We start from the raw sequence: 72,089 nt of genomic DNA on the forward strand, positions 1-72,089 counted from the left end.
CCGACGGCTATTCTACGCCTACGGCCTATCCTTGGCCATCGACATAGGTCCATAGATGCCGACGGGGGCCGTCGGCATAGATTTAGCCGTCGGCAACCCCAGTTTTTCTGGTAGTGGTTGGCAGGTTTGGGATCTAGTTTGATGCGGATTGTACGTGGTGGCTGTTAGACGATAGACTTGTAGTAGTGTCAACTTGTATCAATATTGTGTACGTATGATCCGTTGTAAACATGGCCGGTGGTTAGACTAGATTGATATCTATCTCCTTATCTTGTGTATAACTTGGAGTAGAGGTCAAGGCTAATAACCACCGGCCGAACCTTGTAATCTTGTGCTATATAACACGTACGCGTCCCTGCCAGAGTGCATACGCTTCCACCAATTCTTTCATGGTAATCAGAGCCTGCCTCGCTCACATCCATGGAGACATCTTCAAGCTCCACCTCCTTTCCCTCGTCACCATTTGCACATAGCGTCACCGAGAAGCTCACGAGAGGGAACGAGGCGCTATGGCGCGCAACCATGCTCTCGGCGATCAGGGGGCGGAAATGCAGGGCTACCTCAACATCGACCAGGTAGTGCCCCCTCTGAATGTTGAAGTCACCTCCGACGATGGCAAGACCAAGTCGAAGGCACCCAACCCGGAGTTCTCCGCGTGGTACGCGAAGGATCAGCAGGTGTTCTCCTACCTGCTGTCCTCCCTGCCGCGCGAGATGGCCATCCAAGTGGCAACCTGCCACACCGCCGCCGAGCTCCGGAACACGGTGCAGGGGATGCTGGCCTCGCACACCCGCGCCCTCACCGTCAATGTCAGAGTTGCACTGGCGAATCTTCAGAAGGGCACTCCAACATCACTGAATATGTTGGTAAGATTAGATCTTTATGTGATGAACTTGTTGCTTCAGGAAAGAAAGTAGATGAGGAGGATGTTGTGTCTCATATCCTTGCTGGACTCGATGAGGAGTTCGACCCCGTGGTTTCTGCCATGTGCTCTCGGGTCGAGCCGGTGACCGTCCCCGAGCTGTACTCATAGCTTTTGAGCTTCGAGACACGTATGAATCTGCACGGCGGGTCCTCCCAGTCCTCTGCAAACACGGCCTCCCGCGAACGCTCCAACAAGCAGAACAACAGCAACGGCGGTGGCGGTGGTGACCGCGGTCGCAACTTCCCCAGGCAAGGCGGTGGCGGCGGCGGCGGTGGTGACCGCGGCCGCGGCAACTTCAACAAGCAGCCGAACCGCGGCAACATGGGGGGCAACAACGGTGGTGGCGGCGGGAACTACAACAACAATCCCGCTGCCAAGGTTGCTTGTCAGATCTGCGGCAAGCTCGGGCATCCAGCATGGAAGTGCTGGAAGCGCTATGACTCCTCCTATCAAGGAGGGGAAGAGCGCTCGGTGAACGTGGCGACGGCTCCCCAGTACGGCATGGACACGAACTGGTATATGGACAGCGGAGCCACTGACCATATCACCAGCGACTTGGAGAAGCTGACCGTCCGGGAGAGGTACACCGGCGGCGAACAAATCCACACCGCAAATGGATCAGGTATGACTATTGGTCACATTGGTCATACAACTATTTCAACCCCTGATCGTGATCTTCTTTTGAATGATGTCCTTCATGTTCCGGAGGCCACAAAAAATCTGATTTCTGCAAGTAAACTTGGCATCGATAATGATACCTTTGTTGAAATTCACCCTCATTTTTTCCTTCTAAAGGATCTGGAAACGAGGAGGGTCCTTCTTCGAGGCAGGGGTAGAGGAGGTCTCTATCCTGTCAAACACACCGGAGGAAACGTCAGGAAGCAAGTGCTAAGTGTCACTAGACCATCTTTGGACTGGTGGCACCGACGTTTTGGTCACCCATCTTCCATTGTTGTTAGGAAGATTCTTAGTGAAAATAAACTCCCGTGTGATAGTAATAATGAGAATAATCTTGTTTGTGACACATGCCAAAAAGGCAAAAGTCACCAGTTGCCTTATCCAAAATCTTTTAGTGAATCAAAGTTTCCTTTGGAACTCATTTTCTCTGATGTATGGGGTCCTGCCATTGAAACCGTAGGAAGAAAAAAAATACTACGTGAGTTTCATTGATGATTTCAGTAAATTTACCTGGATCTACCTAATCAAACATAAGTCTGAAGTTTTTCAGAAATTTCATGACTTCCAAAACCTCGTTGAAAGATAATTTGATAGAAAAATTCTTGCCCTTCAAACGGATTGGGGTGGAGAGTATGAGAAGTTGAATTCTTTTTTCACAAAAATTGGAATATCACATCATGTCTCCTGTCCTCATGCTCATCAGCAGAATGGATCAGCTGAGCGTAAACATCGACATATTGTCGAAGTTGGTTTGTCCTTGCTTGCTCAAGCCTCCATGCCATTAAAGTTCTAGGATGAGGCCTTCATTGCTGCTACCTATCTAATCAATAGGATGCCTAGCAAAGTCATAAATTTCGAAAATCCTCTCACTCGCATCTTTGGATGCGCATGCTGGCCTAATCTACGACCATACAATAATCACAAGCTCCAGTTTTGCTCCAAGCAATGCACATTCCTTGGATATAGTAATCTGCACAAGGGCTATAAATGTCTTGACATATCTACAGGACGAGTTTATATTTCTTGGGATGTAGTGTTCGATGAAAACACCTTTCCCTTTTCCACTCTCCATCCTAATGCAGGTGCTCGGCTACGTGCTGAAATCCTTTTGTTACCATCGGAGTTGCTTAATCCTTCTGATCATGGGGGAGAAAATGTTGATGATCATGTGATTAATAGTACTACTAATCCTGATAACTGTGTTGCAGAGCAAAATGCAAAAAATGCGGCAGAAAATCCTGGTCTAGCCTATGATTTTATGCAGCAAATAGGTCCAAACCAGGTTGGCATGGGACACGAGGGAGATCCTCTGGCTGCTTCTGATCCCGAGAGATCCTTTGGCAGCACACCTCCTGCGTGATCCCCTGCGCGGACGGATCCCCAGGCGGATCCTGTCGCCGCCGCTGGGGCCGCGGGTGGTGGACCTGAGGCTGGCGCGTCGGGACGTGACACACGGCGCGAGATGGGCACGCGGTCTGGAGAAACCGCGTCGGCTGGTGTGTCCCCACGCGGTGGGCCTGACCCATCGACGTCACCCCGCAGTGATGATGGCAGCGCATGGTCTCCTAGGCGCGTATCGCCTGGCGCGCCATCGCCTGCACGTGGGCCTGACCTATCGCTGTCGCCACCAGCACATGATCCCATGCCCGACCGAGCGGCAGTCGAGGGAGATCTGTTGGTGCGCTCGTCAGAGGTACGAGGTACCGAATCCTCTACGGCAACAGGATCTCCTGTGAATATAGGACGGCCCAGTACACGCTCGCAGAAAGGTATCTTCAAACCGCTTGTTCCTAAGGATGGAACAGCTAGGTATGATAAAATTTCAAGTTTGTGAACTTTGCTGCTGCTAGAGAGCCAAGAGATTTAACAGAAGCTTTAAATGATAAAAACTGGAAACATGCTATGGAGATAGAGTATGATGCACTTATGAGAAATCGCACTTAGCATCTAGTTCCACCTAAACGAGGAAGAAATGTTATAGATTGTAAATGGGTGTACAAAATAAAAAGGAATTCTGATGGTACCATAGACAGGTATAAAGCTAGACTAGTTGCTAAAGGGTTCAAACAACGCTATGGTATTGATTATGAGGACACCTTTAGTCCTGTTGTGAAGGCAGCTACTATCAGGCTTGTTTTGTCCATTGTTGTCTCCAGGGGATGGAGCCTTCGTCAATTGGATGTACAGAATGCGTTCTTGCATGGCGTTCTCGAGGAAGAGGTCTATATGCGACAGCCACCTGGTTTTGTGGATGGCATCAAATCTCAACATGTGTGTAAATTGGACAAAGCTCTGTATGGCTTGAAACAGGCACCCAGGGCTTGGTACTCTAGATTGAGTATGAAACTGCAACAACTTGGCTTTCGACCCTCAAAGGGAGATACTTCTTTATTCTTCTTCAAGAAAGGGAAGGTGATCATCTTCATGCTCATTTATGTAGATGATATAATTGTTGCTAGCTCATCACAAGAAGCCACCTCAGCTTTACTTAAGAATTTGAAAAATGAGTTTGCTCTTAAGGACCTAGGAGAACTAAGTTACTTTCTAGGTATTGAAGTTAAAAAGGCACATGATGGTATTCTGTTAACTCAAGAGAAATATGCTAGAGACATAATCAAGCGTGTAGGCATGAAGGATTGCAAACCTACAAGCACACCTCTGTCTACAACTGAAAAATTATCATTGCATGAAGGAGAAAAGTTGAGCCCAGAAGAAGGAACCAAATACAGAAGTATAGTTGGTGCACTTCAATATTTAACCTTAACAAGACCTGACATAGCTTACTCTGTTAATAAGGTTTGTCAGTTCTTGCATGCTCCTACATCCTTACACTGGACAGATGTGAATACATTCAAGGAAGTGCTGGAACAGGTCTCAGAATATGCAAGTCACCTTCAACGACAGTAAGTGCTTTTTCTGATGCAGATTGGATAGGGTGTCCTGATGATAGGAGATCTACTGGTGGGTTTGCTGTGTTCTTTGGCTCTAACCTCATATCATGGAATGCAAAGAAACAAGCAACAATTTCTCGTTCTAGCACTGAAGCAAAATATAAGCCTCTTGCAAATGCAACAGCTGAGGTAATGTGGGTAGAAACCCTACTAGATGAGTTGGGCGTCGAAAAACCACATATCTCTTGTCTCTGGTGTGATAATCTTGGAGCAACATATCTTTCTGCTAACCCTGTGCTTCATGCAAGGACGAAACACATAGAAATTGATTTTCATTTTGTTAGAGAAAGAGTTGCAAGAAAAATGCTAGAGATCAGATTCATTCCAACAGGGGATCAAGTTGCTGATGGTTTTACAAAACCTCTACAAGTTCGACAACTACAAGCGTTCAAGAACAATCTCAACCTTGACACGTTCAGATTGAGGGAGGATGTTAGACGATAGACTTGTAGTCGTGTCAACTTGTATCAATATTGTGTACGTGTGATCCGTTGTAAACATGGCCGGTGGTTAGACTAGATTGATATCTATCTCTTTATCTTGTGTATAACTTGGAACAGAGGTCAAGGCTAATAACCACCGGCCGAACCTTATAATCTTGTGCTATATAACACGTACGAGTCCCTGCTAGAGTGCATACGCTTCCACCAATTTTTTCAGTGGCTGCGTGCGCTAGTCAAGACACAAAGCATAGACCACGGGTACAAACCCAGTACAAAACCACTAGAAGAACAGTGATCTCCGTGTTGTGAGGCTCGTAGGTATGTAGTACTCCCTTAGTGATCTAAACGCTTTTATATTAGTTTACGGAGGGAGTACACAACAGAGTGAGCTGATCAAGCAGCGTACTTATGTATTTCAGAAAGCATGAGCTCTGCCTAGCTAGCAGAAATTTGCCCTAAGTAAAGTAGCTGACAAGATGCATTTCAGAAAGGAGGTTCAAAAATCAGAATATGACAGGGGGATCCTGTCATCCTGAAACCGCGCTTTATGCGGATTATATTCCAGCGAGATCGATCTGTTCGGCCCATGCCTCCCCTATCTACTGTACTGGGGCAAGATGCCCGGTTTCTTTGGTCCACGGCCAGCACCAGAAGGACCGGAGCGCCTCCACGTGAGCTAGCTAGCTAGCTTCTCCTGTAAAGATGGAATATGTGGCAGCGGAATCTCTGCATGGTGGCGTTGGAAAAATCTCGCAATGCCATGGCCCCCGTGGCCAACCGCCGAACATGAGCAGAGTCACAGGACCATGGATAGAAGACGTCGCAACCTCATCGTGGCATATGGTCAAATTCCTTCTCCAAACATATTGGAGTCGTGGCCGGGGAGACCCATTCTTTCTTTTTGGTCTTAGAAGTTGGAATAGATTCTATCAATTGGCGGCTACACATTGGATGGTTGGGATTATGCCAGGATGCAAGGTGCATCAACAGCTACCTACTGCTACAGAGAACGTTGCTGCAAAAATGTGGTAGTATATTTTATTTTATTTTTGTAAGCGGCGCCGTAAAGCACTCTATTGGTTAGAGCAACACTAGCCGATCTTCTAAAAATAAGGAGTATTCTGCTGAGTAAAGCTTAGTGGGGTATTTTTACTCCACTAACTGTTGGCCGGACCTAGCCAATTTCCTTAATATAATGGAGTAATTCACGTAAATTCGATTTGGATATGGTGGACATAGATCTTCTAACCGAAATTATACACATAATTCACATTAACAATCCACCAAAACATAGTCTAGTTGAAACACAAACTTACACCTTACTAATCTGACTTCACGAGGGCCAGCCAGTCCGCTCTAGACATCCCAACACCCATGGGGTCAGGCCCTGTGCCATCGTCGTCATAGTTGAGAAAGATTCTTCGCCATTCTTCAACGTCGACATCATCATTGCTGCCGCCAACGTCATTGCCTCCTCCGTTGTCCTCCTCGTCACTTGAGAGGACCGTTTAGATCACTACTAGGTGTTATATTAGTTTACATAGTAGTGAAGAATTGGAGATCGATCTCATCCCCTTCATGATATGAACTCCAGATTTGTCATCTTCGAAAGGTTCTGCACCGTCTGGCAATCAGTCTCAACAATAATAAATTGAAAAGTGAAAACCATGCTCCACCGTAAGCACAATGGCATCTTTGCAAACAAGAAGCACACAACAAACATGAGATTTATTTTCCAAAATGGAGGTTAAAACCCCCGGCCTCTCAATCAATAGATTCATACATTCATCTTTATTAAATTATTTAACAAAGGTCTGACGAGAACATACACCAAATAACTCGAAGCCACCACCCAAACCTACAAACTCGACAACGGGGAATGGCATCACTCCCCACCATTTAGAACCGGGCTCACCATGGTCTGCTTGCATGATGTACCCGGAGCATAGTCCTGATGCAGCGGACCCGATGCGTACACCACATGCACACGCTTCAAAAGTCGCCACCCCATCGATCCGCTGACTCATCTCGAGGAAAGAGATCCACATTATACTTTCTAGGAGGACCGACCATCGACGCCGCCACGGTGCAAAACATGCTACCGCCCTATCCTCGTCCATCCGTTCGCATCCGTCGCTAAGATTGTGCTACACAATGCCGCCAAGATCCGTTGTCGTCAACGCGGTTGACGCCACGCCGCTCCAACTTCCAACCTCCACACCACCGCCATCGCTCGAGCCTCTGGAGCCCACCGCCCACAGCCACACTCTCCCTAAAACCCAAACCTCCAAGACGGCACCTCCATGGAGGGTACGGCGCACATGGGGCCACCACTGCCCAATCCAAGGCTGGAAACATAGATGAAGTTCGGTTTTGGGATGATACTTAAACATGTTTGTGGCTTTACATTGGTTGCTTTGGTTATGTAGAAATAATATGGTCGTTAATAATACAGGAACGTACGATCTCCTAGATCTACCGCTGATGAGGAAGGGAGCTACCACGTCAAGGTAAGATCTAGGACACACTTGAATGCCATCCGGCCGTTATTATAAATGTTCATATAGTTTTCTATAAACTTGGTCAAACTTTTCAAAATTTGACTTCAGTCAAAGCTAATATGCGAAATAAGTAAAACGGAGGGAGTACACAAGTTATCAGATGGCACATAGTCATACCCACATCTACTCCATCTTCGTTGGAAGGGATCAATAGTGATAACATGTAAAGTACAAAGTAAACATCGGAGTCTTGAACCAACTGATATTGGCAAACAGGAATATTCTACCAGCACAAGTTCATAAACAGTACACACAAGTACTGGGAATTTACATCACTGTTGTTTACTCCAAAACTTACTGGGGAGGAGTAATACTGTACACAATGAAAAATACAAGCTACCGTCTGCAAGACCAAGCGCAATTGATTTGCTTACAAACCTAATATTATATTATGTACACACATATGTTTTCTTCTTTTATTCCTAACCAAGTGCCCACAATTTTCGTTATACGGTACATAATTACGCTTGCTTCAGTAACATAGTCCCAGCTAAGGACTAGGTTATCAACACATTATCCTGTTTGCAGGATCTTCAGAATTCAGAAGCTTTCCTCCTGGAAAGAAAAATACAACGAGAGAGGTACCTTGTAAGTTAACTTATCTCAACTTCTCAAATCTAGAACTGGGCTACATTAACATTTGCATTTCCATAGGAGAAACATGCCCTTATTTGGATAGTTTTGTGTGAATGCTAGGCTTGGCAAAAATGAATTCCACTGGATACCTCTCTATATATGTTCTGCAATCTGGGATATGCACCGCTGCAATCTGGTTTTTGGCCCTAAAGGGTGTGCAAAACAGACTTCAATTCCCAGCCTTATGCAGGGACGCAGGAACTCTAAGAAAGGGGTCTCTAAGATTAGCGCATCCATGCAAGCAAATTGTGCGTGCATGATGCTGTTCATGTTCAAGGTTCCTGGTCCGGGCTTAAATTATGTGCAATAATAATAGTGCAATCACACTGATGTTTGCAGTGCATCTGGAGCAGAAACAGCCAAGGAATCGACAGCATTGACAACAAGCGGCATTCCATTGCTGTTTCTTTGTTAATTGAGAACGTCAACCTAGCTAGGGCATGCTCTACCTTTATTATGACAATTGATTGAGATCGCTATATATCTTTCACACATAAATTGTAGAAAAGAGACAAGGATCAGGTTGGGGTTTTGGTTACCTTGGTTGATGAATCAGTTCCAAGCCCCCTGGCCCTGGGTGTTGTACTTGGGGAAAGGGACCCTGCCGGAGTCGATCAGCTTGATGTCGCTATCAAGGATCTCGTAGTGGCGGCGCACCTCGTCGGCCGTCTTGGTGCCGCCCATGGCGCGGGACACCTTGAGCCAGCGGTCGGGCGTGCCCTCGCCGTAGTAGGCGAGTGCATCCTCGAACAGCTTATTCTCTTTCTTGCTCCACTCCGGGTTGGCGCCGCCGCGGGATGAGCTCCTCGACCCAGAAGACATCTCCAACTGAGCTACGTTTGCGCTGACTGATGGTTTTTGCACTTGAGAAGCTCCGGCGGTTATGGTTTGATGATCACTGTGCTGCTTCGGTGCCCGCTATTTATAGGCGCTTGGGGCGCCGCCCCGACGGCCTCGCCTTGTTGCTCGAATGGTATCGGGATTGCCATCGGCTTGACGATTGAAAGGTCAATGTGGCTAATTAGATTCTGATTCTGAACTTTTTTGGACGAAGGTGCTTCCTTGGGAATGTAGATTCTGGTGCTGCGATCCGCTTGGAATGACACATAGGGGTGCACATAATTGGTAGATCCCGCACCCCCTCTGCGCGGACAAAGGAGCACGATCGATCCACGTCGACGTCTAAAATGCATGGCACCTGTGGACTACCAGAAACAAATTACTATTCTCTTCGTTTTTATTTACTCTGCATATTAGAGTTGACTGAAGTCAAACTTTATAAAATTTGATCAAGTTTATAGAAAACAATATAAATATTTACCATAATAAATATATATGATGTGAAAGTACATTCAATAATAAATCTAATGGTATTGATTTGTTATTGTGTATGTTCATATTTTTGTTTATAAAAACTTTGTCAAAGTTTACAAAGCTTGACTTTGACCAGAACTAATAAGCGGATTAAATAAAAACGGAGCGAGTATTGAAAAGGTGTTCCCTAGCTCGGTGGCTAACGTTATCTTCAAATTATCCATGCTTTTGCAGCAGTGGAAATTTCTGATTAAGAAGGCTGACAAGGCGGCATTGGAGGCCCTCATCGATAGTTTGCGTGCAACTGCTATATTTCTCTCCGAAAGGGAACGGGCCAGGGCATCATAGTTCCTGTTGCTTTCCTTCAGCATGCCTTCCCTCAGTTAAATTGTCCTTTTGGGTTATCCTCGGGCCTGCATGCCTTGTTGCCAGTTGTGGCAGTTCTTTTTTGGTTGTGGGTTAATACTGTTGTTGTATGGTTTGGCTTGGTTGTGACTCTCATTGCCTGATGGTTTTATTAATTTAAAGTCAGGCAACGGCCTTTTCTCTAAAAGGTTAAGGAAGCCCAGTTCCAAACCCCGGCGCCATTTTTTATTTTCTTCAACCATGCTTAACCCCTTTCCATTACTCTTGTAACGAAAATACAGTTGTTCAAGAGATTCATCAGAAGGGAAAACGAGAAAGGGAAAAAGAGCAAGTTATGTACTAACAAGAAACCCACCACGCACGCCTCCAATCGAAATGTGCACTACGGAGCGAAAATCTGTTAGCACCTAACATAGAAGCTACACTTCGCCAGCAGATCAGCAACATCTAAGACAAAAGATTACAGATCTAAGCAGACATGGAGTTTTTGATTCCAAGCTCACATACACCCGGGTGGACAGTAAAATCCAAAAAAAATAGTAGGAAAATTTTGCGATTAACATTGATTTATTTTAACCCGTGTGCAAATTGGTTACGGAATGGTATTCACGGAGATCTGGGGAAAAGACAAAATCGATGCTCCAAAATGCTTCCAAATTTAGTTTTTTAAATTGCAAAATAATAATAGAACAAAATACTATTTTGGAAGCACTTTGGAGCATCAATTTTTTTTGAATGATAAACCCCCTTTGTGTGACAAGTTTCCGGTGTTATTCAACATATGTAACCATCATGACTGCACAGTTCGAGATTGTCTTGCAGCTGATGAGTCTACTTTCTTTAGGGGATGGTCACTTGATTTACACCAACAATGGGAAGGTGTTAAGAATGAGGTGAGGAATCTACGCACACTTGGTGATGGTAATAAGGTTTACTGGGCAAGAAACTTCTTTTTACAACAGATTCAGATAATACAATTGTACGAGAGATTCAGAAGGAAACGAGAAAGGGAAAAAGAGCGAGTTGTGCACTAACAAGAAACCCACCATGCACGCCTCCAATCGAAATGTGTGCACTATGGAGCGAAAACCTGTTAGTGCCTAACATAGAACCTACACTATGCCAATGGATCAACAGCATCTAAAACAAAACATTACCGATCTGAGGGGACATGGAGTTTCTGATTCGAAGCTCACATACACCTGGGTGGACAGTAAAATCTAAAAAACAATAGGAAAAAATTGCGATTAACATTGATGAGTTTTTAACCGATGTGCAAATTTCATGATGGAATGGTATTCATGGAGATCTGGGGGGGACAAAATCGATACTCCAAAATAGTCTTTTGTTTTATTATTAAAAATACTAATTTTGGAAGCATTTTGGATCATCAATTTTTTTAATGATAAACCCCCTTTTGTGACAAGTATCCTATGTTATTCAACATATATAACCATCATGATTGCACAACGAGAGATTGTCTTGCAGCTAATGAGTCTACATACCTTCTTGAGGGGATTATCACTTGATTTACACCAACAATGGGGAGGTGTTAAGAATGAACTGAGGAATCTACTCACACCTGGTGATGGTAATGAGGTTTACTAGGGCTAGGCAAGAAACTTGTTTTTACAACTAAATCAATATATGATATGATGGCATGAGATTCTAGGGGAGGAATTGTAATTGCATCTGGAAAGCTAAAACCCCTCAATACCCAGATATTCTTATTCCAGTTATTCAAAAATGTTGCACGGCTAGAGATGTTATGAAAAGGAGAAAATGGAGTGGTAATCCTAACTGTTCATGTTGTGATCAATATGAGTCTGCTCAGCATCTTTTTTCTTCTTCTGTCAAGTGGGTTGTGGGTAGAGTTGTTTGGCTTACTGTAGGCTCGGTTTTTGGTACTCATCTATGCCCCAATAATATCTGGTAATATTGCCAATGGTGTTATGCTTTCTTTCGTGATCATGGATGTTTATTAACTATTACTTTGGTTGTTGTTGTCTGAGCTATTTGGAACTAACGCAACAAAGCTAGAAGACTTTTGAGCATCATGCCTCGTTGCACAAATCCTCATCATTGCCACTGCGTTGATCTTCAGCAATCCTCAACCTTCCTTTGAAGCATCCATATTCTTGACTTTTTGAGTACCTGTGAAGACAACATGGAAGCACAAGCATCAAATACAATCTCAAAAGGAGTTCGCATAATCTTATTCTCGGAGGTAGGTGCTGATCTGCAAGTGCTACTGTAGCCTTTCTTCTGGGTCATTTTGGAGTCATTATGGACGTGAGGTATGTCCTACCCCTCTTTTTACGAGCTTGAAATACCCATTCTAGTTGTAGTAGTGAGCATGTGTGATATATCTAGGTGGGGGTAGGTCTTGAAAATAATTATAAAGTTTGTATTCTCTTGGCTAAATTAGTTAAGTAGCTATTCTTCTCTTTCATTTAGTTAACAAAGACTTGTTGTGGGGCCAATTTTATAAGAAGTGAGGATAACAAGATAATCATGGACCACAAGAAAGTATTTTGAAAAAACTTGGATATTGAGAATTTGTGTTAAAGAAGCTAGTATTAGAGACACTTGACTCCATGGTATTTAATTTGATAGACTCAATAGTGCTTACAGATAGAATTGTCTAGAGGAATCAAGTTAGAGGTGATTGAGATTATTACATGCCAAAACTGTTGTGCAATTACATAAGATATTGCTCTATGCATGCCTTACTGAACCATTAATGCTCATCTCAAGAAATGCTAACGACTCTGCTGGCCTATGAATGAACCAGAGTTTAACTTGGATTTAGTCTATTGAGTTGGTTAATGTTTTGTACCAAAAATGTTATAATGGTTTAATTTTTGGCTTTATCAAGAGGATGCATTTCTGTGAAAAGATGGGTACTCCTCTGTCCAGTTATCATACACACATATGGGATAAAACCTAGTATCAGTCATGAGTGTCGTATTCCCCACAACAATAACTCAAATGCACATTCACACTTTTTGGCATGGTCTTGTAACTTAAAACAAAAGTTCCAGCAAAGAATGAATGAAGGAGCACTATTGCGCCTTGAGAGGTGATGTTCGTGGGTTTAGTGAGTTACTCTAGCACCACACTTTCTTTCACTTGCTTCTCATGTCTGTAATTATCTTTTCATTACAAAGTTCTTCCCAAGTGTTCCCAGCAAGAAAGTGGTAGCTAGACGAAATATAGTAATTGCTAGTTGGCTACTTTGATCAAGTTAACAAAGACTTTATTTTAATTGTCTTGACCTAACAAGCTTGCATAATAACCATTGTCGCCACTACAACTATATTAAGTTTTCAGGTGAACAAAGTGGTGGGCTATCTAGGAGTATCGAGCATAAGTGCACCAAAATCTTTTGTTATTTCAATTTAAACACTGAGTTCCTTATTTTATTTTATTTTTTGGAAATGGAGGCATGCCCCGGCCTCCGCATCATGATGATGCATGCGGCCATCTTATTAATCATCCAGAAAGTATCGTCATAAAAGTCTTACAGCTCGCAAACGGAGCAAAAAGAAATAAGGAAAAATACATGAGGACAATGATAACTAGGACGGTAATAAGAAGGATAAGCTCCCTAGACTCTTATCCTGTTATGCGAGCGCCATCCAAACCGGTTGAATATAACCCGAGCTACCATCTCTCATTGGTTGCACCCAGTAACCAAAGGCTTCATGGAGTCTATAGGAGTGAGTAAGGACCACGTACGGATCCAAGCTGTAGCTCTGAAAATGACCTGCAAAAAAGTTAAAGTATGTTGTCTATTAAAAATCATATCATTCCTGCAGTTCCATATAGCCCATAATAGCGCACATATTCCAATCCGAATACGAGCCGCAGTAATCTATTCAACCCTAGCTAACCACGTCCCAAACAAAGACGCAATATCTACTGGAGGATTAATATTGAAAGCTATATGAATCGTTCTCTAAAGTAACTTGGCAAGTGGGCATTCAAGAAATAAGTGTTGTATTGTTTCATCATGATCATAAAAACAACACCGCGGACTGCCTACCCATCGTCTCTTAATTAAGTTGTCATTTGTAAGTATCACTTGCTTGTGGACAAACCACATGAAGATTTTAATACGCAAAGAAATCTTAACCTTCCAAATGTGCATCGACCTTGAGAGGGGGCTAGAGTTAATCAGATCCATATAGAAAGATTTCACCATAAACATCCCATTCTTAGTTAACTTCCACTGTGATATTGTTTCTTGCTCTAGGACGATTAACATTTACGCTTGGGGGTGGGGGGGGGTGATCAGTGTATTTTTGCAGTCATTTTTACCGTGTTTAAACCAGACAATCCTATATTTTTTGAGATAATCGCTTTGATTTGATTTACTAAAGACTAATGAATGCAAAGATTACAAATCTCTTTGTTTATTTTGTTCCCTACATGAATTTGCCATTTTCGGTGCATAATCAAGCTATAAATGTAAGATAATAAGTGTGGTGATTGATCTCGATCAAAAGGATGCGCACACCAGAGTCTAGAGGAGACGACGGCGTCTGGTACGATCATGAGCACTCGTATCAGCGGTCGTACCTGCTGCCACCATCTTTTTGATGCCATCCCTGATGACTTTCGTGAAGGCACCTGGGGTCAATTCGCATCAAAGGTGCCCCGAAACCCTATTCCGCCCGTCTGAAGCATATAATGAAGAGGAAACCCCTTTGGCAAGAGGAGTCACTCATCCATCAAGTTAACCCTATGCAGTCGGTGCCACCATGGCCATATGCAACAACCATCACCATCTCCATAATCCCCATCTCCCTGGCCATTACACTTGAAATTGAGAAAACATCGCAATCTGCCTACACTTAAGACTATAATCATTCATCTTCAAGTATCAATCTCAATAATGTCTTGTATTTACAATTCATCTGCAATGTGCAAGTAATCCTCTGAGGCTAAGGGCTCAGGCCTAGCCTCACAGCTCCATGACCGTGCTTACGGTGGGAATACATCCCACCCGCCTGCTAACGCCACTCCGGCATGACATGGAGTACTGGGGCGACTTTTGAAAGATCCATCATCAAGATGGTGATTGGAACGCCGCTTCATGTCTGGGGTGAAATATCGTGTTATGATCTTTAGTAGTCGGGCTTAGCAACGAAGAACTTGTATGATTAACGTGTTGAAGTTGTTGTCGCCATCACCTGCAACAAACATGATGAAAATCATTTACTTTACCATCTCCGGCCGGACATGGCGACCGCGGACAAGAACGTTTATCCTTTCTTGAAGGTGTTGTTGCGGAAGAAGTCAACTTAGTCATAGGTTTAAATTCATATCTTATAATGGTTCTAACATAGTCTCATATGCTATGTACTCCTCTTGGTTGTGACTTTGGACTCGTCGTGCTGCATCAACTTTCATAAAAATGACTATGTGCATCACAATGATGCAGAACTCATGGGTTTCAACCTTCTTTTCAAAAAAATTGAGACTCTCTATTAAGTACACGGACACAATTTGATTGTATTTACATTTGTCAGATGAACCATAAATATTGTGTCGATCGTTGTCAAACTGGAGTTACTTATCGATGCTCCTCCTAGCATGGCTAAACAGATTGTATCCAAGGAAACAAACAGAGGTGATTCCCGGGGTGTTCTCCCTTTTGTCGCCATTCTCTAGAGACTCCTCTCCTCATGACGGCCTCGCGACTATCAATGAGTAGGAGGGTTGATGGAGCCCCGCCTTGGGAGGTCGCCTTTTATGTAGGTTTAGGCCTTAGTTGTTAGAATTCCGGTCGGCTGGCATTGTGGCTTCGACCGCAATGACATTGGCAGCGAATAAGTGTGCTCGAGATCTTCCCTTGACACTGTAGCTTCCTTCCTCATCAGCGGAAGGTCTAGGAACTCGTATGTTCACGTATTATTAAAGACCATATTATTCTACATAGCCAAAGCGATCAAAGTTAAGCTACAAACATGTCCAAGTATCATTGCAAAACCGAACTTCATTTCTGTTTTTTGACGTAAAGCTTGCTGTGTGCATTACTGCATGTTGTCGAATATACTAGCGCATTTTTGCAGCCCAAGGTTCTTTGTAGCGATTGCTGGTGACGCGGCTTTGCATCCTGGCACAATCCCAGCCATCCAATGTGTAGCCGCCCGTTGGCAGAATCTATTCCAACTTCAATGTTCCAGGCCTTATTAGATCCAAAAGGAAAGAATGGATCTTCCCACCCACGACTCCGACGTGTTTGGAGAAGGAATTTGACTTTATGCCATGATCAGGTTGCGATGCCTTCTATCCATGGTCCTGTGACTCTGCTCATGCTCCTCGGCTGGCCACGGGGGCCATGGAATTGCAAGATTTCCCAACGCCACCACGCAAAGATCTCACTGCCACATGCTCGATGTTTACGGGAGAAGCGAGCTCACGTGGACTTGTTCGGGTCCGTCTGGTGCTCGCCGTGGACCTAAGAAACCGGGCATCCTGCCCCAGTACAGAGTAGACTGGGGATGCATTATATTGGGCTGGGCAGATCGATCTCCCTGGAACATAATCTGCTTAAAGCGCGGATTCAGGATTCCCCCGTCAAATTCTGATTTCTGAACCTCCTTTCTGAAATGCATCTTGTCTGTCAGCTATACTTAGGGCGAATTTCTGCTAGGCACAGCTCATGCTCATGCTAGGGTTCTAACGACATAAAATTGGTTGCTTAACGTACGTGTTGGATTCTCTTCGTCAGCTCGCTTCTGCTGTGACCTAGCAACCTCGCAGCATGCACGGAGATTACTACCACGGACGTACACGCAGCCACCCCCTGGGGTCTGCATCAAACTGGATCCCAAATCTGCCAATGGAACCTCTCAGATTCCAGGCACCAACTTGCGGGACTGGAATCCAGGCCGTCTCTACATCGCTTCAGCCAGGATTCAGAATATTTGCTCCTTTCCCGCAGCCAAAAAGGGCATCCCAATCCTGATGTGCCATAGATTATTCTCTCGGCTCGATCGTTCCTATACCCACCCGCCACCCTAGCTAGCCTATCTCTCTATCTAGTATCTCGCTTGATCCGGCCATAGCGCGGGCACCGACAAGAAAGGCGAATTTCTGCGCGTGGCCCTGATCGCGACTGCACCTCCAAGAGGCATGCGCATCTGCTTATCACGTCGATCAGATAGAGCTGCCCGAGAGTGTGCAGACGTAGTCACCAGCTCGTCGCCATGTTGCCCACCGGCCTGGAAGGCGCCACGTTGGTGAGGAATGACTGGTGCAGTGGCCGGAAACGCTAGCTGTTCGACTTTTGAATCTTATCGCAGTATGTTCGAAATGCGCAGGGCAGGATCCCGTAGAAACCTGACTCTTTGCTGCAAGTTGCAGGTGCATCAGGGCTTGATGCAGCAAGGCGGGAACGCAGGGAATGCCATTACAGAGAAGCTGATTGCCCGTAGTATTTTTGTCCATGTGGCTTCACTTTTTTGTGGCTTCACTTGTTCATTTACTTCACCATGAGTTTGTCATAAGAAAGCACCGACTCTCACACTAACACTTTCAGCAGTTGGGTGAGCATGAAACTACAGGGTTGATATGCAGAAGTTGGGAAGGTGGATGAAAATCCCCAACATCAGTTCTTGCGGGTGACCGTCAATTTGGCCTATTTCGAGCAATTCCTAGGAGAAAAAACGTCTGCAGGTTGCATCCAGTTATGACATTGCATTCCTTGGTTGGTCCTTCACATTAGATCTGAATGTATGTTGATAAGGAAAAGGCTATCGCTCAACCGGCGGATCTAGCACGGGCGTCCACCGCCTTCCTTGATAGACACGTGGCCTACTAGACCAACCTCTCTTTCCCAACCTCTCTTCTGTACGCAATTACCTTTGTTTTGCAACATCCAGCCTGTTGCAGAAACAACAGTCATGTTGCAAAACTTTCTCCGTAACACCATATAGAGGTGAAGACAAAAAAAAAATCTGCAACAACACCACAGTTGCAAAGTTTTTCTGCAACAATACCTTTGTTGCAAAAAAAAGTGAAGACACGACAAAAATTCTGCAACACAACCTATTTTGCACAAATATATTCCTGCAACACAACCTATACTGCAAAAAAGTCTGCAACACAATCTCTGTTACAAGTGTTCCTGCAACAATATCATTGTTGCAAAGAAGAGAAAGTCGTTCAACCGATTTATTTTGTCATATTAGACGGCTCGCGAGGCGACGGATCTTTTAAGAAGATCTGCCGGCTGACGCGTAGCAGCTCCCATGTTGATAATCGCCCCTGTGCCATTCTATTTTTCGAATGGAACATTATGACATAGCCCACCTCAGGAAGAAGGCCCAAGGCCACCAGAAGGAAGCGGAAGATAGCCCATATATTTGAGGCCCAGCGAGAAGCAGGAAGCGCCAGGACGATGTCGATGAACAGAAACCTGAATCTGTCTATCTCCTCTCGTCCTTCCTCCGGAAATTTCCTTGTATCCCAAGTTGTATTCGAAATTGGACCATTCACTAGCACACTTATTCGTAGGGGTAAAAGTGTGTTGATTAAGCTAGGTGATAGGCTCAGTACAGGTCACATTAATTGTCAGCAACTTTCGCTCATTCTTCTGCAGAACTGGTCACATGTAATGCTGTTCAGGAGTATTCTTCCTTTCATTTACATCACATAACTTGCATAGATTTGAGTAACATATGTTACACTTCGGGGTACCGAAACCATCTTTTTCTGCAGAAGTTGTAACAGCTGCAAAACTGTCAAGTGGGCAGAGCTAAGAAACTAATCTCTGCCGACATGTTTTGAAACCATCGAAATTCAGCTCTAAGAAAATTCCATGCAGGTTAGGCTAGCTTGCTGGGGGCCGGCCGGGACGCTCCATGGTGCGGCAATTACATCATCAATGTGTGCAAGATTGGCGACGCTAACCAGAAGGTAACAGCCAGTGGCACCACGTACATTTCAGTAGCGACCCAAACTTGGAACCGCAGGGTAGCATGGCAGGTGATAGATGTCTCTCTGTGCAAGGACTAGTACAAGATCTGCGAGCTCCTTCGGGTCCCGGTTCTTCTTGCTGTAACCAAAGGCCAACCTCCTGGAGCGGCACTATTCCTTGTGTGCACTTGTACTACAACCGACCAGCGAGTGAATAGACAAGAGGAAACTAATATACACTGCTCCTGTTAATCAGTCCTTGTGTGCACTTGTCTCACTGAAGTTGCTTGCTGCTCGTTCGTCCTTGTGGATGTTGTTTCCAAAAAACATATGTGGGAATGTGTGCTGCATATTGCAGTTGCGATTAGTAGATGCTATTGTGACAAAATTTCATCTTTGTTCGAGTTTCAAAAGAACGATACAAATATATTAACAAAGGCAAATTTTAACATGGTCCCTCTTACCTCCTTTTTTTACATGTGAGGTAAGAAGGTAAGAGTCAATCAAGCCATTCATTGATGAGATCAACGGCTAAGATCTATTTTATACTCTTACCTCTCATGTGAAAAGAGGGGGTAAGAGGGACCATGTTAAAACTGCTCATTAACAGAAGTTATGGAGCATGTATATTTCTTACTGTAATTCTGTATGCAGAAAAAAAAAGAACATCGATCGTTCCTGGATGATATCCATTATATCTTTAGTCATTGCATGATTCATAACTCCTGACTTTTGACCTAACCCCGACCCTACCCCCCTCCCGACCCCGTGCGGCCGCCGCCGGGCCGCACCGGGCGGCCACCACCCATCTTCCCCTCGACCCCTGTGCATCCCCCTCCCTCCGCCACCGGCAACGTCGCTGGGCGTCGGCCCTGTGGCGTGGTGGCGGCAGAACTCCTCTCGCGTCCGCGGATCTGGGTCGGCAGCGGCGGCCAGATCTCCACCCCCTTATGATGTGGATGGCGGGCAGTGGCGTCCGAGATGCGTCGAGGAGCTTTGCTGTAGACGGCGGGATTGGCAGCAGGCGGCGGCGTGGTAGGCGGGGCTCTTCTGCTGTTGTTACATCCTCTTGTGCTGCCTCTCATCGATCGGCCTTGGCGATGGCTCATGGAGGCACTTCAGGTCTGCCACGCATCACGAGGATTATGGTGGTGATGGCCATCTTCTTCATTGGAGGTGGTCGGCCTGAGACTGGGTGGTCGGATCTCGAGATCCGTCATCTAGTCTCGGTAGCGAGTTGGGGAGACATAGTTGCCGGTGAAAACCGAGCCGATGGCAGGCGATGGCGGCGTTCTGCGTCGTTACCTTGATGAAGGCATCATCGTGTAACTATTATCGACTCACTCGTGCTGCTCCGGGGAAACCCTAGGACTAGATCGGACGATGACGGTACTGTGGTCTCGTTTGTCTCTTGGGAGCAACATTTGTGGAGCAACGCTGAAAGACAGAGGCAGGAGGTGGAGCGGCTTCGTCTTGCACAGAGCTTTGCTGGACATGTCAAGTCATGCCTAGCCGACAAGTGCTACACTCTGTCATGCCTGGTCGGCAGGTGCTACGCATGACAGATTTTCCAGATTCTTCGTGCGTGGATGGACGAGCACAGGGCGGTGACGCCGTTGGGTGCCGTGGTGGCGTTGACGGATGGCCGGACTGACAAGGATGATGTGGATCTCTCTCCTCAAGATGGATCAGCGGTCCAATGATGATGGTGACTTCTAAAACGTGTGCGAGGGATGTATGCTTTAGGTCTCCAGCGGCCGCTATTTGTTCTGATAGATTATGTGGATGGATCCGCGACGACACTGGTTTTAGATATGAGGAGTAAGAGCACTCCACATTATCGAGTTTGTATGTGTAAGTGGTGGCTTCGGATGGCTCGATGCATATTCTTGTCAAATTTTTGTTGAATAATTAATAAAGATGGTTGTGTGCATAGATCGATGGTTTTAACTTTCTTTTCTGAAAAAAAATGATTCATAACTCCTTTATCATGATGTGCCTTACTGCCTTCCGTTCGGTTAGTGGGCCTGCTCTCTTTTTTGTCATTACAGCCTTTTGATGTCCTAAATTATTCTTACGCAGGAATCAACCTGAGCAGTTTTGGCTTCATGTGATCACCTTCAGCGGGAACCATGATGATGCAGGCAACAGTCCAAGTGCCGGTGAGAAGTGAGAACTTGTAGCTCACTGACCAAGCCACCTGCCAACCAGTCCCAAGTCCCAGCAAATGGCTGCTCGATTTGCCAAGTTGTTGGTGGATGATAGCGCCTCCTAAGCTGTATACTATCCGTCACTTGTTGTTTGGCGCTTTGCTTCAGCTGCATGTTCTCTCCGGTTACGCAGCAGCTCAGATCTTCTTTTGACTCGCAGTTGCTTCAGCTTGGTTGCCTCCGGCGTCCCCTACACCACCCCCACCAACCCTAGCCCGAGGATGGCCACCCTCCAGCCTTTGTTTCAGGCTGAAGCAAATCCGCGAGAGCGTCGCATTCGTCGAACTGGCTTCCCAGGTAGCTTCGCCGATGAAACAAGGTGCCATCAGACTGTAGCTTGGAAACTGACAAGGAAAGAGGCGAACGTGTGGTGCATGTGGCTTTTGGCGGGCTAGTAGGTGGAATCAGATACACTGACTGAAATGTGCAGCCTCGCCGGCGTCAGGGTTTGTGCATATTGTAGTTTTCTTGTTGTGGTGGTGTAGTGTGGATGATGCTTGGCTGCTCCGATCCTGCTACCAACTATTTATCCAAAGCTAGCTACTGATGGTTAACTCGTCGCCGTCAGAAAAGGGCGCCTCAGCTAGCTTATTATGTTATCCAAAGCGAAATCACCTTTGAAATGAAATGAGTAAACTAAAACAAAGTAAAACGGCACCGAATCAAATATTCCTTTCCCTTTTTTCGAAATAAAGGCAAAAACACGAGAGAAAGATGCTTGCTGCTACCGAACTTTATGCTTTTTCCCTTCATTTTTTTTCTCAAGGGCAATCTCAACAGAAAGCACATACTGCTAGTCTACTACGGCAATGGGTCCATTTAATTAAACAACATGAGCTACGCCATTTCTTTCTGCTCAAGGGTGCATGTGCGTTTCTTCTGAGGCACTGTATCAGCGTAGCGAAGAACGCTACTTGACGGGCAAACCGATCCTTTTCTGCGTTCCCATATCTGTCTTCGGTTTCTCTTCCAAAAAAATATATCTGTCTTCGTTTGTACTTCACCAACCATGTAGGAGTACGTAGATACGCATGCATGGTCCACCGAGCACGCAACGGATCGCCCGCCCAGCTTCTCTTTTGCTAAAGGGCATGCACCCCAGGTGCGGACGTGATGATCAACCACGATCCTGGCCAGCCGGGTAGAGAAAAAAGTGGCCACACTGAGTTCGACACTGATAAAAGGTGTGGCTAGGTCTCAGTCGACTGGGATTTAACCAAGTCTCAGTCAAGTGACATAACATGTAAGAGAAAAAAGAAAAACTGAAAAAAAAAATTTGCATGGATCTCAAAATAAAATCTTATGAATATAGCATCGACCGAGACTTAGCAAGACTGCTGATAAAATCAACACAACCAACAAATCTTCACCGTAGTACTATAATTTACCGCATTTCCTATTCTTAGGTTGCCTAAATTTGCATTTCGCGATAGTTGATTTGACGGAGGCGTCGCGGTGAGGCCTCGGGTGAGAGCAACCCGAAGGCGGGGATGAGGTGGCAGCAGCGTAGCTAATGGAGGAGAGTCAGAGCTTGACGGGATGCCGAGGGAGAGGAGGGGGGGGGGGGGGGGCTATCAGCGCCGTAAATGAAGAGTGGTAGGGGGTTTAGATGGATGTCCTGAAGCGTCGGCAGACCGGTGGAGGTGGTGGATTGAGGAGGGGTCGTGCGGCGAGGCACAACGCAGTCGGCATGTAGGAGGAGGAAGGTGGCTGGAGGAAGGAAAACCGCAGCCGTTGGATTTAAATCGGAGGGATAAAAAAATTGACGATGCCAAAATATATTATTAAGGTAACTTATATATATATATATATATATATATATATATATATATATATATATATATATATATATATATATATATATATATATATATATATATAGCCAGTCCCATAATTTACGTACGCATATATGTACGGTACAAAAATAGGGGCACGCGCCAAAACCACAAGACCCACCAGCTCTACTACACACAGCAAGAATGGATGTACAAATGCCAGATCTCAGTACGTACGTATGATCTCAAAGCTAGCTACTACACGGTGTGCGGCAGGCGGCCATTGGGTTAGGCGGCGCCGTGGAAGGTCTTGCCGTGCTGCTCGGCCTCGCGGCGCCTGATGACCACGCTCCACGTGACCGCCTCCAGCGTCACCGCCACCGCGCCGAGCACCCACACGGCCGCGACGTAGGCGGTCCTCCACCGCTGCTCCACGCCCAGGATCGCCATGCCCTTGAAGATGTTGAGGATGCCGAGGATGATGACGGCGTAGCCCACGGAGTGGTGGTACACGTTCCAGTACACGCGGCACTTGTGATCCTTCCTCGGCCTCAGGAACAGGGCAAATGCCTGGACGCCGTTCAAGTTTGAACGAAATTTAGCATCGGTACGATCGAGTTCAATTTGAATTTGGGAAGTGTTGGTTAGATAGATGATTACTTGTAGGGTGGCGAGGGCGAAGACGGCGATGCCGATGCTGCGGTGGAGACCGTAGGTGACGCCGTTGGACGCATTGCCGAGGTTGATGCCGGTGGCCCAGCCGGCGACCCCCACGGCGTAGCCGATGATCTGGCAGGTCACGTGGAGGTAGAACCACGCGGGGTCCGCCGACCTGAACGTCTTGAGGTACCTCGCGAAGATGGCTCCCATGGGCAGCAGCAGGCCCCAGCTCACGGCGTTGAGGACACCATGGATCTGAACAACATGCATGGTTTAGTCAGTCGGTCAGTCAGGATAAGGTGTTTGCTTTCGACTCATCAGGTGATGATTGAAGAGAGCTAGCTCACATTGCGCTCCCTGGCGAGGCCGCTGCCGCCGGAGTCGGAGGAGGTGCTGGTCTGCCTGACCAGATCTAGCTTCGCCTTGGCGGCGAGGTTGTCGCCGCCCATGGCGTGCGGCGCGGGAACGCCGTCTACGGAGACGGCGGACCCGACCTGCCACACCTGGTTCAGGACGGACGCGCCCTGGCCCACGCTCAGCGTCCCGGAGACCCTGACGCGGCCGTCGGTGCCCATCTCCGCGGCGAGGCCCGTCGCGGGGAACGCGATGGGCCCGGGCGCGCCGAGCGCGTAGCCGGAGATGTTGTACGTCCGGACGGCCCACGCGCCGGACGAGGAAGAAGGCGCGGCGAGGAGCGCCTGCGCGCCGGCCATGCCTTCGCCGTACGGGTTGAGCCCCCACGCCACCCACCCGCCCGGGGCGGCCGGCGCGGCGACGAACGCGACGGAGAGGGACCCCGCGGCGCGGTCGTAGGTCCAGTGCACCGTGGCGCCGAGGCGGGGCAGGTCGCTGCAGGCCGCGTAGGCGTTTCCGTTGGGCGACGACAATGACGCGTCGGCCGCGCAGCCGCCCGCCGCGGACGCGGACGCGGCGAGCAGGGGCAGCAGCGCGAGCACGAGCATGGCCATGGATTCTTTCGGATTCCGCAGCAGTTGGACTTGGAGATGGATCGGCTCAAACGGCGTGGTGAAAATATAAAGGTGGTGTTTCGAACTGGGCGCGACTGGTAGCGGGCGCTGGCTGAGGTTGATATGGAGCGCCGCGGGGGCGGGTGGTGGCGGTGGCCGGTGGATACAGTCACATACAGGTGTAGACAAAACCAGGAAGAAAGCAGGACGGGCGGCCGCGGATGGTAGAAAGCTTCAACCATCGGTAGTGAAACCTAACCACCGGACACGCACAAAATACAGTACCATGATGAGCATACGAGCACCCTGAGCATAAACTGGTTGCTGGAAAGCCCGAGTACAAAAGAATAATGGAAAAGAAAAAATGGTCCCTTTAACACTGAAGTTGAGCTAGATCCCTTGTTGTTCAATCCTGGTTAATGATCGCCGTTTCTCGATGCGGCCTTCGGCTTCACGGACTAACATGTGTGTACGACGATGGTGACATGATGGAGGTGATATGGAGTTGAAGAATGGCATTCTCCCTCTGTAAACTAATATAAGAGCGTTTAGATCACTAAAATAGTAATCTAAACGTTTTTATATTAGTTTATGGAAGAAGTGCCTTCTAGAATCTCAAGAGAAGTTTTTTTTTTAGTAACGCCCCTCAAGAGAAATTGGAGCTGAGCAAGGAGGCGATGCTCCCGTGGGCACGAGGATTGGATGTGCTGTTGCGCCACAATGGCTTTGATGTCAAGCCAGAAATGATGAGCTTAATGACGTTCTTTATTCTATCTCAGTACGTTTCAATTTTATTTTATTGTGAGGGAAGTTCTTAATTTATTATTGATATAGTAGGAATTAAAGGTGATGCAACCCACTCCCCCCGCACAAAAAAAACCCACTTGGTGATTTGATCAAACTCTACTTGCTCTCGGTTAATCACATTTCCGTTTTCTAAACTAGAACGTGTCATTCCCAAGACTAAACTCGCTCAGCAATATCGCTGGCGAACATAGCAGAGAGAATGTCTGGAGATTGCTTCGTCCATGTCATGATAGCAACCCCTGCCTTAAACCATACAGGGACTAGGTCGTCTTTCCTGCTCAAGAAGAGTCCTTCGTCCTCCCGCCAGCACCGCCGCCGATCCGTCCCACCTCCAATGGCCTTTGGACCGAGGAGGTGCGGAGGATCTCGGCCCCCCATCCGCGGGAGCGACCTCGTTCTTCTTTTTGTTAGGTTCAACATCTTGGCTAGGGTTACGTGGCGGTGGCGATGTCCCTCAGAAGGAATAATGTCTCTCGCGCCTCCAATGGTGCGAATAGCGTCGCCGTAGCATGTGTGGAGGTGTGTTTCCATCGGGTCTCGCAGGATTCGGTCGGTGTTGGTCTTCGATGGATCTATTTGAATTCAGTTTTTGTTCGTCTTCGTTCGTGTGGTTACAGGATTGATCTTTCCGATCTTCAACCTCTTCATCGGCGATGGTTGCTGCTCTGGTGCGCTGGTCCTTTGGGGTCTTAAGACGATGACTTCTTGATTGTTTACTAGAACAAGGTTTGTCCGGCTTGGGTGAGGGAGGGGCGATGATGGCGACGCGCCTTTGACTCGCTCCAGTGCTTGTAGTTGTCACTGGATGGTCCATGAACCTGGTTGTAATTTTGTTACCTTTAGTGTTCTCTGTACTAGCAATATTCATGGATAGATTGGAAAGTTCTCTCGCAAGAAAAAGGGCCATCCAGGGCTTCATGGGCAACCTTGTTACAATCATGCATACGGAAAGCAAACTCAAACGACCCAACGTTACCATGACATAAGCTATGAGACTCCCGTAGGAGAACCCCAATGTTCGACCACTCTTAATCATTTAGGTTTTTCACTAAAAATAGTCATATTATGGTGTGTGTGTGTGCGTGTTTTTAAACTTGTGGCACACTTTATTCAAATCAAATATGGTTTCAGTTGTTCATAAAAGGATTCATCAAAGGAAAATGGTTCACAATTTAGACGCACAGTTCAAGAGATACTTCATTTTTCAAAACTGGATCAAGAAAAAAACGCGTAAAACCAGCTCTCTCATCCCTCTCATGGAAAAAATTCCACCGAAACTCTTTGGTTGCGATAAATGATGCACTTACATTGCGCTACTTATCAACATCAGAGGCAATTTAAGCTTTGCAAGTGGTACCTCTTAACTAGTAATTTCGATACCAGTGTTTCCGTAGAACACCCCTGCTAGCATTAGTTTCAGTAACGGGCCGACCCATCTAGCTTACTGCCTTTATCGGTTTTAGGAAACTTCTAGTCGGTTTTGAGAAGCTTGTGCAGGGTTTTCTCCTTCTCTTCGTTTTTCTTCATGTTGTACTTGGTTTCCTGTCCTTGTTCATATCATTTCTTGGTTCATTTTGTATATTTGCAAATTCCTGAATATATTTTAAATCTTTGAACGTTTTAAAATCCATGAAGATTTTTCAAATTCATGAATATTTTTTCAAATCATTGTACATTTTGTAAATTCATCAACATTTGAAAACAAATCATTAATATTTTGTAAATCTCTGAATATTTAATAAAATTACGGAAATATTTTCTAAAATGTATGAAAATGTTTTTAGTCCACCAGCTTTTTGAAAACCATAAAGTAACCTTTTTTCTTGACCTAGAAGCAAACTGAGCCGAGCCAGCAAACAAATAGCGAGTCAGCCGAGCGATGACTGCTTAGTGCGCCGGCCCAGTCCGCTTTTTAGGGGCATTTATGTCTGAAGCGTTAAATTGGGTCTCCCCGAAGTGGGCTGGCCTAGCAGTCAACAGTTTTCTTGTTTTCTTATGCTACGGTCTTCAGTGTTTCCTGTTCGGCGCTTAAGGTGCAGGTTACGGCATCTCCTAAACAGCGCCCGTAGCGCCCGTTATAGGCTTAACCGTACAGGGCGCACACCCCACGCACTGCCCTGGGCTGGCCCACGTTACTTTTTTTTTCTGTTTTAGAGGCGCAAAAAGAGTGTGTGTGCAACGTGACTCGACTCCCAATCTCCTAGCGTAGTGTTCATTGTCACAACCAACAAGCCACTCTCCTTGACTTGTTTACTCAAAGCTTTTTCCTTCTTATACTCTTCGTTATTTTTCTTTTTTTCCTGGAATGCTTTCGTTTGGGTTTTTTTCTATTTTATTTCCTTTTTCGTTTTTTGGAACAGTTTTTTTTGCTAAACTTTTTTCAAATACATTTTTTAACATTCGTGAACTTTTTTCGAATTTGATGAACTTTTTCAAATTCAATGGACGTTTTTCGAATTTGATGAACTTTTTCAAATTCAATGATTTTTTTCAAATTATATGAATTTTCCAAATTCGATGAACTTTTTTTGAATTCAATGAATATTTTTAAAATTTGGTGAACTTTTCTCAAAGTTAGTGAACTTTTTTTCAAACTTGATGAACTTTTTAAAAAACTTCGATGAACAGTTTTTTAAGTTACAAAAAAATATTAGTGAACTTTTTTCCAAAATCGATGAACCTTTTTTCCATTTTTGATGAACTTTTTTCATGATTGGTGAATTTTTTTCAAATTCGTGAACCCTTTTTGAAAACCTGTGAACTCTTTTTCAAATCGATGACCTTTTTTTCAAAATTGATGAACCTTTTCCAACTTTATGAACTTTTTTTCAAAAAATTGAACTTTTTTTGAATTCATGAACCCTTTATTGAAAACCCGTTAACTCTTTTTCAAATCGATGAACTTTTTTTCAATCTTGATGAACTTTTTTCATGATTGGTAAACTTTTTTTTCAAAAAAAATGAACTTCTTTCGATTTTATGAACCCTTTTTGAAAATCTGTGAACTTTTTTTCTAATTGAATGATTTTTTCTTCAAAATCTGTGATTTTCCTTTTCAAATCCGATGAACTTTTTTACAAATCGATGAACCTTTTCCAGATTTGTGAACTTTTCTTCAAAAATGATGAACGTTTTCTAAAGTGATGAACTTATTGAAGTTCACCGTTATTTACATAATCCAGAAAACTAAGTGCATTAAATAGCGCGGCCGCATGTCCTTATATTATTGATACTTTCCTCATCCACTAGAGTCAAGTAGGTCTACTGGTTATGTGTACGTGAGGTTAATGCTTTGAGTTCGAATCCTGGACAGTGTGACCATTTTTCTGCGCTTTTTCGCTCGTTCAGGTTGTGGCAACCGGGCACATCGACTTTGTTGGGCCAGGCCCAGGTGGGCAGCGCGCGGGCGCCATTACCTGTTAGCGGCGCCAAAAGCGCTGCTTAGGAGCTCCCACTGGTTACAGTACAAACTGTAAACCGGCACACACCCGCTCCTCCACTTGGGATCTCACTACTTTTCTTCTTCTTCGACCACACAGCCTGAACGTCCTGCGCCACACTGATTCCTTTTTTTCGGGAACGACCCTGCAGAGGTAATGAAGCTTCTATAAGCTTCCACCTGGTTTTGGGAAGCTTTTGACCATTTTTTTATGGTTTTCTGAACCGTTTTAATTTGGTTCTTTTTCTATTTTTTCCTTTTCTTCTGTTGTACTTATCTTTTTTATTCTCCTTTTTTCCAAAATTGATGTACTTTTTTCGAACATGTGAATTTATTTTCAAAATCGATCAACTTTTTCCAAAATAAATGAACTTTGTTAAGTACGTGAAATTCTTTTTCAAAATCAAAGATTTTTTCAAATTCGTGATCATTTTTCAAAATCGGTGTATCTTTTTAAAATTTACTAGATTTTTTAATAATTGTATGAATTACTATGTAAAGGTCAACAGTCAACAACCTGGCCAGTTGTCAACCAGCAACTGCGCTCGTGTATAATGGGTCGGCCAACTTCCATCTGCGTGAGCGCCGGCTGGCTTACTGGTGCAGAAGGCGCGGTATAGGAGGTTCCTGGGTCTTCTGTGGGCTTTTTTGGCCAAAAGAATTCTACTTTCTTTTATTAATCTGTTATTTTTTCCTTTTCATGTTTCCTTTCTTTTTTTTCCTCATTTTAGTGTTTAATTTATGTATGTATCCTTTTCTTTTTATTTCTTACAAAAAATTTCTGGTACGAACATGATAGTTTTTTTAATACACGAGGAATAATTATTAATATGTGATAAATTATTTAAATGCAAGATGAACATTTTTCAAAGGCATGATGAATATATATTTTCAAGACTTGATGAATATTTAATAATAGATGATAAATTTCAGATATAAATGATGAAAATTATTTAGATATACGATTAATATTTTGAAATACACAATGAGTTTTTGTAAAACCCCAGTAAACACTTTTCAATGCACGGTCAATGCATTTGAGTTAATCTATTTAAAAAATCAAGCACACAATGAACATTTTTCTAATATACATGAGCAAATTTTTAGTGCCTGAGAAAACTATTTTATTACAATGTGAATAGTGTTTCGTAAACTGTTCACGGAATTTTAAATATTTATGTAAAATATTAACATTAAAATATGTATACATATTTTTAAATACACAATGTAGTATAACTAATAGTTAATGTAAGGAACATACACGATGATTATTTTTAAAATACATGAGGAACATTTTATCAAAATACATGAGGACACTTTATAAAATTGTTTGAATATTTTCTCTGGTTATATGATTTTCTGGAAATGTATGGAAACTTTTAAAAAATTATGAATTTTTTTAAATACATGAGAAATTTTTTATCAAACTACACGATGAACACTTTTTAAAATTATTTGAACATTTTCTTGGATTATATATTTTCATAAATGGGGGGAAATTTTAAAAATATTATGAACATGTTCTCATAAAATATTATGAGCATTGTTTTAATAATGCGTGAACAACCTTTAGAATTTCATGAACATATACCTGAAATGCGAAAATATTTTTTTTGTTTTGCATTAATATTTTATTAAATGTGTGCGAACTTTTAAAAAGTTAATGGATACGTTGTAAAATGCGCACACACTCATAATATTTTCCTAGAATGGCCAAACATTTGTTTAAACCTCCGGTGAACGAGGTGTAGACCAGTAGAAACACCGTGTAGGAGCGACGAGTCAACGATGGTGGGAGCCTAACCCAACCCAACGATGTAAACGAACCTGTACGTAGCTAGCCAGTCGCGTGCATAATCTAACCGTCATGGCGACGTAACCCATGAACTGGCAAATGTCGGAGAGGTTTCAGACACCGCACGACGTGCTCCATCGATCGGCCGGCGATCGCCGTGGTTTACGGGTCAACTCCATCGCGGAGCCCCAAGCGTTCGACGACCGGACCCTAGGTTAGCTAACTTGGCGGAGGGGGAGAGCCGGAGGGGGTTCCGTATCCAGCTCCTTTTGCCGCCACCTGCACGTAGCCCCTGGATGATTGGGCCTCACGTTCTCGTCATGTGGCCAAGATTGAATTAGTCCAGATTGTACATATGCTCGCTGCTCCCGAACCAATTAATGCATGTGGAGTCTGTTGGAGCAACATGGTTAGACTGCTCACACTGAGGAGTAACATAGAGTAGTAATTTGCCGATGTTACTAGTCTATGTTACTACTTTTATAGTGGGTAGTAACATATGAGTGGTATTATGAAAGAGATCATTTATTAGGCTACAGACTCATTATGTCTTGAAATGTGTGATGTTACAGTAACTGGCTAAGTTACCACAAACCCCTCTCTCCTTATTAATTAGCTACCATATAAACAATCTTGTATTGAAATGTGTGATGTTAGTACTAGTTAAGTTACTCTCGTTGTGACTAGTCTAATCAAACAGAGTAATCTTGACCTAGAGTCCATTCAGAGGTCACGTGATTTTATTGGTTGAAACTTTTTCGGGAGGGAATTTTATTGGTTTGGTTGGAATTGTGTAGATATATGTTCCAACGGTTTTCATGGTCCGTAGAAAATGGGAGAGAAACTGGTGCATATCATTTTATCATTTCTAGAAGAATCGCCAATACCATGCATCATTTGATTAATTCCGTAGGAATTCACAAGAAACGGAGCACGGGGTTGCACAAAAAGTCACTTTGGTTGACGAGCTCGAGCGAGATTATAGTTAGAATAGTACCAAAATAATATTTTGAAATTCAATTTTTTTTTAAAAACAACAACATATTCGTATGGATGTATACTACGCATGTGCAAATTCTGATGATAAAATAAGTAACCATGCGAGTCACACCAAAATGAAAAAATTGTGATTTTGGAAGATGAACAGTGCATGTATTATTTACCATTTATATATCACAATTTTGTCATTTTTGTAGCTCACATGTTTACTTATTTCATCACCAAACTTTACACATGTGTAACATATATCCATATGATCATGTAGAATTAATTTTGCAATTTTTGAATCTTGAAATGTGATTTTTAAACTATTTAAAATAAGGTCCCCAATGCACCCATGCTTCAAAAATCTATTCTTAAAAATCGCCAATACCATGCATCATTTGATCAAATTTTTGAAACTTGAAATGTGATTTTTGAACTATTTATAATGTGGTTTTTACACATTCCTCAAAAAATCAATTCTGTAAAAATCACCAATCCCATGCATCATTTGATCAATTTTTTGAAACTTGAAATGTGATTTTTGAACTATTTAAAATGTGTTTTTTACACATTCCAGGTACTGCTTCTCTCTCTCTCTCTCTCCATACACGGGGTAAAAGTCAATTCTGTAGGAATTCACAAGAAATGAAGCATGGGGTTCCTTGAAATGTGATTTTTAAACTATTTAAAATAAACTGGATTGAAATGCCAGATTTGAGTGGGTTGTCACCATTCGCCACCAAAGGCATGCACTGTGGTTAATTGAGTGGGAAAAAAATCCTTACTTTTGTGGTTTTTTTGGAACATCGTCCCAATAGTTGTGCTTCCTTGTATATACTAGAAAATTTTCTCATGCATGTTCTAGTACGTATCTGAGATTTACCTGCCATATTCATGTGATTGTGTAAAAATGGATATTTTTTATAAATTACTCCCTCTGTTCTATAATATAAGAGCTAGTGTCAAAAACGCTCTTACATTATGGGACAAAGGGACTATTTGGTAAACACTTATTGGCTTAAAAAAGAAAACATTATTTAATACACAAAAAATATTTGGTTTAGGGTTTAGTGTGGGCAGTTGAGGCGGTTTCAGGGAAACCAATGGAAAAAAATGAGAGATGGAAGAAAAAATTAAAATGGAAAGAGGGAGGTGAGAACTTGAGTAAGGTTGGACAAAGAAATGCAGATGACAAAACCATATGCCTTTTTTTCATTCTTTTTGAGATGGCTTACCACCCATACAAGTAGTATAACCTTTCTTTTTTTATTTCCACTGTGAAAGCTTCTCTCAATCCCTCCGTAGTCCTTTCTTTCCTGGGCACAGGCTTACCAGTTGACCGCCCACATTTGTTCATTGTACTCTTTTTGAGTACGAGAGCCTAAAACATTCATGTAGGGTCATGTAAAATGTTAGGGAGTGAATCTAGCTCTTGTTTTAGGTTTTCCTTGCATTGCTTCTAAAAAATCCAATGAATGACTCCAATATAAACCTTGTTAGGATGTTTAACCTTGTTAGAACTTTTCTAGGAGTACGACTGTTTGGTGGATTAGTTAATACGGCTGATTTAATTAGCGAGCAATTAACGACATGCTCGATGTGACAGAAATGCTTACCATCTGCATATCTTCCTAGCTTCGCGCCCCTTATAACTTTGAAAAATCATTCCATCTCTTTAGTTGGCATTGGCGATGTTTCTTACGTCGTTACCTTGTTGAAGACATTGCTCGGATATGCTTGGACTGATTCTTCAGGGTGAAAACCTAAATTCCGACCTTGTGGTTGAATCCGGCGACAACGGTGCTTGAGCGTTGCTCCCTTCCTGAAGGCGTTGCTGTTGAAGAACCTCGTCGTCAACGTGGTGTCATGAGATGGTTGGTGCGGATACGGTCTCTGTTCTAGTTTGTCGGTCCTAGATCTGATCGCTTTGGGGCTTTTTTTCCTTTTTTCCCCGCCTACTCATAGCTTTGGTCTTATATGACTTTGCTTGTCGCCGGTGAGTTTTCGCATATGTATGAGTTGATGTTGGTTGTGTGCATCCTAGCTATGCAGAGACCGGGTGTGTGCTCATTAAGTTATGTATCTTCTTGATGCTCCGTTTTGAGCCAATAAAATCCACCCTTTGTCAAAAAAAAATCTCTTTGGTTGGACATGGTTGGTTTCACACCATGGCCATGTCAGTATGCACCGAATGGTAGAACCTTACATCTATACTACTATTAAACAAGCAAACATATCCACTGCTAACTACACCCAGACTAATCTACACACAACAGCACGGAGAAATTACAGCTCTTGATTAGATCACTTAATTTAATCTAACCGTTTAGATTACATTAACCCTGAGCCAAAATCGCGTTTAGCATTTTCTCTGGGCGGACGAAAACTCTGCCGTCCCGAGTAGTACTCAAAATCCCTACGCGAGGACGTAGCGTCCATCTATCCCCGCCTCTGTCGTTCCTATCGCCCTCCCTCCGCCACCGCCACTGCTCTAGGGAGGATCAAGCCCCCACCTCCGCCGTTCCCCACACCTCCCTCCTCTCTTATCCTCGCCGCTGCCATAGGATGTCGCCGGACGAAGCTCGACTTGCGTCGATAGCGTCGGGTCCTTCTCCTCCCTCGGGCGGCGGCGTAAGACACATCTGGCTCGCCCTGCGCCGGCGACGGCGGGGTCCCTCTCCTTCCTCGGGCAGCGGCGGCGGCGCAGGACACATCGGGCTCGGCCTGCGCCGGTGACGGCGGGGACCCTCTCCTCCCTCAAGCAGCGGCGGCGGCGCGGCACGCAGTGGACGGCCACGGATGCAACGCTGGGTGTGGGGCGTGGCGGCTCTTGTGGGACAGGCGCGCAACGGTGCCATGGCGGCTGCCGTGTTCGATGCTCTGCACTGGAGGCAGAGCGGCACCGTCACCTGGCCAAGGACCAGGGCAGCTTTCCGAGTGGTGGAACGTCTTCGTACAGCGCGGGTGAGGTCGTGTTTCCTCTGCGTTGTACATTTGGATCCCGGAGTGTACGGCGATAACTGTGATGTTGTCGCCAATCTCACATCTTGTTTCTTCAAATTGTGTTCTTTGAAATCTAAAGCGTGCATCTGTGAATGATAGTTCCTAGAGCGCAGTGTGGTTAGGGGCGACCAAAACGTATCGGGATGTACTGGTTGACAATGTTTGATCTACTTTGATTCCAATATAGGCCTCTCTTTCTTCAATCATTTACTGTTGCTTTTTTCTCATTTCTTTGGCAGATTTCACAGCTCACAAGTTCCAGTGTCCAAATGTTGATTTCAAACTTCAGATCCACAAGATTGGTAAGAAGTGCAATATTCTTTCTGCACACCTGCCTTGAGGTAGTAACAAAATCATTTGTGGCATGTTTAACTCAGTTGTTTGTGTTTACTCCCTCCGTTCGGAATTACTTGTCTCGGATATGGATGTATCTAGAACTAAAATATGTCTAGATACATCCATTTCTGCGACAAGTAATTCCGAACGAAGGGAGTACATAGGAGTGGAGTTCCAACTCTGCCAGTAAAACAAGATTAAGTGGGAGGGGATGAAACTCTTTTGCATGGAAATGTTTAACTGAATGATTTAAGATGGTCTTAAATTCTTTAGCTTGCAACTATTTAACGAAATTATTTTGAAGTGGGCTATCACAGTGACACCATACCTTGAGTACCACTTACTACGTATGAAAAGTAGATTATGATAATTGACCTTTCATGATCGGATCTCAGGCAATCATGATATTGTATTTTGCAGTTTTAATAATTCTGACTGGAGAGGTATTTCGTGACTTGTGAGTGTCAGGTTCAATGCATAAAAAATCGTGGTCTATTTTTTATGTGCCATTCTGCGCAAGAACTTCATCCTCATTATGCTTTTCCCCCTTTCATTTGAGTTAGTAAAGTGGTTTCTGCAAGACCAATATAATCTGGTAATGTTATTGCAATGCCACTGAAATTCTGTCGTGCTCATCAAACTCTTTGATCTTGCAGATTATAAAATATAAATTTCATTACTGGATTATCAAGTGGTTCAGAAGATTGGTTTCTCTTGCAAGCAGAGGATTTCCCTCACTGTATGTACCAGAAATTGAACGTATTATTGATGTCTTTGTTACACGATCCGTGCCGTGTCGGGAACTCCTCTGCTACATACTCCTCTCCTGATTATGTAGATGAATAACCTACCATTTCAATCTGTGAAATATTGCTGAATTTTGTAAAATGTCAGATCATGGTACTTACAACCAATGGAAACCATAGAATTGATGTTCATGAAAGTGGACCAATTACTGTATTGAGGAAATGTAGCATGTAAGATTTAGAGTACTTTCATATGAGAATGCTTTGCGCGTTGATGATCTTTGTATATTTCAATGGGCCTTTGCGAAGGATCTTCACATTAAAGGATCCTCCTATTCTCAAGATTATTCAGGCGGTAGGCTTTGAGATTGATTTCTTTTTGGTTTCCCTTTCATTTTGGAGAAAGCAACTGACTGTCTGCTATATGGTTTCCCTTTTTTTCAGAGCAAACAACTGGCTTAATCTCTCAAGCAATTACTCATATGTGTGATTGGAAAGATGACTGGCATTTGATCTACGACACTACTAACTGAAGACGATTTTATGTTATGAGACTTTGGCCTGATTTCAGAGATGTACTAAATTCTGAAGTTTGTTGTATGACACTACTATCTGACAAGTACATTTGTTCACACTTACTTGAGTGTACCCTATGTGTCAATTTGTGGTCTGTGATTTTAATATGTGTTTTTCTTGTTGTTGTCATTATCCTCGACAGATAATTCAAATGGTCGATTCATGGCTTGCTACAATAGATGATTTTCTGAATCTAATGTATTATTTTGCTGCTGTTGTTAGGTTGTTAATTCATCAAGCCCGACTACTGAGTATACATATTGTGTTCATCTTCCCTGCCTTCTTAGGAAAAATCATGTACCAAAGTCTGAAGGTAAGCTATTCTTTATTTACATTTTATTTGTTTCTTCCTGCTAACCCAGGTTCTAATTAAATGCAAGAGCTTGTGTAATGCTCATTTGCAAGCTACAGGGGCATGCTCATTTAATCTTTTAACAGAAATTGTTTGCTATCCGTAGCTGATGTTAATTCTTTGCTCGATCTTATGTCAGTAGGGTGATCAATGTAATTGCCTGGAATCGTTGGGTCTCCCTTTAATTCTGTCATCTTCTGTATAGTGGTATTAAATATATCTGTGATGAATTGGCAGGTAAATTTAGGTATCAAATATACTCTTATCATTGCTAAATGCTGCTCATCCTTTGTGCTTCTTCACTATATCCCATCAGATAAGCTAGCACGAGTACTAAATGTTTCTTGTTATTAATGTATATATTTTTCTTCATCGGGCAAATTGATTTGTACAACTGAAGTGTGACAATGGGTTTAGTGCATTTTTTGTTGCTTTTACTCTTCTTTTCTGGCAATTGTTAATATGTAGATACCTTATCACACACTTTCTACGAAAAGTTCAGGCAATATAACAGACCAACTCATTTTTTCGTCGCAGATGAAGAACCAAGCATGCCACCGGAACCGCCGGATCGGCCGCCTGCACCACACCTCAAACCTCCATGCGCCAACGCCGGGAAGTCCAGTCCTCCACGCTCCGCAAAGAAAGTGAAAGAATTATGAAGAAATAAAGAAAAAGGAAGAAAAAAGAAGAGGAAAACATATATTTGTTTGTTTATAGAGTTGTGTGCATTCTTGTATGATAATACTGTGTTTATTGCCTGCCTTGGTGATGGGGCAGGGAAGGTAAGTGGGGGCTAACATGTGGCCGAGGCAAAAAATAAATTTGGGTGAAAAACAGAAGAGAAAGTGGGGGCTCCTATCCCTTGGAACCAAGTTTTTCATTAAATTTTCAGGGAATTTTTTCTTTAATTGGATGAATTCGAATCTATAGTTGTTGGTTGCAGTGTCCATTCTGTACGAGGTAGCACTATTTTTGCATGAAGGGGTTGTTCTTTGGTTGTTGATTTGGCTCTCCAAAATAGAGATTTGTTTGTATTGTTCTTTGGTTCTTATATGTTGTTCTCATTAAATGATAACATGGTAGGAGAGGAGATGATTCATTGTTGAGTCACTGCTGCATATGGCATGTTATCAGTTAATGGGTTAACTGATAACATGATAGGACTAATGATTCATCGCATTTATTTCACCACTTCTACATTTCAGTTAGTTATTGCAAAGCGTTTTTCATTTACGTAAAGATACAAATTGTTGTGGTCATAGGTCAGCTTATATTTCCTATCATACAAGTTGTATGTCCTTGAAGTGACGTTTTGATTATGTGCAAACTCATCTCGGAGAGAGTCAGAAATCAGTTCGTTTAAAAAGGGTGGTGATCATGGCTGGACACTCGATTCTTCGCGTATTTGTTGGATCACAAAGATGTCTCACATTTGAAAATACAATTTGATTGGCATGACAACATTTTGTATCCCTTTGATATTTTTTTCAAGACTTGTTTCAATAATATACTATGTGAACTCACTTGATAATTGTTTGTGACGTGCGTAACTAGTTTATTTTAAGTAGGGAAGTCTAGACACTCATGCAAGAGCATGTGGAATTGTTAAGGGGGTGAATCTCTTGTTTCGGGGTTTCCTTGCATTGTTTCTAAAAATTCAAATGAAATGTGACTCCAACATAAACCTTGTTAGGACTTTTCGGGAGTACATTTTTTCCGTGGATTAGTTAATACGGTTGATTTGCGTGATTAAGGAGCAGTTAACGTTGTGGTCGATGTGACGCATATGCTTACCATTTGCGTATGTTCCTAGCTTCGTGCCTCAACTTTGAAAAATACTCAAATGTGCGTTCTTGCCACATTACACGTCGCCCTGTACTTTCGATGTAATACCACTCAACTAAATCAGTTATAGTATTTCCCTTAGCCGTTGTGAACGTGAGATCACAGGTCAACTCCTGGTTGGTCATAACGATCTTCCAAATACGTTGCACCTACCCTCCTCGTTGGCTATTTAAACCACCAAGTTGGCGCTTCCCTCCTCACACTCCCAAGCTGCTTCCAAGAGCAAAAACCTTAGGCTCTTTAACCAACTCGATCGCGCAGAAGATGGCCTCCGCGACGCAGCAACACCGGCGCCGCCGCGCCATTCTCCAGCTGGCGGCCCTGCTGGTCCTTGTCTCGCCGGCGGCGGCCGCGGGCGGCGCCTGCAAGAGCGAGAAGTTCCCGGCCGGCAAGAGCTACGAGACGTGCGCGGACCTCCCGGCCCTCGGCGCCGCGCTGCACTGGACCTACGACGCGGCGGCCTCGTCGCTCTCCGTGGCGTTCGCGGCCAAGCCGGCCAGCGGCGCCGGCTGGGTGTCGTGGGGGATCAACCCCACCGGCGACGGCATGAAGGGCGCGCAGGCGCTCCTCGCCTTCAAGAGCGGCGCCACGTACGTCGTCAACACGTACAACCTCACCGGGTACAAGCCCCTCAGCGCGACGTCCACGCCCATCGCGTTCAAGGCCACCGGGCTCGCCGCCGACGAGGGCGCCGGCGGGAAGGTGCGGCTCTACGGCACGCTGCAGCTGCCCAAGGGCATGGAGTCCGTGAACCACATCTGGCAAGTGGGGTCCGCGGTGGCCGGCGGGGTGCCGGCCAAGCACGCATTCGCGCAGGAGAACCTGGATGCCAAGGGCAAGCTCGTGCTCGCCGGTGCCGGCGCGCCGGAGGCCGCCCCGGCTCCTGCTGGCGGTGACTCGTCCGCTGAGTCTGGTAGCGTGGAGGCAGAGGCGCCGTCGTTGCCCACGCCGTCAGGCGGGAAGAAGTCGCCGGCAGCGGGAGCGGCGTCCACCACCCACGCCTCGGCTCCGGTGCTGATCGTGCTTCTGGCATTGGCGGGTTTCGTGGCGATTGTGTGATGTGAGTGAGATGAATCTGTCCATGGAGTAGGATCGATCGAGCTAGTTTTATTATCTCTTGGACACGGATACATATTTTTGCTCTTGTCTTGTTTATTTTTTGTCTGGGTTGAAATAAAAAGTGATCGCTGCATTTTCAAAGAGGGTGTTTTGATTTGTTGAGAGTACTGGCAGTGGCCGGATGTGTTGGGTCAAACCTCTGGCTTGCATTTAATTTTTAAGCAAAGCGCATAATCTGATTCATTTTTTTTGAACACCACGTTACATTAATTAAACATCTCGAAACTTACAATCGTTCGATACAGAATTCACCACACAGGGCGGTACATCATTAACAAGAATACCATCGGATCTATTGTCAAAACTAAACTTAGCTATTAAATGAGCCACCACATTGGCGGTCCGACTTATCTTAGCCATTTGAAAGTTATTTATCAACTTGGATAAGCTCAAAGCTTCCTTCTTCAAATCAACCAACGTTGATCTAACAAGGTTCTCTATTGCAAGGGACGCCACAACAAATACACAATCAGTCTCTAAAATAATAGGATTGTGAAGAGGGATACCTACATATAGACCAGCAATGATTCATTTGATCGAGGGAGTCAACTCGAAAAGAATCGTTGTGGTGATCCGATCTTGCTACTGCACTCAAATGATACATTTTATATTTTGATAAAATGTAGCTCTTATTTCACCATTCAGAAACCTGGAGGTCAAGTTGCTACATAATAAACTTGCACAGAAATTTGGCTATTCGAGGTAGTTAGCAAATTGGTTGGTTTTCTAATATGCTAGTACTCTCTCCGTCCCAATTTTTTTGTCTTAAATTTGTCTAAATACAGATGCATCAAGTCATGTTTATCTATACGAATCTAAGACAAAAAATTTGAGACGGAGGGAGTATTAATGAGTTTTGCTACACCCACTTAGGCAAAGAGAGTTAAGTTTTTCTGTCCTAGGGTGAATTGCAGGGTATGAAGAGAAGCGAGGATATTTGTTACTCCCTCCGTTCTCAAATATAAGTCTTTCTAAAGATTCCAACAAGTGACTACATACGGAGCAAAATGAGTGAATCTGCACTCTAAAATATGTCTACATACATCTGTATGTTGTTGTTCATTTGAAATGTCTAAAAAGACTTATATTTAGGAACGGAAGGAGTATGAAAATCCATCAAATCTTAGTAAAAAATGAGAATTTGAATCCTTCCTTATTTGAATATTCATGTGGGCTTCAGCTAATAAAGGGATAACTCATTTTCTTCTTGTAAGGTATGTCTCTTTGGTGTAATGTCAATGTTCTTGTTAAAATTTGGTTGCATATACAAAGTCTATGTGTCTCTTTTATGGAGTGGAATTTATTTGAACACATGCACCAATTTCAATTTTACGCATAGTATGTATTTTCTTTGTGTAATCGAATGATGATGTAGCCGTGAGACTAGTCGTGAATTCCTTGGAGGCTAAGAGCAACTCTAGCAGACCCCGCAAAAACCGCGAACTCGCAAAATTCCGGCGAGTATGCGGGCTCGGCCCAATTTCCCGGCCAGAACAGAGCCCGCATACTCGCCCGGCCCGTAAAAAAATTGCCGCGGCCCGCAAACCGCACACCCCCACCACCATATCTACGGTTTCGCGGCGCGTTTGCGGGTCAAACCCTATCCCCCGCCGCCGCCAAGCCACGCAATTCTCCACCCCCTTTCTTCACATTTCTCGCTGCCGGCGACCCCCTTCCGCCTCCAGCCGCCATGTGGGACCTCATGTGGAGCTCAGGACGTGGCTCCGGCAGCGACCCCGAGCGCGAGCGGTGCGTCCGGTCGAACGGCGCGAGGAAGCGTGGGGCGAGGAAGTGGACCAACTGTGGCCTCTCGCCGCCGCTGAGCTTCCGCGTCCACGAGACTGACGAGTACGACCGTCGGCACGGCCGTACCCCATCCTCTGCTAGAGTTTGACCGCCGCGGAGTCGTCGTGCCGGAGGAGTTCGTCGCCGACGTCGACGCGGTTGCGGCCGCCATTGCCGAGCGGAGCATGCGCGAGGAGCCCGAGGAGCGCCGGCACCACCACGAGGAGCTCGAAGACCTCCACTTCCGGCAGGCGGTCGCGGCCAACCTCGCCGCCAAGGAGAAGGACAACGAGTGGCGGCGCATCCACGAGGAGCAGAGGACGAAGTACATCGACCATGGCAGCTCCGACGAGAAGGATTGAGCTCCTCCACGGTGTCGTCCATGGCCGCGAGCTTGCCGCCGTGAGATCCCCACCCCTCTAGTGCTAGTACTGATGTAGTATGTAGTATGAACTAGTGTTTGTAGTGTTTGATCATGTAAAATATATGTAGTACGTGATGAACTACTCGCGTCCATGAGGTGCAATTTCTTCCGCGAAACTGTTTTTTTATTATGCAGTTTCATCTACGGTTTCTTTTTGGACACGCTAGTTCTTGACCCGCAAACGAGATCTTCGTGAAACTGCAAACGCGTTTTGCGGGTCAAGATTTTGCGGAGTCTGCTAGAGTTGCTCTAACCGATTTATTTATCTCTATTTTCCTCACCAAAATAGTTGCAAGGAGGAGGCATGCAAACTGTACTTCATATCTTTTTAGCGGAACGAACTATAATACATACTCCATCTTATCCACATTAATTGTAGCTGGTTTAGTATTAAATCAGCGACAATTAATATCGATCGGAGGAGTAAGTTATTTCAGAATGCACAATAATCTGCCATGTGGAATGACATGGAAAATCATATTCATCACTTTGTGCACATGATATCGCTATATCGCCTAGGCAAACTGCACCCATGTAGTGATTTTTTTATTTTTGTTTTTCTGGTATTCTTCTCTTTTTTATTTTCTATATTTTTCCCTGGCTTTCTTTGGGATTTGTTTTTCATATTTTCAACCTTGAACATTCTTTTCAAAATTCATGAACATTCCTAGAAAATGACAGGCATATTTTTAATGCTCGTGAACATTTTCTTGCAAACACGATATTTTTCATAGTTATTAAAAAATATAAAAATCATGAAAAAACTAAAAAAATTAAACCCTTATAAAATACATGAACATTTTTTAAATGCATGAAATATTCTTTAAAATAGCAAACACTTTTAAAATTTGAACATTTTAATATTTTCTATAATGAAAAATAAAGCTTATTTGGCCGGTCCATTTTAGGATCCTTGTGTATTATTCAGACAATTCATCGGAGGGATGAATAAAAGTTCCCGAACGAGCCATCTCTTCCTCTAACTCTACGTGAGAAAACTTTGATGTATTAAAAAAAGCCCACATCAACATGTGGATTTTCATTCTTTTAAGCTATTTTATATTTAATAAATATATTTTTGAGGATATATTTAATAAATATTTTACAGATATTCAGTTATAAAACATAATAAATTATATGTACTTTCTGTTTTAGTTATTATATTAATCAAATATTCATACTCCACACAATCAAATCTCACAAAAATATATTGCAAAAACATTCCTGCTACAAATATGAATATCCATTATAAAGATGGCACCCTCGCATTTGTGAAAGCCACCATGCTAGTTATGGAAAAGGTGGTTATGTTATCGTGGCTATTATTGAATTGATGTAATCACACCGGGTACACAAACTTGCATGGTGGGAATGATTTGGTCCAAGAACTTATAAAAGGGAAAGTGCGGCTGAGCCGAGGCTCACCCCCTACTCTCATCCATGTCAAATCCAACGAGATTCGTGTGTCTCAATATGCCTTGACCTACTGGCTACAATGGCTAGAAAAGAAAAGGAGAGAGGCACCAAACCAAGAATGTTAAAAGCGAAAACACAAGTCTTGATAACTATTTTAAAAATAGAATAAATTTAAACCCAAATAAGTCAAGCAAAATAAAGTACAAAATAGGCGTCCGCATGCCTTCCTGTTCAACCTTGACGCCGCTGCCGGCCGTCCCCAACTCGGATGACGTTGTTCATCTAGTTTCTTTTGTCACAAGTTATGCTAATGTTTTAGGTGTTTGTTGCATTGGATGAGGTTTACTTATACTCGTAGTGGAACTATGATCTGGTGCATTTGAATTGTTTATGTTTGTTTTCAAATATGGTGCATTCATTTGAATTGTTAACCTAAATGTTTCAATGAATTGGCAAAAAAAAAATTTTTTTGGGGGGGGGGGGGGGGTTAAGTTTTGGAGGATATGCTAGATGGATAAAATTTGAATCCCTAAAGAATAACTTTTTAGAGGATAGGATGGGCGATTAAATTTTGGAGGATTTGCTAGAGATGCTCTTAGGTCACATAACAAAAGAACAAGAAAATGCAGCTTGTTAACCAATGTTTGGTTTCTGACTTTTGTGATTGAGAATGTGTTCTCTGGATGTAATTTTGTTCTTTGAGTAACATATCTCTAGTTGGTCGGAAAAAAATTAGAAGAAAACTCACTTAGAGACAACAATAGATGAAGGTTTTCCAAGTCGGTTGTATCATGTAGTGTAGGCATTCGAGAAGATAACCAACCCAAAGAACATGAAGCTGCCCAGGATCTTAATAAGAAAAATGATTCAAAAAAGGGAAAGGAAGACCAAGAGCATGAGAAGCTCCTAAGAAATTAAGTTGCTCATACCAAGAGGATGATCAATCGACCAAGGCCACATGTTCATCCTTCCTATAACATGTACAACCTTCATAGCACCAAATGTTCTCATGATGTGCTTTCGGACGTAAGTGAAAACTTCTTCATGGGTTTTGTCGTGCCTCACCCACGCCAGTGCGATGCCTATGAAGACATGTTACACTAACTTTAGTTTTCTCGTATGACCCCCCTTTCACTGACATCAAGCACTGGGAAAATGATGTCTAGTATGCACACATGTTTGGAGTTAATCGTTGTGGACATGAACTTGGTTTTCTCCAAAGTCTCGATATAACCATATAAAATGAACAGGTAAAAAATATGAAATGGTAACAGAGTGCCTGAGCAAATATCCTTTGATGGACATATCTATATATAATAGGTCGGAACATCACAGGGAGCTAAGTTCTTGTTGGTTTCTCTAGTAGTTTGCATGATACCTCATCATATTAGTGATTTTCCATTGATCTAATGCATGGAGTTCCCACCTAATTATAATCCTTAACTACGTCGCCAGCTCACATCTTCCATGCACCAAAGAAATGCATATTTTCGATAAAGAACATTTCATTCAATTGACATATTAAGGTGATACAACCGCATTGAAAGAATGCCCGGCCTCTGCACATAGGACACAACCAATAAATCCAACAAGCCTAAAGATAAATATCATTTTACAGCAAAAGTAAATCGGTCCAGCCTAGGGTGGGGCAAATCCTATTCGGAGAATACACCGCCATCCATGTTGAGAGAAAATCTCCCTGGTCGTATACTCCAGCCATGTAGACACCATCATAAAAAAAGTCTCTGTCCTCCGGCCTTTGTAGGATAGACCACATACGGAGCCATCATGTACACACACCAAAGAAATGCATATAACTTGAAGGAAACATATAATGGATTTGTATGTAATAAATTTTATAAATCACGAATTTTCACTACTAAGTGATAGTTCCTCTTTTTGCAGGATAAGATAAGTGATAATCCTCGCAAATCACCATAATCCATATTTATCTCATGCGATGAAAGAGTTTTCCATAGATGCTAGAAGACAGTGTCCTCTCTCTCTCTCTCTGTGTGTGTGTGTGTTATCCCATGTGACAATATGTCATAAATTATTATCCCATGATGATAATATGTCATAAATTATTATAGGTAATCTCATAAATCCGAATCCATCATCTTCTCACGCGACCTCAACATATTATCTGAATTGGTAAAAAAATATTATAAGTGTGGAGGGATTCGGATTACCAGTACCATTAAACAGTACTGTCATGATATGATTACATCTACACATATTCGTTTTCTGATCCAGTCAAGGAATGGCATCAATCGGGCTTCATTGCAATAGTGGATTATTTTAACCCAAATTGTCGTATCATGAGCTGATCTATGACAAAATTGCACTTTGCATGAACCAAGTAAAATGATAATTCATTTGTCCTTTTTTACGTGGAGGCCGGAGGATTGGGTCTCACGTTCTCATCACATGGCCAATAATGAGCTGGAGTTTGTTGGATCATGCTGATCTAACAACGTAATTTTGATTTGTAGTGGATGCCAATAATGCGCTGACATTTCTCAGGGAGGTCACCCAAGTAAACAACCGTTCCTTACAAGAGGCTCGTTTGAGTAAACGACGCCATCAGAGAGTGTTTCCTCAAAAATCCACTTCCAGCAAACGCTCAGGAATTGTCATGCTATAATACATATATTTGCTATGTGATTACAGAAAGATTTGTCATGTGAAAAGAAAAAAATGCCACAGTAACAGAAAGAATTGACGAGAATTTGTCATAATGCAACAGAGCAAATTGCCATGCGTTTCAGAGATTTTCCATGATACAGTGTAGATAATTGCCAGATAGAGAAAAAAAAGTAAAACTTGTAACCTCTGTAGAAAATCACTGTCCCGGAGTAGAAAAAGTCAGAGAGGGCACGCGGAATGTCCATGTTCGGCCCGACGTAGTCAGGTAACACAAACCTCATACGCTCGCAACTAGGCCGAGGTTGTCAATCTTCGTTGGTCGAAACTGGAGCCAAAGAATCAAGACGTACACCCACATTGTATGTTTCGCATGACAACTCCACCATGACAAACCTGTAGAAGAAAAAAGTAGATCCGTCTCCTCTACATGCTTACTGGCGATACGGAGAAGCATCACCTGAACAAAGACAAGGCGCGGATACCTTATTTCATGCCGAAAAACATATATACCCTGCCGCCATGGGTCTCAGCCCCTCCCGACACTAAAGTGATAGATGGAGGGACAAGGTCTCGTTCCTCGCGGGGAAGCCAGGGAAGATCGACCGGCGGCGGCTAGGGATGTGATGACGCATATGCTTAGGTTAGCATCTCCGTTCCCTCCATCGATCGTGCCTTATACTCACAACAAATACTTAAACTGAATGTACTCACCAAATAGGATTACTACTTTCCGTACCATTATTGACATCGTGACATTACAAGGGTTCATATAGTTTCGAGGCCACCTGATGGCTATGAAATCGTTGAGAAGGTGAGATCGCAGGTCAACTACTCCAAGATACATTGCACCCCCCACCATGGTCCATGGCCACCACCCCGGCCGGCTCCCTACCTATATAAACCACGAGTGTGCGCTTCTCTCCCAAGATCAACACAAAACCTCTAGCTAGCTGGTGTCTTACCTCGCGCCTCCCGAAGACATGGCATCCGCGACGACGGTGCACCACCGGAGCCGTTGCATTCTCCAGCTGGCCCTCCTGCTACTGGCGGCGTCATCGACGGCAATGCTGGCGGTCGACGGAGCCTGCGAGAGCGAGGAGTTCCCGGCCGGCAGGAGCTACGCGACGTGCGCGGACCTCCCGACCCTCGGCACCTCGCCGAAAATATATAATAGAACACCTGCGTCAGGCCCTCACTATCTAGCCATCCATTTTGCGATTCGCGATTCGTGCAAACACATTTCTCTTTTTTGTTTCTCTCGCATAAAACATGTTTTGAAGTTCAAACCTTTGCAGCGCGGCAAAGCTTTTATCTAGAATCTAGGATAAATCTTTCAGATATTTTGGTCAAAAATAAATATACAAAAAATGATTTTTAAGATTAAGATTTTTAATCTTAAAAATCATTTTTTGTATATTTATTTTTGACCAAAAAATCTGAAAGATTTATCCTAGATTCTAGATAAAAGCTTTGCCACGCTGCAAAGGTTTGAACTTCAAAACATGTTTTATGCGAGAGAAACAAAAAAGAAAAAAATTCAAATAAAAAGTTAGTTGTGTTGTACAGATCTTAAAGCAATATTGGACAGCTAGAATAGCAGGGACCGGGTGCAGATGTTCTAAAAATCCACGTCCGGCGCCTCGCTGCACTGGACGTACGACGCGGCGGTCTCGTCGCTCTCCCTGGCGTTCGCGGCCAAACCGCCCGGCGCGAGCGGTGCCGGCTGGGTGGCCTGGGGGATCAACCCCACCGGCGACGGCATGAAGGGCGCGCAGACGCTTGTCGCCTTCAAGAGCAGCGGCGCGTACGTCGTCAACACGTACAACCTCACCGGGTACCGCCCGCTCAGCGCGGCGTCCACGCCGATCGCGCTCGAGGCCACCGAGCTCGCCGCCGACGGGAAGGTGCGGCTCTACGGGACGCTGCAGCTGCCCAAGGGCATGGAGGCCGTCAACCACATCTGGCAGGTAGGGTCGACGGTGGCCAATGAGATGCCGGCCAAGCACGCGTTCGCGCAGGAGAACCTGGAGGCGAAGGGCAGCCTCGTGCTCACTGGTGCCGGAGCGACGGACGCCGCGCCGGCTCCGGTGGCCGCTGGCCCGTCGGCCGAGGAGGCCACTGGTAACCTAGAGACAGAGACCGCGCCCGAGGCAGCGCCGGCCCCGTTGGCCGGTGCCCCGTCGACCGAGGAGGCTGCTGGTGACCTGGAGACGGGGACCGCACCGTCGCCAGCGCCGTCCAGCGGGTCGGCACTCGGCAGCGGTAGTCACCACGTACGCCTTGGCTCCGGTGTTCATTTTGATTCTGGTGTTCGCGGGTTTCTTCGCGACTGTATAATCTCGGTGAGGATTAAATTTGTCAACGAGAGAACGTATGTAGGATAGTCCTTTTTTTTCCTTGAGCACTGTGCAACCCTTTTTCTAATATATTTCTCTGGGTTGAAATGAAAGTTTGTTGTATTTTCACGAGGGTGTTTTTGTTTCATGGTCATTTTGATTTTCGTGTGTTTGTCAAAGTGATTATTGGATGAGTTCGAAGCTTCTTTTTCTGCATAAGTGTATTTAGATCACTATTTTAATGATCTAAAAATTGAGACACTTATTTTAGGACAGAGGGAGTACAAACGTAATATGATTACATCTACGCATATTCGTTTCCAAACCAGTAAAGAAATAACAATAATCAGGCTACTTTGCAATGGTGGATTTTTGAACCCAAATTGTCTTATAATGAATTGATCTATGAAAAAATTGCACTTTGCATGAAACATGTAAAATGATAATTCATTTGTCTTTTTCGTAGGGGGAGGCCGGAGGATTGGGTCTCATCTCTCATGTTCTCATCACGTGGCAAATAATGAGCTCGTGTTTGTTGGATCATGGTGATCAAACAACGTAATTTTGATTTGTAATGGATGTGAATAACAGCTTGTATTTTCTCAGCGAGGTCACCCAAACAAACAAACGTTCCTTGCAGCAGGCTTGTTTGAGTGAACCATGCCACGAGAGAGTGTTTATTCAAAAATTAACTTCCAGCAAAAGCTCGGGAATTGCCATGCTATAATACATATATTTGCCATGCGATTACAGAAAGATTTGTCATGTGAAAAGAAAAAATTGCCACACTAGTAGAAAGAATTGACAAGAATTTGGCATGCTGCAACAGAGCGAATTGCCACACGTTGCAGAGATTTTCCATGATGTAGTGTAGATAATTGCCAGCTAAAGAAAAAAAGGAACAATTGTCACACATGTCCAAGAATTGCCATGCTACAGCAGGTAGAATTGCGATGCTACATCAGAGAATTGACTTGCTATATAAAAAATGCCTACATGTTCATGAATTGCCATGCTACATCACAGCAAACTGTTGGAAATTGCCACACTCTAAATACATCCGGATGTGATTTTCATGTGGGGGGGGGGGGGGGGGGGGGATAAGACGAGGGTCATGTCGTTCGCGCCATGGGGAGTGAACATTTAGTATTTTCCGTTCACTCTTTCATTCATAGGGGTGAATGGAGCGGACAGTAATCGCCACGTGTATCTCTTTGAGGCTCACACATGAAAATTGAATGTACAACAGAGTGTTTCTAGAAAAACCACTCATAAAAAACCCAAGTTCAACAACATTTAGGTTTTAAATTGGTTCCGGTTATATAGAACATGGTGCACTTTCGTAAGCAACATCACCTCATTATTCTCGCAAAATATACATCATCCTTGTTAGATATGAGGTGATTTTTTGGGGGGCAAAAATATCAGAAGTCGTATATTTAGTACCGCCGGCCCTATAAAAACACTATATAAAATGCAAATTACATCTAAATTATTGGGGGTGTTGAAGTCCTCTTCCTCCTTCCACCGGTGGCGCCGTGAGCAAAGCTCGTTGCCGTTTCTAGACTTCCTTCCTAGTAGAGCAAAGTTGCTAAAACCTAACAGCCGCTATAGAACATCAGTCGAGAAGTCATCGATGTAGACCAAAAAACGTCAGACGGCATTGGTTGTGCATGCACCAGACGAGATTATTACTTTATGTAATCCGGATTGTAAAGCCCTTGTTAATTAAAAGTCCAATTCACAAAGAAAAAGGTATATAACATGGACACCCGTGATCTTTGTAGCAAATCACCGCCTCGGAGTAGAAACGTCGGCCAGACATAGTCACAACACAAATCTCATACGCTCCTGACTAGGACGAGGTTGGCTAACCTTCGCTGGTCGAAACTGGAGCCGAAGAACAGAGACGTACACCCACATTGTATGTTCCGCATGACAACGCCATCAAGACAAACCTACAGAAGAAAAAGATAGATCAATCTCCTTTACACGCTTCCTAACGATATGAAGAAGCATCACTTGAACAACGACGAGGCGCGGATACCTTATTCCATGTCGAAAAACATCTATCGTCTCGCCATCGTTATCCCTTACCCTGCCGCCATGGGTCTCGGCCCCTCCTGTTGCTAGAGTGATAGACGGAGGGACAGGGTCTCGTTCCTCGCCGGAAAGCCGGGGAAGATCGACCGGCGGCAGCTAGGTCACAGTAGCCAGGAGGCGCGAGGAGGAAAAAAAAACGAATTAATCATTGACCCCATAGGGATGTGATGACGCATATGCTTAGGTTACCATCTCCGTTCCCTCCATCGATCGTGCCTTACACTCACAACAATACTTAAACTGAATGTACTACACCAAACAATATTACTATTTTCCGTCCATTATGGACATCATGACATTACAAGGGTTCATGTACTTTCGATGTAGGCCGATGCTTATGAAATCGTTGAGAATGTGCAATCGCAGGTCAACTACTCCAAGATACATTGCACCCACCACCATGGCCGGCCCGTTCTCGAGCTCCCTACCTATATAAACCACGAGTGTGTGCTTCTCTCCAAACATCAACTGAAAACCTCTAGATAGCTGGCGTCGCGCCGCCCGAAGACATGGCAGCCGCGACGACGATGCACCACCGGCGCCGCCCCATTCTCCAGCTGGTCCTCCTGTTCCTGGTGGCGTCACCGGCGGCAATGCTGGCGGCCGGCGGAGCCTGCGAGAGCGAGGAGTTCCCGGCCGGCAGGAGCTACGCGACGTGCGCGGACCTCCCGGCCCTCGGCGCCTCGCTGCACTGGACGTACGACGCGGCGGCCTCGTCGTTGTCCCTGGCGTTCGCGGCCAAGCCGCCCGCGCGAGCGGCGCCGGCTGGGTGGCCTGGGGGATCAACCCCACCGGCGACGGCATGAAGGGTGCGCAGACGCTCCTCGCCTTCAAGAGCAGCGGCGCGTACGTCATCAACACGTACAATCTCACCGGGTACCGCCCGCTCAGCGCGGCGTCCACGCCGATCACGTTCGAGGCCACCGAGCTCGCCGCCGACGAGGGCGCCGATGGGAAGGTGCGGCTCTACAGCACGCTGCAGCTGCCCAAGGGCATGGAGGCCGTGAACCACATCTGGCAGGTAGGGTCGACGGTGGCCAATGGGGTGCCGGCCAAGCACGCGTTCGCGCAGGAGAACCTGGAGGCGAAGGGCAGTCTCGTGCTCACCGGTGCCGGAGCGACGGAGGCCGCGCCAGCTCCGGTGTTTATCTCTCACGACTATCTCGATTAACCAGTAGCAGTAGTGTTTGGGATACAAAATTCAAGAGAGAAAGAGAGAGTGGGGAAGGAGAAGGAAGTAGGTAAGGAAGAACAGAGCCGGCAACAATCTGCGAAAAAAAACACCAATCTTGGGGATGATCCGTCGGGAAAGAAAATTAAGAGTATTAAGAAAACTAAGAATACTATGAGCACTTCTAATTCAGATAATTTCACAATAGTTCCCCCGCAAAAAAAGGAGAGTTCAAAATAGTGGACATCAACATGAATGTACCCACAGACCCACACACAAAAAATATCAACATGAGTGACAACAATGTGAGTGATCATGAGCATAATTTTAATTTGTCTACTATAGAGTATGCAAATTCGGTGAGAACCATTTTTTTATAATATGTGTTTTGGGCGTCCCATGCCATCATTCTCCGTTCAATTGCAATCAGACTCCCATATTATGCTTCCCTTGTTTGGGTGATGCACCATATAAAAAATTACTTTCACTGATATATCTTGCATACCATAAAAGTCTTTATAAAGGCAAAAACATAACAAATGTATTTTTATGATCAAATAATATGTTGATACAACATGTACATGTGATTATGTGATATCATGTGAACAAACAGGATACCGCACCTGCTACCTGGGCTCCTCCACCCCCGGGCTGTAAAGCTTAACGTCGGCGACCCTTTTGTTGAAGCCGGCGGTAATGGTGGCGCCGGGATGATCCTCCGTGTCCACAATGGCGGCATCATCTTCTCCTCTTGCAGATTCATGTTCACATGCTCAAGCGGACTTGAAGTTGAAGCTGTTGCCTGCTGCGAAGGCACTGCTCTCGCACTAGAGTGGAGTCAGGCCCCTGCCATCATCGAGACGGACTGCACCATGCAGGCGAGTGATTGCTTGTATCTGCATTGTTTTTTCCCTGAAGAGGAGAGGATGATGCAACATAACAAAGGTAAATATTTTCCTCAGTTATGAAATCAAGGTTGTCAATCCAGTAGGAGAACCAAGCAACACTATATAAACAGCACCTGCACACAAACAACAAATACTTACAACCCAACACGTAAGAAGGGTTGTCAATTCCTCCTCGGTATTGAGATGGATTAAATTGTATGAGATTTGATAAATAGATCTAACAAAAACATGAAATAAAAAAATAAAGAAAAAGTGCAACAAGGTATTTTTGGTTTTAATATGATAGAAAATAGACCCGGGGGTCGTAGTTTTCACTATAGACTTCTCTCGAGAAAATAGCATACGGTGGGTAAACGAATTACTGTTGGGTAATTGATAGAAAAGTGAATAATCATGACGATATCCAAGGCAATGATCATATATATGTTGGGGAACGTAGTAATTTCAAAAAATTTCCTACGCACACGCAAGATCATGGTGATGCATAGCAACGAGAGGGGAGAGTGTGATCTACATACCCTTGTAGACCGACAGCGGAAGCGTTAGCACAACGCGGTTGATGTAGTCGTACGTCTTCACGGCCCGACCGATCAAGCATCGAAACTACGGCACCTCCGAGTTCTAGCACACGTTCAGCTCGATGACGATCCCCGGACTCTGATCCAGCAAAGTGTCGGGGAAGAGTTCCGTCAGCACGACGGCGTGGTGACGATCTTGATATACTACCGTCGCAGGGCTTCACCTAAGCACCGCTACAATATTATCGAGGATTATGGTGGAAGGGGGCACCGCACACGGCTAAGAATATGATCACGTGGATCAACTTGTGTGCCTATGGGGTGCCCCCTGCCCCCGTATATAAAGGAGCAAGGGGGAGGCCGGCCGGCCCTTGTGGGCGCGCCAAGGAGGAGTAGGATTCCTACTCCTAGTTGGAGTAGGTTTCCACCTTTCCTAGTCCAACTAGGAGAAGGGGGGAAAGGGGGGAAGAGGGGAAGGAAGGGAGAGAGGGGCCGCGCCCCAAACCCCTTGTCCAATTCGGACTGGGCTTGGGAGGGGCGCGCGCCACCTCCTGGTCCTTTCCACTAAGGCCCATTAAGGCCCATTGCTTCTTCCTCGTATTCCCGTACCTCCCCGGTACCTCCGAAAATACCCGAATCACTCGGAACCTTTCCGATGTCCGAATATAGTCGTCCAATATATCGATCTTTACGTCTCGACCATTTCGAGACTCCTCGTCATGTCCCCGATCTCATCCGGGACTCCGAACTCCTTCGGTACATCAAAACTCATAAACTCATAATATAACTGTCATCGAAACCTTAAGCGTGCGGACCCTACGGGTTCGAGAACAATGTAGACATGACCGAGACACGTCTCCGGTCAATAACCAATAGCGGAACCTGGATGCTCATATTGGCTCCCACATATTCTACGAAGATCTTTATCGGTCAGACCGCATAACAACATACTTTGTTCCCTTTGTCATCGGTATGTTACTTGCCCGAGATTCGATCGTCGGTATCTCAATACCTAGTTCAATCTCGTTACCGGCAAGTCTCTTTACTCGTTCCGTAATACATCATCTCGCAACTAACTCATTAGTTGCAATGCTTGCAAGGCTTATGTGATGTGCATTACCGAGAGGGCCCAGAGATACCTCTCCGACAATCGGAGTGACAAATCCTAATCTCGAAATACGCCAACCCAACATTTACCTTTGGAGACACCTGTAGAGCTCCTTTATAATCACCCAGTTACGTTGTGACGTTTGGTAGCACACAAAGTGTTCCTCCGGCAAACGGGAGTTGCATAATCTCATAGTCATAGGAACATGTATAAGTCATGAAGAAAGCAATAGCAACATACTAAACGATCGGGTGCTAAGCTAATGGAATGGGTCATGTCAATCACATCATTCTTCTAATGATGTGATCCCGTTAATCAAATAACAACTCTTTTGTTCATGGTTAGGAAACATAACCATCTTCGATTAACGAGCTAGTCAAGTAGAGGCATACTAGTGACACTCTGTTTGTCTATGTATTCACACATGTATTATGTTTCCGGTTAATACAATTCTAGCATGAATAATAAACATTTATCATGATATAAGGAAATAAATAATAACTTTATTATTGCCTCTAGGGCATATTTCCTTCAGTCTCCCACTTGCACTAGAGTCAATAATCTAGTTCACATCGCCATGTGATTCAACACTAATAGTTCACATCACCATGTGATTAACACCCATAGTTCACATTGTCATGTGACCTATACCCAAAGGGTTTACTAGAGTCAGTAATCTAGTTCACATCGTTTATGTGATTAACACCCAAAGAGTACTAAGGTGTGATCATGTTTTGCTTGTGAGATAATTTTAGTCAATGGGTCTGTCACATACAGATCCGTAAGTATTTTGCGAATTCTATGTCTACAATGCTCTGCACGGAGCTACTCTAGCTAATTGCTCCCACTTTCAATATGTATCTAGATCGAGACTTAGAGTCATCCAGATCTGTGTCAAAACTTGCATCGACGTAACTTTTTACGACGAACCTTTTTGTCACCTCCATAATTGAGAAATATTCCACTAAGGATATTTTTGACCGCTGTCCAGTGATCTACTCTTAGATCACTATTGTACTCCCTTGCTTAACACAGTGTAGGGTATACAATAGATCTGGTACACAGCATGGCATACTTTATAGAACCTATGGCTGAGGCATAGGGAATGACTTTCATTCTCATTCTATTTTCTGCCGTGGTCGCGCTTTGAGTCTTACTCAATTTCACACCTTGTAACACAGGCAAGAATTCTTTCTTTGACTGTTCCATTTTGAACTACTTCAAAATCTTGTCAAGGTATGTACTCATTGAAAAAAACTTATCAAGCGTCTTGATCTATCTCTATAGATCTTGATGCTCAATATGTAAGCAGCTTCACCGAGGTTTTCTTTGAAAAAATCCTTTCAAACACTCCTTTATGCTTTGCAGAATAATTCTACATTATTTCCGATCAAGAATATGTCATACACATATACTTATCAGAAATGTTGTAGTGCTCCCACTCACTTTCTTGTAAATACAGGCTTCACCGCAAGTCTGTATAAAACTATATGCTTTGATCAACTTATCAAAGCGTATATTCCAACTCCGAGATGCTTGCACCAGTCCATAGATGGATCGCTGGAGCTTGCATATTTTGTTAGCACCTTTAGGATTGACAAAACCTTCTGGTTGCATCATATACAACTCTTCTTTAAATCCATTAAGGAATGTAGTTTTGTTTATCCATTTGCCAGATTTCATAAAAATGCGGCAATTGCTAACATGATTTGGACAGACTTAAGCATCGCTACGAGTGAGAAAATTTCATCGTAGTCAACACCTTGAACTTTGTCAAAAACCTTTTTCGACAAGTCTAGCTTTGTAGATAGTAACACTACTATCAGCGTCCGTCTTCCTCTTGAAGATCCATTTATTTTCTATGGCTTGCCGATCATCGGGCAAATCCATCAAAGTCCATACTTTGTTCTCATACATGGATCATATCTCAGATTTCATGGCCTCAAACCATTTCGCGGAATCTGGGCTCATCATCGCTTCCTCATAGTTCGCAAGTTCGTCATGGTCTAGTAACATGACTTCCAGAACAGGATTACCGTACCACTCTGGTGCGGATCTCACTCTGGTTTACCTACGAGATTCGGTAGTAACTTGATCTGAAGTTACATGATCATCATCATTAGCTTCCTCACTAATTGGTGTAGTAGTCACAAGAACAGATTTCTGTGATGAACTACTTTCCAATAAGGGAGAAGGTACAATTACCTTATCAAGTTTTCTACTTTCCTCCTACTCACTTCTTTCGAGAGAAACTCCTTCTCTAGAAAGTTTCCGAATTTAGCAACAAAAGTCTTGCCTTCGGATCTGTGATAGAAGGTGTATCCAATAGTTTCCTTTGGATATCCTATGAAGACGCACTTCTCCGATTTAGGTTTGAGCTTATCAAGTTGAAACTTTTTCACATAAGCATTGCAACCTCAAACTTTAAGAAACGACAGCTTAGGTTTCTTGCTAAACCATAGTTCATACGGTGTCATCTCAAACGGATTTAGATGGTGCCCTATTTAACGTGAATGTAGCTGTCTCTAATGCATAACCCCAAAACAATAGCGGTAAATCTGTAAGAGACATCATAGATCGCACCATATCAAATAAAGTACGATTACGATGTTCGAACACACCATTACACTGTGGTGTTCCAGGTGGCGTGAGTAGTGAAACTATTTCACATTGTTTTAACTGAAGACCAAACTCGTAATTCAAATACTCTTCTCCACGATCAGATCGTAGAAACTTTATTTTCTTGTTACGATGATTTTCCACTTCACTCTGAAATTCTTTGAACTTTTCAAATGTTTCAGACTTATGTTTCATCAAGTAGATATACTCACATCTGCTCAAATTATCTGTGAAGAACAGAAAATAATGATACCTGTCGCGAGCCTCAATATTCATCGGACCACATACATCAGTATGTATGATTTCCAACAAATCTGTTGCTCGCTCCATTGTTCCGAAGAACGGAGTCTTAGTCATCTTGCCCATGAGGCATGGTTCGCAAGCATCAACTGATTCATAATCAAGTGATTCCAAAAGCCCATCAGCATGGAGTTTCTTCATGCGCTTTACACCAATATGACCTAAACGGCAGTGCCACAAATAAGTTTGCACTATCATTATTAACTTTGCATCTTTTGGTTTCAATATTATGTTTATGTGCATCACTACGATCGAGATCCAACGAACTATTTTCATTGGGTGTGTAACCATATAAGGTTTTATTCATGTAAACAGAACAACAATTTATTCTCTTACTTAAATGAATAACCGTATTACAATAAACATGATCAAATCATATTCATGCTCAACGCAAACACCAAATAACACTTATTTAGGTTCAACACTAATCCCGAAAGTATAGGGAGTGTGCGATGATGATCATATCAATTTTGGAACCACTTCCAACACACATCGTTACTTCACCCTTAACTAGTCTCTGTTTATTCTGCAACTCCCGTTTCGAGTTACTAATCTTAGCAACTGAACTAGTATCAAATACTGAGGGGTTGCTATAAACACTAGTAAAGTACACATCAATAACATGTATATCAAATATACTTATGTTCACTTTGCCATCCTTTTTATCCGCCAATCACTTGGGGTAGTTCTGCTTCCAGTGACCAGTCCCTTTGCAGTAGAAGCACTTAGTCTCAGGCTTAGGATCAGACTTGGGCTTCTTCACTTGAGCAGCAACTTGCTTGCCGTTCTTCTTGAAGTTCCCCTTCTTCCCTTTGCCCTTTTCTTGAAACTAGTGGTCTTGTCAACCATCAACACTTGATGTTTTTCTTGATTTCTACCTTCATTGATTTCAGCATCACGAAGAGCTTGGGAGTTGTTTCCGTTATCCCTTGCATATTATAGTTCATCACGAAGTTCTACTAACTTGGTGATGGTGACTAGAGAATTCTGTCAATCACTATCGTATCTGGAAGATTAACTCCCACTTGATTCAAGCGATTGTAGTACCCAGACAATCTGAGCACATGCTCACTAGTTGGGCGATTCTCCTCCATCTTTTAGCTATAGAACTTGTTGGAGACTTCATATCTCTCAACTCGGGTATTTGCTTGAAATATTAACTTCAACTCCTGGAACATCTCATATGGTCCATGACGTTCAAAACGTCTTTGAAGTCCCGATTCTAAGCCATTAAGCATGGTGCACTAAACTATCAAGTAGTCATCATATTGAGCTAGCCAAACGTTCATAACGTCTGCATCTGCTCCTGCAATAGGTCTGTCACCTAGCGGTGCATCAAGGACATAATTCTTCTGTGCAGCAATGAGGATAAACCTCAGATCACGGATCCAATCCGCATCATTGCTACTAACATCTTTCAACACAATTTTCTCTAGGAACATATCAAAATAAACACAGGGAAGCAACAACGCGAGCTATTGATCTACAACATAATTTGCAAAATACTACCAGGACTAAGTTCATGATAAATTTAAGTTCAATTTAATCATATTACTTAAGAACTCCCACTTAGATAGACATCCCTCTAATCCTCTAAGTGATCACGTGATCCAAATCAACTAAACCATGTCCGATCATCACGTGAGATGGAGTAGTTTCATTGGTGAACATCACTATGTTGATCATATCTACTATATGATTCACGCTCGACCTTTCGGTCTCCGTGTTCCGAGGCCATATCTGTATATGCTTGGCTCGTCAAGTATAACCTGAGTATTCTGCGTGTGCAACTGTTTTGCACCCGTTGTATTTGAACGTAGAGCCTATCACACCCGATCATCACGTGGTGTCTCAGCACGAAGAACTTTCGCAACGGTGCATACTCAGGGAGAACACTTCTTGATAATTAGTGAGAGATCATCTTAAAATGCTACCGTCAATCAAAGCAAGATAAGATGCATAAAAGATAAACATCACATGCAATCAATATAAGTGATATGATATGGCCATCATCATCTTGTGCTTGTGATCTCCATCTTCGAAGCACCGTCGTGATCACCATCGTCACCGGCGCGACACCTTGATCACCATCGTAGCATCGTTGTCGTCTCGCCAATCTTATGCTTCCACGACTATCGCTACCGCTTAGTGATAAAGTAAAGCATTACAGCGCAATTGCATTGCATACAATAAAGCGACAACCATATGGCTCCTGCCAGTTGCCGATAACTCGGTTACAAAACATGATCATCTCATACAATAAAATTTAGCATCATGTCTTGACCATATCACATCACAACATGCCCTGCAAAAACAAGTTAGACGTCCTCTACTTTGTTGTTGCAAGTTTTACGTGGCTGCTACGGGCTTAAGCAAGAACCAATCTTACCTACACATCAAAACCACAACGATAGTTTGTCAAGTTGGTGCTGTTTTAACCTTCGCAAGGACCGGGCGTAGCCACACTTGGTTCAACTAAAGTTGGAGAAACTGTCACCCGCTAGCCACCTTTGTGCAAAGCACGTCGGGAGAACCGGTCTCGCGTAAGCGTACGCGTAATGTCGGTCCGGGCCGCTTCGTCCAACAATACCGCCGAACCAAAGTATGACATGCTGGTAAGCAGTATGACTTATATCGCCCACAACTCACTTGTGTTCTACTCGTGCAAATAACATCAACACATAAAACCTAGGCTCTGATACCACTGTTGGGGAACGTAGTAATTTCAAAAAAAATCCTACGCACACGCAAGATCATGGTGATGCATAGCAACGAGAGGGGAGAGTGTGATCTACGTACCCTTGTAGACCGACAGCGGAAGCGTTAGCACAACGCGGTTGATGTAGTCGTACGTCTTCACGGCCCGACCGATCAAGCACCGAAACTACGGCACCTCCGAGTTTTAGCACACGTTCAGCTCGATGACGATCCCCGGACTCCGATCCAGCAAAGTGTCGGGGAAGAGTTCCGTCAGCACGACGGCGTGGTGACGATCTTGATGTACTACCGTCGCAGGGCTTCGCCTAAGCACCGCTACAATATTATCGAGGATTATGGTGGAAGGGGGCACCGCACACGGCTAAGAATATGATCACGTGGATCAACTTGTGTGTCTATGGGGTGCCCCCTGCCCCCGTATATAAAGGAGCAAGGGGGAGGCCGGCCGGCCCTTGTGGGCGCGCCAAGGAGGAGTAGGATTCCTACTCCTAGTTGGAGTAGGTTTCCACTTTTCCTAGTCCAACTAGGAGAAGGGGGGAAAGGGGGGAAGAGGGGAAGGAAGGGAGAGAGGGGCCGCGCCCCAAACCCCTTGCCCAATTCGGACTGGGCTTGGGAGGGGCGCGCGCCACCTCCTGGTCCTTTCCACTAAGGCCCATTAAGGCCCATTGCTTCTTCCTCGTATTCCCGTAACTCCCCGGTACCTCCAAAAAATACCCGAATCACTCGGATCCTTTTCGATGTCCGAATATAGTCGTCCAATATATTGATATTTACGTCTCGACCATTTCGAGACTCCTCGTCATGTCCCTAATCTCATCCGGGACTCCGAACTCCTTCGGTACATCAAAACTCATAAACTCATAATATAACTGTCATCGAAACCTTAAGCGTGCGGACCCTACGGGTTCGAGAACAATGTAGACATGACCGAGACACGTCTCCGGTCAATAACCAATAGCGGAACCTGGATGCTCATATTGGCTCCCACATATTCTACGAAGATCTTTATCGGTCAGACCGCATAACAACATACTTTGTTCCCTTTGTCATCGGTATGTTACTTGCCCGAGATTTGATCGTCGGTATCTCAATACCTAGTTCAATCTCGTTACCGGCAAGTCTCTTTACTCGTTCCGTAATACATCATCTCGCAACTAACTCATTAGTTGCAATGCTTGCAAGGCTTATGTGATGTGCATTACCGAGAGGGCCCAGAGATACCTCTCTGACAATCGGAGTGACAAATCCTAATCTCGAAATACGCCAACCCAACATTTACCTTTGGAGACACCTGTAGAGCTCCTTTATAATCACCCAGTTACGTTGTGACGTTTGGTAGCACACAAAGTGTTCCTCCGGCAAACGGGAGTTGCATAATCTCATAGTCATAGGAACATGTATAAGTCATGAAGAAAGCAATAGCAACACACTAAAGGATCGGGTGCTAAGCTAATGGAATGGGTCATGTCAATCACATCATTCTTCTAATGAGGTGATCCCGTTAATCAAATAACAACTCTTTTGTTCATGGTTAGGAAACATAACCATCTTCGATTAACGAGCTAGTCAAGTAGAGGCATACTAGTGACACTATGTTTGTCTATGTATTCACACATGTATTATGTTTCCGGTTAATACAATTCTAGCATGAATAATAAACATTTATCATGATATAAGGAAATAAATAATAACTTTATTATTGCTTCTAGGGCATATTTCCTTCAATATATAGGCATCACGTCCAAAATTAATAGACCGACTCCTGCCTGCATCTACTACTATTACTCCACATTGACCGCTATCCAACATGCATCTAATGTATTAAGTTCATGACATGATGTAGACAAGATCTATTAATGTAGGAATAGACCCCATCTTTTTATCCTTAATAGCAACATACATGCGTGTTGTCTCTCTTCCGCCACTGAGATTGAACATCGCAAGATCAAACCCATCACAAAGCACCTCTTCCCATGGAAAAAATCAATCTAGTTGGCCAAACCAAACCAAAATTTCGAAGAAGAAATACGAGGATATAAAAATCATGCATAAAAAAGTTCAGCAAAGACTCAAATAATATTCATGGATAGAACTGATCATAAACCCACAATTCATCGGATCCCAACAAACACACTGCAAAAAGGAGTTACGTCAAATAGATCTCCAAGAACATCGAGGGGAACATTGTATTGAGATCTCAGAGAAGAAGCCATCTAGCTACTAGCTACGGACTCATAGGTATATGGTAAACTACTCACGCATCATCGAATGGGCAACAAGGATGATGAAGAACACCTCCGTGATCGGTGCCTCCTCTGGTAGAGTGCCTGAAAAGGGCTCTAGATTAGATCTCGTGGTTCTGGAACTTGCAGCGGCTGAAACTGTGTTTCGTCGACTCCCCTAGGGTTTTTGGGATTGTAGAGTATTTATAGAGGTGGAGGTCGATGGAGAAGCTTCCCATGGGCTCCACTACCCACCAGGGCGCCAGAGGCCTCTGGTGCGCCTTGTTGCCTAGTGGGCCCCACAGGCTTCCTCTCCTGTGTTCCTTTAGCTCCATGTGTGTCTTCTGTCCAGAAAAAATCTCCAAAAATTTCATTGCATTTGGACTTCTTTTGGTATCGATATTCTGCAAAATAAAAAAACAAGCAGAAAACAACAACTCGCACTGGGCACTATGTGAGGGAGTCCTGGATTAAGGGGTCCTCGGGTGTCCGGGCTATGTGACATGGGCCGGACTAATGGGCCATGGAGATACAAGATAGAAGACTTCCTCCAGTGTCCGGATGTGACTCTCCTTGGCGTGGAAGCCAAGCTTAGCGTGCGGATGTGTATATTCATTTCTCTATAAACCGGCTCTGTATAACCCTAGCCCCCTCCGGTGTCTATATAAACCGGAGGGTTTAGTCCGTAGAGGCGATCATAATCATACAAGCCAGACAATTAGGGTTTAGCCATTACGATCTCGTGGTAGATCAACTCTTGTAACCCCTATACTCATCAAAGCCAATCAAACAGGACGTAGGGTATTACCTCCATCAAGAGGGCTCGAACCTAGGTAAAACATCGTGTCCCCTGTCTCATGTTACCATCAATCCTTAGATGCATAGTTCGGGACCCCCTACCCGAGATCTGCCGGTTTTGACACCAACATTGGTGCTTTCATTGAGAGTTCCGCTATGTCGTCGCCAGAAGGTTCGATGGCTCCATCAGTCATCTACAACAAAGCGGCCCTGAGGGAGGTCTTTCTCCCCGGCCAGATCTTTGTGTTCGGCGGCTTCGCACTACGGGCCAACTCGCTTGGCCATCTAGAGCAGATCGACAACTATGCCCCAGGTGACCAGATTAGTTTTGGAAATCTGGATTATGTCACTGATATCCAAGGAGACTTGATCTTCCAAGGGTTCGCGACCCCAATCTCTGCTCTGGCCTTAAATCCGGAGCGCGCCTCTAGGTCCGAAGACGGGATTCCTAAGCCCGCCGGACTCTCTTCGGCTATTAAGCCTAGTACGTGAGAGCCGGAGGAAGCAGTATCACCGGCAATCATCATGAAGCCGGACTCCTCTCCGAATGCTGGCCTCGAACCCTCGGAGTCATCATCATGCGAGCTTGTCCGAAGAGTTCTCTTCTCGCCGCACTCTACTATCTCTCTTCTCCTTGACCGAACCTCGCCTTTAAGCGAGGCTCTGGACTTAATGCGATCCCTCGTCATTACAGAGGAGCAACGTTCGAACTACGCCCAGCCCGGACTAGGGGCTGAGAGCGGGGAATTTTACGTCCCACCCACCACCCACTTCATAGCCACTGTCGAGGACTTAACCGACATGCTCGATTATGGCTCCGAAGACAACGACGGTATGGACGACGATGCCGGAGAAGAGCAGGCCCAAAACACGTCGTTTACCGGATGATGGACGGCCACCTCTTCATATGATGTGTATATGGTGGAAACACCCAAAGAGGGTAACGATGATAACGAGAACAATCTAGTCGAGGATATACCTCCTGAGACTCAACCAAAGCGCCGACGTCAGCGGCGCCGCTCTAAATCATGCCGTGAAAAAGACAGCAATACTGGCACCGGAGAGAACAACACTCCGGACGACGCCGAATACCAAGAAGACCCCGTCGAGCCAACCTCCGAACAAGACGATCGGGAAGATGGGCAAATTAGCCCTAATGACTAGGCTGTAAACGAAGACTCGGAGAATAGTAATTATCTTCCACCCTTTGAGGAGGAGGTGAGCCTCGATGATGAAGACTTTATCGTGCCTAAGGAACCCCTCTGAAGGAAATATGCCCTAGAGGCAATAATAAAGTTATTATTTATTTCCTTATATCATGATAAATTTTTATTATTCATGCTAGAATTGTATTAACCGGAACATAATACATGTGTGAATACATAGACAAACAAATGTCACTAGTATGCCTCTACTTGACTAGCTCGTTGGTAAAAAATGGTTATGTTTCCTAACCATAGACATGAGTTGTCATTTGATAAACAGGATCACATCATTAGGAGAATGATGTGATTGACTTGACCCATTCCATTAGCTTAGCACTTGATCGTTTTAGTTTACTACTACTGCTTTCTTCATGACTTATACATGTTCCTATGACTATGAGATTATACAACTCCCGATTACTGGAGGAACACTTTGTGTGCTACCAAACGTCACAACGTAACTAGGTGATTATAAAGGTGCTCTACAGGTGTCTCTGATGGTACTTGTTGAGTTGGCATAGATCGAGATTAGGATTTGTCACTCCGATTGTCGGAGAGGTATCTCCGGGCCCTCTCGGTAATGCACATCACTATAAGCCTTGCAAGCATTGTGACTAATGAGTTAGTTGCGGGATGATGCATTACAAAATGAGTAAAGAGACTTGCCGGTAACGAGATTGAACTAGGTATGAGGATACCAACGATCGAATCTCGGGAAAGTAACATACCGATGAGAAAGGGAACAACGTATAGTGTTATGCGGTTTGACCGATAAAGATCTTCGTAGAATATGTAGGAAACAATATGTGCATCCAGGTTCCGCTATTGGTTATTGACCGGAGACGTGACTCGGTCATGTCTACATAGTTCTCGAACCCGTAGGGTCCGCATGCTTAAAGTTCTGTGACGATTGGTTTTATGAGTTTATATGTTTTGATGTACCAAAGGTAGTTCGGAATCCCGGATATGATCACGGACATGACGAGGAGTCTCAAAATGGTCGAGACATAAAGATTGATATATTGGAAGCCTAGATTTGGACATCGGAAGAGTTCCGGGTAAAATTGGGATTTTACCGGAGTACGGGAGGGGTTACCGGAACCCCCTGGGGGCTAATGGGCCTTGTTGGGCCATAAGGGAACGAGAGAGGGGCTGGCCTAGGGCAGGCAACGCGGCCCCTCCCTCTGATCCTAATTGGACTAGGAGGGGGGCGGCTCCCCCCCTTTCCTTCTCTTTCTTCCCCTTCCTTTCCCCCTCCTAGTAGGAGTAGGAAAGGGAGGAATCCTACTCCTACTAGGAGGAGGATTTCTCCTCCTGGTGCACCAACAAGGGCCAGCCGGCCTCCCCTTGCTCCTTTATATATAGGGGCAGGGGGGCCTCTAGACACATAAGTTGATCACAAAGATCTCTCCCAGCCGTGTGCGGTGCCCCCTCCACCATAATCCACCTCGGTCATACTATAGTGGTGTTTAGGCGAAGCCCTGCTGCGGTAGCTTCATCAACATCGTCACCACGTCGTCGTGCTGACGAAACTCTTCCCCGGGCTCTACTGGATCGTGAGTTCGCGGGACGTCACCGAGCTGAACGTGTGCTGAACGCGGAGGTGCCGTACGTTCGGTACTGAGGATCGGTCGATCGTGAAGACGTAACTACATCAACCGTGTTGTCATAATGCTTCCGCTTAACGGTCTACAAGGGTATGTGGACGACACTCTCCTCTCTCGTTGCTATGCATCACCATGATCCTGCATGTGCGTAAGAGTTTTTTTGAAATTACTACGTTTCCTAACAGTTGTTGGGGATCGTAGCAGAAATTTAAATTTTTCTACGCATCACCAAGATCAATCTATGGAGTAATCTAGCAATGAGGGGAAGGAGAGTGCATCTACATACCCTTGTAGATCGCTAAGCGGAAGCGTTCAAGTGAACAGGGTTGATGGAGTCGTACTTGTCATGATCCAAATCACCGATGATCCTAGCGCCGAACGGATGGCACCTCCGCGTTCAACACACGTACGGAACGGAGACATCTCCCACGCCATGATCCAGCAAGGAGGAGGGAGAGGTTGAGGAAGAGGGCTCCAACAGCAGCACGACGGCGTGGTGGTGGTGGAGCTGCAGTACTCCGGCAGGGCTTCGCCAAGCTCTTGCGGAGGAGGAGAGGTGTTGGGGAGGGGAGGGGCTGCGCCTTGGATGTGATCTGCAGCCCTCCCCTTTCCCCTCTATTTATAGGGGAAGGAGGAAGGGGGCCGGCCCCCTCTAGATGAGATCTAGAGGGGGGGGGCAAGGGGAGGGGGCTTGCCCCCCAAGCAAGGGGGGCGCCCCCTTTAGGGTTCCCCCCAACCCTAGGCGCATGGGACCAAGGGGGGGATGCGGCCAGCCCATGTAGGGCTGGTTCCCTTTCCTCTACAGCCCATTAGGCCCTCCGAGAGAGGTGGCCCCTCCTGGTGGACCCCCGGAAACCCTCCGGTGTCCCCGGTACAATACCGATATGCCCCCGAACCTTTCCGGTGACCGTATGACAACTTCCTACATATAAATCTTCACCTCCGGACCATTCTGGAACTCCTCATGACATCCGAGATCTCATCCGGGACTCCGAACAACATTTGGTAATCACATACAAGTCTTCCTAATAACCCTAGCGTCATCGAACCTTAAGTGTGTAGACCCTACGGGTTCGGGAACCATGCAGACATGACCGAGACAACTCTCCGGCCAATAACCAACAGCGGGATCTGGATACCCATGTTGGCTCCCACATGTTCCACGATGATCTCATCGGATGAACCACGATGTCGAGGATTCAATCAATCCAGTATTCAATTCCCTTTGTCTAGCGGTACGATACTTGCCCGAGATTCGATCGTCGGTATCCCGATACCTTGTTCAATCTCATTACCGGCAAGTCTCTTTACTCGTTCTGTAACACATCATCCCGTGATCAACTCCTTGGTCACATTGTGCACATTATGATGATGTCCTACCGAGTGGGCCCAGAGATACCTCTCCGTTTACACGGAGTGACAAATCCCAGTCTCGATTCGTGCCAACCCAACAGACACTTTCGGAGATACCTGTAGTGAACCTTTATAGCCACCTAGTTACGTTGTGACGTTTGGTACACCCAAAGCACTCCTATGGTATTCGGGAGTTGCACAATCTCATGGTCTAAGGAAATGATACTTGACATTAGAAAAGCTTTAGCATACGAACTACACGATCTTTGTGCTAGGCTTAGGATTGGGTCTTGTCCATCACATCATTCTCCTAATGATGTGATCCTGTTATCAACGACATCCAATGTCCATGGTCAGGAAACCGTAACCATCTATTGATCAATGAGCTAGTCAACTAGAGGCTTACTAGGGACATGGTGTTGTCTATGTATCCACACATGTATCTGAGTTTCCTATCAATACAATTCTAGCATGGATAATAAACGATTATCATGAACAATGAAATATAATATAATAATAACTAATTTATTATTGCCTCTAGGGCATATTTCCAACAGTCTCCCACTTGCACTAGAGTCAATAATCTAGTTCACATCGCCATGTGATTAACACTCACAGGAAACATTGCCATGTGACCAACATCCAAGAGTCTACTAGACTCAATGATCTAGTTCACATCACTATGTGATAAACACTCAAAGAGTTCTGGGTTTGATCATGTTATGCTTGTGAGAGAGATTGTAGTCAACGGGTCTTGCCATATCCAGATCCCTATGTATTTCGCAAAACTTTATGTCATATTGTAGATGTTGCTACCATGTTCCACTTGGAGCTATTCCAAATTGTTGCTCCACTATACGTATCCGGTATCTCTACTCAGAGCTATCCGGATAGGTGTTAAGCTTGCATCGACATAACTCTTTACGTCGAACTCTTTATCACCTCCATAACCGAGAAACATTTCCTTATTCCTCTAAGGATAATTTTGACTGCTATCTGGTGATCTACTCCTAGATTACCTTTGTACCCTCTTGCCAGACATATGGCAAGGCACACATCAGGTGCGGTACTTCAGCATGGCATACCGTATAGAGCCTATGACAAAAGCATAGGGGACGACCTTCGTCCTTCCTCTTTCTTCTGCCGTGGTCAAGCTTTGAGTCTTACTCAACTTCACACCTTACAACTCAGGTAAGAACCCCTTCTTTGACTGATCTATTTTTAACTCCTTCAAAAACATGTCAAGGTGTGCGTTCTTTGAAAGTATCATCATACGTCTTGATCTATTTCTATAGATCTTGATGCCCAATATGTAAGCAGCTTTATCTAGGTCTTCCTTTGAAAATCACTCTTCAAACAACCATTTATGCTTTCCAGAAATTCTACATTATTTCGGATCAACAATATGTCATCCACATATACTTATCAGAAATGTTGTAGTGCTCCCACTCACTTTCTTGTAAATACAAGTTTCTAACAAACATTGTATAAACCTAAAAGCTTTGATCACTCCATCAAAACATATATTCCGATTCCGAGATGCTTGCTCTAGTCCATAGAAGGACTGCTGGAGCCAGCATACCTTTTAGCATCCTTAGGATCGACAAAACTTTGATTGTATCACATACAACTCTTTCTTACGAAAACTGGTAAGAAAACTTGTTTTTGACATCCATCTGTCAGATTTCATAATCGAAAAATACAGCTAATGCTAACATGATTCCGACGGACTTAAGCATCACTACGGGTGAGAAATTCTCATCGTAGTCAACTCCTTGAACTTGTGAAAAGACTCTTTCCCACAAGTCGAGCTTCATAGACAGTAACATTACCGCCCACGTCCGTCTTCTTCTTAAAGATCCATTTATCTCAATGGCTTGCCGATCATCGGGAAAGTCCACCAAAGTCCATACTTTGTTCTGATACATGGATCCTATCTCGGATTTCATGGCTTCTAACCATTTGTCGGAATACGGGCCCACCATCGCTTCTCCATAGCTCGTAGGTTCATTGTTGTCTAACAACATGATATCTAAGACAGGATTACCGTACCACTCAGGAGTAGCGCATATCCTGGTCGACCTACGAGGTTTGATAGCAACTTGATCCGAAGCTTCATGATCACTATCATTAACTTCTTCTCCAACAGACGTAGGCGCCACAGAAAACATCTTTCTGTGTTGCATCATTCTCTGGTTGAAACAAAGGTTTGACAACCTCATCAAGTTCTATCTTCCTCCCACTCAATTCTTTCGAGAGAAACTCCTTCTCGAGAAAGGACCCGTTCTTAGCGACAAACAATTTGCCCTCGGATCTGAGATAGAAGGTATACCCAACTATCACCTTTGGGTATTATATGAAGATGTGTTTGTCCGTTTTTGGGTTTGAGCTTCTCCGGCTGAAGCCTTAAGAATCACAGCCCCAAACATTAAGAAACGACAACTTTGGTTTCTTGCCAAACCAATGTTCATACGGCGTCGTCTCAACAGACTTATATGGTGTCCTATCTAAAGTGAATGCAGCTGTCTCTAATGCATAACCTCAAAATAATAGTGGTAGATCGGTAAGAGACATCATAGATCGCACCATCTCTCATAGTGTTCGATTACGACGTCCGCACACACCATTACCCTGTGGTGTTCCAGGTGGCTTCAACTGTGAAACAATTCCACAATGTCTTAAGTGTTTGCCAAACTCATAACTCAGAAATTCTCATTGATCAGATCGTAGGAATTTGATCTTCTTGTTATGATGATTCTTAACTCCACTCTGAAATCGCTTGAACTTTTCAAATGTTTCAGACTTGTGCTTCATTAAGTAAATATACCTATATCTACTCAAATCGTCAGTGAAGATGAGAAAATAGCGATATCCACTGCACGCTTCAATTCTCATTGGATCACACGCATCGGCATGTATGATTTCCAACAAGTCACTTGCCCGTTTCATTGTACCTGAAAACGGGGTCTTAGTCATCCTGCCCATGAGGCATGGCTCGCATGTGTCAAGCGATGCAAAATCAAGTGACTCCAAACATCCATCAATATGGAGTTTCTTCATGCATCTTACGCCAATATGACCTAAGCGGCAGTGCCACAAGAAAGTGGTACTATCATTATTAACTCTACATCTTTTGGCATGAACATGTGTATTACCACGACCGAGATTCCATGAACCATTCACATAGGGTGCATGACCATGGAAGGTATTATTCATGTAAACAGAATAACCATTATTCTCTAACTAAAATGAATAACCATATTGCAATGAACATGATCTAATCATATTCATGCTCAATGTAGACACCTGATAACATTTATCTAGGTTCAATACTAATCCCGAAGGCAGATGGAGCGTGCGATGGTGATCTCATCAACTTTGGAAACACTTCCAACACACATCGTCACCTCGCCCTTAGCCAGTCTCCGTTTAGTCCATAGCTTTTGCTTCAAGTCACCAATAATAGCAACTGAACCGGTATCCAATACCCCGGTGCTACCAGGAGTACTAGTGAGGTACACATTAATAACACGTATATACTTTGAAGTTGCCAGCCTTCTTATCTACCATGCATTTGGGGTAATTCCGCTACCAGTGACCATTCCCCTTACAATAGAAGCACTTAGTCTCGGGTTTGGGTTCAACCTTGGGTTCCTTCACTGGAGCGGCAACTGGTTTGCCATCCATGAAGTTTCCCTTCTAGCCCTTGCCCTTCTTGAAACCAGTGGTCTTATTAAACCATCAACACTTGATGCTCCTTCTTGATTTCTACCTTTTGCGGTCTTAAGCACCGCGAACAGCTCCGGGATCAACTCCATCCCTTGCATGTCATAGTTCATCATGAAGATCTAGTAGCTTAGTGATAGTGGCTAGAGAACTCTATAAATCACTATCTTATCCAGAAGTTTAACTCCCACTTGATTTAAGTGATTGTAGCACCCAGACATTCTGAGCACATGCTCACTAGCTGAGCTATTCTCCTCCATCTTGTTGGCAAAAGAACTTGTCAGAGGTCTCATACCTCTCAACACGGGCATGAGCCTGAAATACCAATTTCAGCTCTTGGAACATCTCATATGTCTTATGGCATTCAAAACGTCATTGGAATCCCGATTCTAAGCCGTAAAGTATGGTGCACTAAACTATCAAGTAGTCATCAGGATGTGTCTGTCAGGTGTTCACAACATCCACAGACAATGTTGTAGGGGTTTGCACAGCAAGCGGTGCATCAAAGACGTAAGACTTCTGTGTAGCAGTGAGGACACTCCTCGGACTATGGACCTAGTCCGCATCATTGCTTACAATGTCTTTCAACTTAATCTTTCTCTAGGAACATATTGAAACAGGGAGCTACAACGTGAGCTATTTATCTACAACATATTTGCGAAGACAATTTAGACTATGTTCATGATAATTGAGTTCATCTAATCAAATTATTTAATGAACTCCCACTCAGATAGACATCCCTCTAGTCATCTAAGTGAAACATGATTCGAGTCAACTAGGCCGTGTCCGATCATCATGTGAGACGGACTAGTCAACATCGGTGAACATCTTCATGTTGATCATATCTTCTATACGACTCATGCTCGACTTTTGGTCTTCCATGTTCCGAGGCCATGTATGTACATGCTAGGCTCGTCAAGTCAACCTAAGTGTATTGCGTGTGTAAATCTGGCTTACACCCGTTGTATTCGAACGTTAGAATCTATCACACCCAATCATCATGTGGTGCTTCGAAACAATGAACCTTCGCAACGGTGCATAGTTAGGGGGAACACTTTTCTTGAAATTTTAGTGAGGGATCATCTTATTTAAGCTACCGTCGTTCTAAGCAAATAAGATGTAAAACATGATAAACATCACATGCAATCAAATAGTGACATGATATGGCCAATATCATTTTGCTCCTTTTGATCTCCATCTTCGGGGCTCCATGATCATCGTTGTCACCGGCATGACACCATGATCTCCATCATCATGATCTCCATCATCGTGTCTTCTTGAAGTTGTCTCGTCATCTATTACTTCTACTACTATGGCTAACGCTTTAGCAATCGAGTAAAGTAATTACATGGCGTTTATGTTGACACGCAGGTCATAAATAAATTAAGACAACTCCTATGGCTCCTGCCGGTTGTCATACTCATCGACATGCAAGTCGTGATTCCTATTACAAGAACATGATCAATCTCATACATCACATATATCATTCATCACATCCTTTTGGCCATATCACATCACAAGGCATATGCTGCAAAAACAAGTTAGACGTCCTCTAATTGTTGTTGCAAGTTTTTATGTGGCCGCTATAGGTTTCTAGCAAGAACATTTCTTACCTACACGAAAACCACAATGTGATATGCCAATTTCTATTTACCCTTCATAAGGACCCTTTTCATCGAATCCAATCCGACTAAAGTGGG

The 72,089-nt window shown here is 44.3% G+C and overlaps 4 protein-coding genes and 2 pseudogenes across 4 annotated transcripts; 4 read left to right on the forward strand and 2 right to left on the reverse strand.

Annotated features, from left to right (window-relative positions):
• The first annotated feature begins 910 nt into the window (after window positions 1-910).
• Window positions 911-1,049, forward strand: LOC123109282 (uncharacterized; annotated as a pseudogene).
• A 6,694-nt stretch (window positions 1,050-7,743) lies between these two features.
• Window positions 7,744-9,067, reverse strand: LOC123107309 (protein RADIALIS-like 3). Its single transcript, XM_044529292.1, has 2 exons — window positions 8,734-9,067; window positions 7,744-8,113 (listed from the first exon to the last, which is right to left on the reverse strand). Exon 1 carries the CDS (start codon window positions 9,014-9,016, stop codon window positions 8,747-8,749), a length of 270 nt encoding a protein of 89 aa, XP_044385227.1. The 5' UTR covers window positions 9,017-9,067; the 3' UTR covers window positions 7,744-8,113; window positions 8,734-8,746.
• A 13,821-nt stretch (window positions 9,068-22,888) lies between these two features.
• LOC123107310 (cytochrome b561 and DOMON domain-containing protein At3g25290) lies at window positions 22,889-24,713 on the reverse strand. The gene is made up of 3 exons (XM_044529293.1): window positions 23,798-24,713; window positions 23,451-23,705; window positions 22,889-23,360 (listed from the first exon to the last, which is right to left on the reverse strand). Exons 1-3 carry the CDS (start codon window positions 24,416-24,418, stop codon window positions 23,079-23,081), a joined length of 1,158 nt encoding a protein of 385 aa, XP_044385228.1. The 5' UTR covers window positions 24,419-24,713; the 3' UTR covers window positions 22,889-23,078.
• Window positions 24,714-38,516: 13,803 nt separating this feature from the next.
• On the forward strand, window positions 38,517-39,504 carry LOC123107311 (auxin-induced in root cultures protein 12-like). Its single transcript, XM_044529295.1, has one exon. The coding sequence runs from the start codon at window positions 38,569-38,571 to the stop codon at window positions 39,361-39,363; it is 795 nt and encodes a 264-aa protein (XP_044385230.1). The 5' UTR covers window positions 38,517-38,568; the 3' UTR covers window positions 39,364-39,504.
• A 7,173-nt stretch (window positions 39,505-46,677) lies between these two features.
• On the forward strand, window positions 46,678-48,081 carry LOC123101433 (auxin-induced in root cultures protein 12-like). Its single transcript, XM_044522890.1, has 2 exons — window positions 46,678-46,844; window positions 47,331-48,081. The coding sequence occupies exons 1-2, from the start codon at window positions 46,678-46,680 to the stop codon at window positions 48,079-48,081; spliced, it is 918 nt and encodes a 305-aa protein (XP_044378825.1).
• Window positions 48,082-50,617: 2,536 nt separating this feature from the next.
• Window positions 50,618-52,397, forward strand: LOC123101434 (auxin-induced in root cultures protein 12-like; annotated as a pseudogene).
• Window positions 52,398-72,089: the final 19,692 nt, after the last annotated feature.

This window comes from Triticum aestivum, chromosome 5A (assembly GCF_018294505.1).
Source record: "Triticum aestivum cultivar Chinese Spring chromosome 5A, IWGSC CS RefSeq v2.1, whole genome shotgun sequence".
Lineage (NCBI taxonomy): Eukaryota > Viridiplantae > Streptophyta > Magnoliopsida > Poales > Poaceae > Triticum > Triticum aestivum.

Bases quoted from the DNA above. Each gene is read 5' to 3' on its own strand.
- LOC123107309 (XM_044529292.1), bottom strand. From the start codon at position 9,016: ATGTCTTCTGGGTCGAGGAGCTCATCCCGCGGCGGCGCCAACCCGGAG.
- LOC123107310 (XM_044529293.1), bottom strand. From the start codon at position 24,418: ATGGCCATGCTCGTGCTCGCGCTGCTGCCCCTGCTCGCCGCGTCCGCG. The intron at 23,706-23,797 runs GTGAGCTAGCTC...CATGTTGTTCAG, and splicing joins GCCTCGCCAGGGAGCGCAAT to ATCCATGGTGTCCTCAACGC. The intron at 23,361-23,450 runs GTAATCATCTAT...AACGGCGTCCAG, and splicing joins TCGCCCTCGCCACCCTACAA to GCATTTGCCCTGTTCCTGAG.
- LOC123107311 (XM_044529295.1), top strand. From the start codon at position 38,569: ATGGCCTCCGCGACGCAGCAACACCGGCGCCGCCGCGCCATTCTCCAG.
- LOC123101433 (XM_044522890.1), top strand. From the start codon at position 46,678: ATGGCATCCGCGACGACGGTGCACCACCGGAGCCGTTGCATTCTCCAG. The intron at 46,845-47,330 runs CGGCACCTCGCC...AAAATCCACGTC, and splicing joins TGCGCGGACCTCCCGACCCT to CGGCGCCTCGCTGCACTGGA.